This window comes from Lampetra planeri, chromosome 39 (genome assembly GCF_965212315.1).
Source record: "Lampetra planeri chromosome 39, kcLamPlan1.2.h2, whole genome shotgun sequence".
Lineage (NCBI taxonomy): Eukaryota > Metazoa > Chordata > Hyperoartia > Petromyzontiformes > Petromyzontidae > Lampetra > Lampetra planeri.
The window spans coordinates 7,548,269-7,619,133 of record NC_136145.1 but is presented as its reverse complement, the minus strand read 5'-3'; the positions used below and the strand labels follow the sequence as shown (position 1 = coordinate 7,619,133).

General features: G+C 46.9%; 3 protein-coding genes across 5 annotated transcripts; all 3 read left to right on the top strand.

The window, feature by feature from the left end:
- The first annotated feature begins 4,811 nt into the window (after nt 1–4,811).
- On the top strand, nt 4,812–18,587 carry LOC144731574 (poly(A) RNA polymerase GLD2-like). Of its 2 annotated transcripts, XM_078612724.1 has the most exons (15): nt 4,812–5,224; nt 7,835–8,047; nt 8,492–8,698; nt 9,325–9,505; nt 9,769–9,883; nt 11,221–11,312; nt 12,447–12,510; nt 12,972–13,038; nt 13,139–13,215; nt 13,335–13,463; nt 14,834–14,877; nt 15,210–15,346; nt 16,046–16,137; nt 16,643–16,722; nt 17,682–18,587. In XM_078612724.1, exons 2-15 carry the CDS (start codon nt 7,875–7,877, stop codon nt 17,736–17,738), a joined length of 1,515 nt encoding a protein of 504 aa, XP_078468850.1. In that variant the 5' UTR covers nt 4,812–5,224; nt 7,835–7,874; the 3' UTR covers nt 17,739–18,587. The 2 variants fall into 2 exon arrangements, 1 of the variants encoding a protein (XP_078468850.1); XR_013587967.1 differs by lacking the exon at nt 14,834–14,877.
- Nucleotides 18,588–21,529: 2,942 nt separating this feature from the next.
- On the top strand, nt 21,530–32,911 carry CDK7 (cyclin dependent kinase 7). Its single transcript, XM_078612723.1, has 12 exons — nt 21,530–21,686; nt 24,168–24,227; nt 24,573–24,606; nt 24,765–24,832; nt 24,987–25,055; nt 26,236–26,346; nt 27,816–27,934; nt 28,694–28,793; nt 29,347–29,433; nt 29,779–29,928; nt 30,781–30,922; nt 32,308–32,911. Exons 1-12 carry the CDS (start codon nt 21,573–21,575, stop codon nt 32,334–32,336), a joined length of 1,083 nt encoding a protein of 360 aa, XP_078468849.1. The 5' UTR covers nt 21,530–21,572; the 3' UTR covers nt 32,337–32,911.
- Nucleotides 32,912–36,661: 3,750 nt separating this feature from the next.
- Nucleotides 36,662–69,975, top strand: LOC144731572 (ceramide synthase 1-like). Of its 2 annotated transcripts, XM_078612721.1 has the most exons (7): nt 36,662–37,115; nt 44,624–44,783; nt 49,097–49,277; nt 50,745–50,915; nt 62,679–62,826; nt 64,290–64,450; nt 66,743–69,975. In XM_078612721.1, the coding sequence occupies exons 1-7, from the start codon at nt 36,843–36,845 to the stop codon at nt 66,792–66,794; spliced, it is 1,146 nt and encodes a 381-aa protein (XP_078468847.1). In that variant the 5' UTR covers nt 36,662–36,842; the 3' UTR covers nt 66,795–69,975. The 2 variants fall into 2 exon arrangements, with proteins under 2 accessions (XP_078468847.1, XP_078468848.1); XM_078612722.1 differs by lacking the exons at nt 36,662–37,115; nt 44,624–44,783 and adding an exon at nt 48,097–48,833.
- The last annotated feature ends 890 nt before the right edge of the window (nt 69,976–70,865 follow it).

Genomic DNA, 70,865 nt, shown 5'->3' with positions numbered 1-70,865 from the left:
TTTAAACAAAAAGCCCAGCTTGTGCAACCCTTTCAGAAAGACACGTGTAGCATGTACACCTCGAGTCAAATCTACTGCTGGATGAGGGGCCTCCTCGTGCCTTTGCGAGCCGTAGAGATTGTTTTGATCACATTTCAGCATGCTGGTCAGTGTCGTGGTGTACAGGCCTGGGCGCAAAGACGTGGAAGCATGCAAGTGAATGACAACGATGGATGTTACCGCACTGGCCTCTACAACTCGGCAGAAAGACAAGCTGGTAAATTATTCATCTTTATAATCTTGGTTCTTTCGGTAAAGTCACGTAGAAGGAAAACAATAAAATAATAAAAATAATCAACAATAAAATTATCACGACGTTTCGACTGCAACACAAGCAATCATCATCAGGTGTGATTTCACACAAAATTCTCAGGATGTTTACAAAACACGTGAAATCACACCTGATGATGATTGCTTGTGTTGCAGTCGAAACGTCGCGAGAATTGTATTGTTTTATATTTTTATTATGTTATTCTTTCCCTTCTACGTGACTTTACCGAAACAACCAAGAATATGAATCCCTGCAGTCACGAAAGCTTTAAATCAAAATGTATTCATCTTTGTTATTATTTGGATGAGTACCATTAAGCTACGCGTGCCTGTCTAAGAGTCCCTCTCGCACAAGACAGAATTTGGAAATTTCTAGAAATCCGGACCAGAGACAGACCTCTGCGTAAAGCAGTGTCGGCAATTGAGATGTTGAGGTCCTTTACACGTGTCTGCGTGCTGCTGGTGATGAGTAAAGGTGTCTTAATTCTTGCTAAGGCAAACCAAAATATCAAAACCCACCAATGAATTTGGTGAACACGACATTATTTCAAAGCCCTACTCGTGCTTGTACATTATTGGAAACACAGTGTTCCTAAATGTTGTATTTGCAAGCAATGCGCATTAAAATGAATACATGTACACAGTGGCAGCATTTTCTCGTAGAAGGCAATAAACATGGTACATAAAGCCAACCGGAGCGGTTAAGAAGCCATCTGACAAGCCTCAGTCAATTGCTTGACATTAACAGAATTTCAAATGATTGTGTCACTCCAAGCCCACCGTGATTTGTGCATGTCCACATGTCCATGCACAGGGGCCTTTAAAAATCTGCACGTGTTTTGTAAACGTCCTGAAATGAGCCGCGGTTTTGGACGGCGTAATTTCCCCAAACTTCTGCTGTACAATTACGCGTTCCATTCTCTCGCTCTCAACTGCATTTTGCCCTTATCTTTTGGGAAGCATGACCCGTGGAAAATTGGGAAATGTGGGATACGATCGTATGGAGAGAGAAAAAAACATGAAAAAAGCGAGCGCATTGTACAGAAAAAAACTGTTCTGGCTGAAAACATAAATATCACACATTCATTCAAAACAGAGTTCATTGTGAGGCATATGGGAAGATGGACTATCACTAAATTAAAATGTCCCTCGGCACCTCGTGTGCTGTATAAAAACGCCAAGCGTCTCTCGCCTATTCTCGCAGACAGAGTTTAGCTACTCGTGTACAGAGCTTTGTTATTAAGGATAAATGGCACTCAAACTATCAAATAATTTTAACACGCTGGCTTTCGTGACCAGTATCATGACTCATCATTGATTTTTGGGTCAGATTTTGCCGCTTGAGTAAAATGTCAATGTGTCTGTCGTTCATCATCCTCCAACTGATGCAACCAAATAAATGAAGTTGTCATCTGAACAATTAATTCTTGAGAGACATTTCAGGATTTATCCCCGAGTGGTATTTGTCCTATATGTGAATTATATTTAGGAAACCTGTATCGACAAATGTGACCCTGACCGTTCAGCACAACTACACTCCTCAACCACTTAATAATGTTTCGTTTAAGTGACCGTTTTACCTTCATTATTTTTACCAACCTTAAACGTTTTAGTCTTCATTTTTTTACTTAACAAATTAACGTTTAAAAATAATGTATGTATGTTGACCTTTCACACCGTATGAAAATCAACCCATGCTAATCACAGGTGCGAGGAAAATACAACAAACTTAACACAAAAAGCAGCTCGAAAGAAATTAGTTTTCAATCTAGATTTTAAAATGCACAATTGTTTCCTAACGTTGGAAGGAAGAGCGTTCCAGATGTTCGCAGAAGGGCATCTGAAAGCGCGCGATGCAGTCACCATCTTTGTTCGATGGCTTGCCAAAAAAATTATGAATAATAAATTAAGCATTCACAAACCTTTGTCAATACACTGCTGGATGAAGGTATCCGCACACCAGTCCCGCCATTGGGGTCGTTTCACCAAACTTCACTATTGATGGTCAAACGTGGCTTGGTGAAGAGGGCGTTATCCCGAACCGGTTCGGATATCACTCGACACCGATGGTAGTCGCGACCGACAATCAAACTCACGTCTGCAAATTCATAGTGAAGCGTGCTAACCACTGCGCCACCGCTCCCAATCACGCCACACCCCCGCCATTATGAATCCCTGTCAAGATGTGTTCACGCCTGATGAATGAATCTCGTTCGCACCTGATCCGTCGGCTCAGTCAATCCCTGCGGTCCTGGCGGAGTGCGTGCAAGTCAGGGACCGTGCGCCACCACAAAGGACGTTACCGCGCAGCTGGTGTCAGGCCCCTTGCCGAGGCACAATGCCGATTCACTTCTCTTGACAATCGCCACCAACCACGGCTTTTGTTGGTGCCAGGTGTGCTTGAGAGGGTGGCGTGTTCGGCCACGCGCTTGCGTGCGTTTTGCGTTTTGTGTTTTCTTTCTCTGGATTGCGAGCATAATTCGTCCCGGAAACGTGTTTGTAATCCAAAGCGCTCGTATATCAAAGCACTCGTATATCAGTTGTGATCACGTGACGCTTGGCAGACAAAGCGTATATGTACTACTCGTATTGCAAGACCTCGCTCGTTTATCAAATTAATATTTATTTTAAAATTTACTCGTCTTGCAAAACACTCGCGGACCAAGTTACTCGCAATTCAAGGTTTTACTTTAGGTAGGAAGGGAACATCACAGCCAGTTATGACTTAAACTGGTTAATAACGTCCTTCCAATGATTGCTTAGTTTGTACTCATCTTCTCCGTTGAAATTGTGTCTGTGTTTATATATCTGGATGTCTTCATGAACGAATCTTTTTTGATAGCCAGTGGGTTTGCAGAGTATTTTCGTCTTGGCAAAATCAATTTCGTGTGTGCCCACCACGTTAAAATAATGATCAGCCACGGCTGAGGTATTGGTCCTACCGTGTTTCAGATCTGCCTTATGTTCATGAACACGGTCTGAGACATGTCGCTTAGTTTCACCAATGTAACTGCTGCCGCAGACACAGCTTAGTTTGTAGACGCCAGGGTATTACATGTCAGGGATCACATCCTTCACAGGTGGGATCAAATCACGAATTTGATGTACTGTGTTGAATCGTACATGGATCTTGTGTTTGCTCATGATTTTGGAAATCTTGCCAAGATGAAGGTACTCTGCAAACCCACTGGCTACCAGCAAAGATTCGTTTATGAAGCCATCCAGATATATAAACACAGACACAACTTCAACCGAGAAGATGGGTACAAACTGAGCAATCATTGGCAGGACGTTATTAACCACCAGAACCGGCCCTAGACCTTTGGGGGCCCTAAGCAAAATTTGGTTGGAGGCCCCTTTGATGTATGATTTTTTTCACCCACTAGCTAGCAGTGACTCTAGGGGGCCCTCTGCTGGCCACGGGGCCCTTTGCAATTGCAAGGGTCGCTTAGTGGCTGGGCCGGCTCTGTTAACCACTTTAGGTCATAACTGGCTGTGATGTTCCCTTCCTACCTATCGATGTTAGCAGTTATTTTCGACTCTCTGAGTTACATTCACTAACGCAGCCACCGTTAGCTGTGTTCGTAAATGGCGGCTTGCCATCCTTTTCCACCTCCATGTGTCGATGGCTCTTTCATAGCTCTCTCTGAGCTTACATTCACAAGCATCTCTAAACCTTTGTAAACAGCTATTTGGTTGGTGTAGACCAGGGGTCGGCAACCTACGGCTCCGGAGCCGCATGCGGCTCTTTACGGGCTGCTTCTTGACGATGAGTACGTATGTACAGTATGTACTCAGATGCATTGCGGCTCTTGAAATACTGAATTTTGTACCGAATTGGAAAGAAATGGCTCTTCTTGTTATTTTGGTTGCCGACCCCTGGTGTAGACCTACTGCAGGTTACGAGACCTCTCCTACATTAACATTAGCTGCCCCGCCCATCTCGAAGGGACCGTCCATAAATGACGTCACGCACCTGGGGGGGGGGGGGGTCAGACATTTGTGACCATGCGTGACGAGGGGGGGGGGTGAGAAATGTGACGTCACAACAAAATGCGCAACTTTAAATAAATATAGACAACACGTTCTACTTAATTAAATAGACTTTTCAAGAAATGTGTTCTCCTACAACGTCAGAGTGCAGCGGCACATTAAATACGCACTACAATGACAATCGTTTAAAGTGATTTGAAGCATGTTTTATTTTGGGGGGGGGGGGCAGATCTTTGTGACGTCATATTTGAGGGGGGTCTGACTTTTTGTGACGCCGTGTGACAATGGGGGGGGGGGTCAAAAATCGTCCAAAATCGCGTGACGTCATTTATGGACGGCCCCTAAACCTTTCCAGCAGTCACGAAAGCTTTAAGTCAAGATACAATCAATAAAGATTGTAATCTGTAAAATTACATCATTGGTCTGACGTGACGTCACGGCGTTCCCGTCAACAACGTCACTGCACCCACATCATCGCCGCTCGATGGCGTCATTTGTTTACAGCCCGTGACGTCACCGTTGCCGGACAAACTTCAGTGTTGGTGGTGGTGGCGGCCGATTTGCGTACTCGGCAGCACCGAAGGCCCGTGCTGACTGTCGCTGGCTCGTTGCGGCTTTCGTGGGGGGTGTCTGTTGTTGTCGTTGTGCGGCCAGAGCGAATTTAACAAACAAACTCAACAGGAGAAGCCGCCTCGCTGTGCCGCGCGCGCCTAGAGACGAAAGCGGAAGGCGCAATCCGAGCCTGAGGCCTTGTCTGAGGCGGCGCCTTCTCCCCCCTCGTCGCGCTCCGCGTTCGCTTTGCGTGGATTTACAAAGCCATGAGCGTGGAGCGGCCCGTTCTCTACGGCGTCTGCTTGCTGCTTGTCGCAAGCGAGTGCTGACGGGAGCCGCCTCGCGTCTTGAGGCGAGAGAGAGCGGAGCGGTGAGTACAGTGCGAGTGAGTACAGTGCGTGTACACGTGAACTTCTTGCGCGCCGTACGTAGCCGTAGCCGCGCTAATTCGAGGTGCGGGGGAAGGACGACAATCTAAACACCAAAGGGCAGTTATAGACAAATGCGTTTTCAATCCGGATGTAAAAAAGTGCATAGCGATATACAAATATCGGAAGAGAGCGTTCCAGACGGCCGCGCAAGCGCATCTGAAAGCGCGCGGTGTTCGATGGACATCGCCAAAAGCCGCTGCAGCGAGGATGATCGTAGTTTGTTTGATGGTGTGTGTGTGTGCTCCTTGACGAGATCAGCAGCGATGTATTGTGGCGCGTTTGTGTGTAACGAGTGAGGCCGTATAAGTGTGAAACCGCGAAGCGCTGGCGTTTGTAATGACCACTTTGTCGTCATCGTCAGTGTTTCTCTGTGAAACGTGAACGCGTCTCTCTCTCTTCCTCGCCACCTACTTGTTGATAATCGTCAACAACGACTGACTGACTTGTGGCTTCGTATCTTGTGGCGAGAGCGAGGTGAAGTTAGAGATTCCGGCGGTAGTGAGGTGGACCCTGGGTGAAGAAGAGCCTCATTCAACCCCTTTATTGTCATCATCACATTCATCATCTTGCAATCAAGCGAATATCATCACCAACAAGTTCTGCTTCCGTGTTGTCAATGCTTGCTGTGACGTCTTCAAGTATGTTGCTGTCAGATTCTCACTTTCGGAATCGATGTGCAGAGCGTGAGTGAGCTTTGTATTCCAACTTCATTATCGCATCTCCGTCTAATGTAATATTTGAAACCTTATGGCTCTCGCATAATGTCCGTGAAGAAGGTATTTTTTAGTCGACGAGCTGTACACTACGATGATGCACCACCACTACGCTGCGTACCGCGAGCGTTCAGGGCTTCAGCTGCGTTTCGACATCGCGGAGTGGCAGCGATTTGGGATTGATTGGTGCCCCAGTCACGGAGTTCAGTAACACCCCTGGACAAAAATAGTGTCCCAGAATTAAAATTAAATAATAGAATACGACGTTTCGGTTGCAACACAAGTAACCATCATCAGGTAAGAATGAATGCTAAAACACAGACACGGGAACAACGTATAGGCAGACACACATGCAGATAGAGACACAGACACAGCGAGACACACACCAAGATAAAACAGAAGATGGTTGCTTGTATTCTTGGTTCTTTCGGTAAAGTCACGTAGAAGGGGAAAAAAATACTTGACTGTACCGAAAGAACCAAGAATATGAATCCCTGCAAGTCACGAAAGCTTTAAATCAAAATTTATGGTTGCTTGTGTTGCAACCGAAACGTCGTATTCTATTTTTATTTGATTTTCTACGTGACTCTACCGAAAGAACCAAAGACTAATTCCTGCAGTCACGAAAGCTTCGAATCTATAAATAAAATATTAAATTGCCTCAGCCATTTTGTGTTATTCGGTACCCCGGGGTACCGCCGTCAGGATATTTTCTCTTCCTCAACATGTATTTGGCGTTTACGATGATCTGTGTCTTGATTTAGACTGGTCATGTAACGTGTGTGTGTGTGAGATCTAACAGCACTTGCCCCTACAGTCTGCTAAGGCTATATGGGGGATCTTTGTCTTAACCAATACGTCTCGCCGTGGCTGTTCTCGTGTTGGCGAAGTTCAACATACGAGAGAGGAAGGAGTTTCAGTTTCATTTATTTGGAATAACCCTGTGAGCCATTCGGCTCTTGATTCGGGTGCAACCGCAACAAACAATAAAATGACAAGAAACATTTTAAAATGTACTGTACGCAAATTGAAACATCCCCTACAAAAACAATAAAATCTTCCAGAGAAAAAGCACCATTTGTTTATGCTGCGTACAAAAATGTGCAAAAAATCCCATTTTGATGTTAGATCACAATAACAATCATAATACAATATAGATCAAGATTTTAAGTATAACTCTATACTACATCAAAAAATCGGGCTAAACTAAACCTTTCTAGAAATTACTAAAATAATGCTATAAAAACAATGTAACAGTGATCATAAGAAATGTGATTGAAAGTTTACAATAGCGAGTGATTTGGGGACAGCCGATGGGGATTTACCCCTCCCGATGCCTCCACCCCTGTATCAGTCATTAACATGTACAGTCGTGGTCAACTATTTACGTCTTGTTTCATAGCTGGAAGTGTTAATAAGTTCAACTTGCCACCGATTTTGAAACATTGTGCTCCCAATTATGAAACGTTTCATTGGCATTTGGTAACGGACATCGGCTTATGAAAGGGTTAATGGCTTGAACAAAGACATTGGCTTTTTACCCTAAACAAACATATCTCCCGAAATGCGTCTGAACGTTTCACATCTCGGAAGCTAAGCAGGAATTTGAGCATATATAGTACTTGGATGGGAGATCAGCTTTGACAATGTGTTATAGCCTGCGGGACTGCTTTGTGGTCAGCAGATGCCACTGCAGCAAAAAAAATCCACTGCTGTACCGCAATGCTCTCACGTGCACTGAGCGTGGGGGGGGGGTCTCATCCAGCAGTGGATTGACCCAACGCCTGAGCGTCCACATCTCTCACAGTGCTGTTTTGTTACTTTGTACTTTCACAGTTGCTAATGCTGTTGGGCTCCGGTGAAGGGGAGAAACGCGATGTATCCCACTTCTCTCAACAACCCTCACAATCAGAGGTTCTCATCCAGCATGCAGCCAGGCAACCACCTCTTGCAGCGCCCAGCCACAAGATTTATCTACAACAACATCAATTACAATGACAGAACTCATCCCCAGAACCACATCTTCCCCAATGGGACCGGCAATCCCAGGTACAACCACGTGTAGGCAAGCTTGTTCAGGTGGCTTGAATTACGAAATTGTAATTCATGGCAGAAGTGTGTTTCTGCTTGTTCTGATTGTTTCGTTAAAAAACAACACTTCGTCTTATGCTGTGGCACATTATCTCTGTTGTAAATTACAACATTTTAAAATAAATTAACAGACATTTTCAAAACGCATGTACATATCTTAGATGGAGTGGCCAGAATAGTAATTTCAATCGTTGTTTATGTATGTTGTCCAATTACCGCATTGTTTTAGCACGTTGAATTTGGTCTGAAGTCACTTCCTGGCTGAGTGATCACCTTGGTTATTATCTCTAATACCCATTTGTTCTGGCACCTCGGCGTGCACTGCAACTGCACGGAAGGTGCGGTAAAAAAAACATGAAATGATGATGCTTATTTTAAATGTTTGTATTTCTCCTCGTGAAGCCCTTTCATCAAAGTGGTGGGCGCTGCGCCAGGCATCTTACCGTCAGAAGCCGCTGTGAGCACGCTCAACGGTGTGCGTGCTGTGCCTGGCACGAGCGCTGTTCGGAACATGCACATGGGTCAGAGGACGGCGATGGTCCCTGTGAGGTTTCCTGCGACTCCCCTCTACGGCTCCACGGTTCTGGAGTCACCCAGGATCAACCGCAAGTAAGAGCAGTATCATTTACTCATCACTGAGACACCAGTAAAGACAAAACATAGTATTTTTTCGGTGACTTTGTATGTGCACTTTTTATTAATGACTAACAATGTAATGTTTTAGATTTGAAGTTTTTCGTGACTGCAAGGATTCATACTCTTTGGTTTTTTCGGTAAAGTCACGTAGGTAAAAAAGAAATAAATGAAAAACAACTAAATTAAATCATGACGTTTCGGACGCAACATAAACTTCCGTCTTCAGGTGGAACCGTTACAGCCAAAATCACTGTAGTAAGTGAAGAGAGCTAATAGAGAAACGCGACTATATAGGGTAAGAGAGGGGGAGGAGCCAAGGTAGGGGGGGGGGGTGCCCCCCCTCCCACCTTACTACATAGGTTTTCGCGGTTGTACTCTATCGCTGTCCACTATTTTTCCGGGTTGGTGTCTTTGACGTTTCGCTGCACATTGCCGGGAGCTTCTTCAGCGCAAATACAGTTCCCGAAGAAGATTCCAACACGTGGAGCGAAACATTAGACACCGTGGCCGTATAACTCGCTGTACAACCTGGAATACACACCACCGAGCTGTCATGTGAATTTGTCTGTATTTATATGAAAATTATTACCTGTGTGCAGGCGTGTTCACGATGATTCGACCAACTTTGAGGGGAAGAAGCCGTGTGTCCAGCCCACAAACAGTGCGCACACCTCCGCAAACGACCTTGCCAAGCAGGTCCTGCCCTTGCCCCCTGTCTCGCCCGCTCTCCTACATCTCAAGGCGTCCAGCGAAACGTCTACCCGGAGGGTGCCTGACAAGGTGAGCAAGGCCGCCCAGTCGACGGCATGGAACTTCCGCAGCGGAGATGAATAGGCAGTGATAATGGCTTTTTCTCGGCCGAGGAATGATAGTTTTGCAGTGTTAATGCCAAAACAGTCCGTCGCATTGGTGTGCTATAATAGTTGGTCATCTCAAAGCTTAAAATCACTCTCACATTCTGTCCGAGCTTGTGAACAGACATAAAATTGAATTTTCCTGTAAATTAATGGTGTTTTCTAAATCTTGTTTTGTCTTGTTTTCAGCTCAGCCAGCAAATCCTAGACCTGCACCAAAACTGCCAACAGCAGGCAAGGCTCTTCCAGCAGAAGGACCAGCTGCGGGAGAGCTTGCAGTGTGAAGTTCGGAAATTGTTCCCCTGTAAGTAAACGTGTCGATTTCACAAAGTTTTTTCCTTAAGCATAGTCCGTTTTTACTTGGAAAATGTTCCACTAATGTACCATTTTTAGCACGCCGGTTTTAACAGCCACTCTGTAATCCAATTGTGGTTTTGCCAGTTAGGTCGCTTGTAGGAATTTCTTCCGACGAGCTTTCGCCACGCACTAATGCGGGTATCTTTAGAATTGAAGATCTTTGGAAATAATAAAAATAAAACATAATAAAATAATTCTCACGACGTTTCGGCCACAACGCAAGCAGCCGTCCTCAGGTGAAGAACAGGTTTGTCGAGAAGACAGTCTGAAGACAGAGTCTGTCTTCTCGACAGACCTGTTCTTCACCTCGTGAGAATTATTTCATTATGTTTTATTTTTATTTTATTATTTCCATTCTACGTGACTTTACCGAAAGAACCAAGAAGATGAAGCCCTGCAGTCACGAAAGCTTTAAATCGAAATTGAAGATCTTTGGAGTTGAAGATGCCCACAGTAATGCGTGGCGAAAGCTTGAGAGAAGATATGCTCGACATGAGGCCTAGCACGGGAGGACCACACTTTATCTAATGTACTTTATCGGTGCATTTTTTGTTAAACGAACTGTTAAAAGGTATCAAATTTATAAACAGTGCATTCATTCATAATAGAGGTTTTTGGGTTAGATTGCGTAAATTTATAAATGTGTCGTTAAAACCCGCCACCACCCGACACAGCCAACTAGTAAGGGTTGTCACGTCAACAGAACGTGGCCAATTCGTCACTCGTACAGCACTAGTGTATACTGTAGTAGTGTGTAGTGTAGTGTACAGTATAGTAGTGTAGTGTATATTAGTGTACGGTGTAGTGTAGTGTATAGTGTAGTGTATAGTGTAGTATACTAGTACAGCACACCGGTGTGTTGGAGAGCCAAGCCACAACATTTACAATCTGAGTACGACATTTCGCCAGTAATTACAACTAGCTTCATTATTGTAATTACTGGTGAAACATCGTACTCACATTGTAAATGTTGTGGCTTGGCTCTCCAACACACTGGTGTGCTGTACTAGTACACTACACTATACACTGCTATACACTACACACTAGTGCTGTACTAGTGACGAATTGGCACGTTCTGTTTACGTGACAACCCTTACTAGTTGGTTGTGTCGGGTGGTGGCGGGTTTTAACGACACATTTATAAATTTACGCAATCTAACCCAAAAACCTCTATTATGGATGATATTGGTCGCGAAAGCGTACGTGTTAAACAGTGCATTCATTATTTTGTGTTCAGAGCACGATGCAACAAAACTGCATGCTGTTATTTCATATTTCACACAGATTGCAATATCTTCTTAGTGGGTTCCACAGTCAATGGTTTTGGGAGCAGAACCAGTGATGGGGACCTCTGCCTCGTGCTCCGAGAACAACAGGTGAGACGCAGCAACTGGAATAGTTTCCGCAGTTCATCCCACAGCCTGTGTGTGTGTATATATATGTTTTGGACAACTGCTACATTTATCGACCAATTAATTTGAGAGAACCATATAGTTAACGCTGAATTATCTGGCGTGTGGACTATTTGGATTGTGGATTAGCCTTGTTTGGGACAAGAGGGGGGGAAATAATGCAATAGAAAAATTACACGCTCATTTACGCAATTTACACGTTCTAGTTATTCGCTGCTCACTTGTGACCAGTTACTCCAAGATACATTCGAAACAGGCGACTCATATCCTTGCTCCAATTCAATATAAGTAAATGTAGTGAGTCCACCTGAGTTGCAGACGTTGTCTTGGGAGCAACACTATTTATTTGACCAGCTCAACATAACATAACACAACCTACACTTGGGTGTTGAATGCTCATCTCGCCACGCTACGGCAGAACTAGACACGGTTCGCGATCCCGGCCCGGACCACGAGCTGTGTCCCGGACCGCGTGGCTAGAGGCTTCTTTAACCCGACGTGGATCTTCATCACCAGCAACACGAAGAACCCCGAGCCCCTCACGGGCCCCCATTATATCGGCCTGGGCTAGGGCTGGCTCCGCCCCTCGCCCCGCCCACCTTCTAGATCTCTCGAGCTCTTTCCCGAAGGCTCCCGAGAGCTCTTTTATACCACGTGACCGCCCGGTGGCCCCCCTCCAATATCATCCGGTCACGTGTCGGCAGGTCAACCAGCGTATCATGCCCCAACGTAACCCTGGCTGGCTGACACTCCCTCTCGCTCCCTCACCGGGAGCCCGCACCGCACACTGTACGTGGTGCCTCCGTGCTGACCAGCACTCACCCAAGCCCCGCTAGGGCTGGTACTGCGCCCAGTAAGCGGGCTACACGTAATGCCAACACATTATCCGCCGTGGCTTCGTAAGCCCGGCACCACACAGCAACATTCACAGTCACTACATAAGCAATAAATATGTTTATAAACTAATGTGCATATTTTTTGTAATATCCATGTTTTTTTTATTTATCTGGCCTCTCATTGAGAATTGACTGTACATAAAACTTCACCATTCAATTAAGCAATGCTTACATCAACAATATGTTTCTGTGCACATGGCAGATAAACCAACGAACAGAAGCTCTGCAGCTCCTCCAGCAAGTGCTAAGAATCATGTGGAGGCTGCGTAAGTGTCCATCCTGTAGTTTGTGCCGTGAGAGTTCCAGTAACAAGAGGCATATGTATAGATGCCTCTGGTTTGACACCAGCTCGCACATCAGTCGTGGACTTATAGCTGTACCTGAATGCAGGGTAAATGACAGTGTGTGTATGGTGCATGGGAAGAGGTGTCTCAAATGGAAAATGGAACCCATCCACCTATCCAAGGCTATTGATATTCACTCTATCTAGAAACTCCTTCAATTAATCTTTGACTTCAATTCATATCCATTGCTGTACATTTTGGGGAACAGCTGGCTTGGACAGAAGGGTGGTAAAAAAAAGTCCCCAGGCACACAAAGCTAAAGTAGCAAGTTCACCCGTATTAACACTTCCACACGTGGTCTTGCCGGACTTGCAATGTGAGCACATTGTAATGTAATGTTTTCAGCATTTAAAGAGCCATAATATGTTGTGTTCTATTCACAGCCTATATGGAAAAAATGCAACTGATCCGTGCAAAGGTTCCAATTGTGAAGTTCAGGGACAAGACAAGGTTAGTTTCTAACTTCCTCTCAAATTTCTCGCACTTATTTTGACTGATTATCAGTTCTGTGAAAACTTAATCTTTTTTTTGTTATTTCTTGCACCTGAAGTAGGGTGGAGTTTGACCTCAATGCCAACAACATTATTGGAATCAGAAACACATTCTTGCTTCAGGCCTATTCGAAAGGTAAGCCTCATGTACAATTGATTAATTAACATTGTGCAGAGCATTCATGTAAGCTGTTTGTATACAGAGTTGCCCGGTAGACCTTTAATTCTCGCCTTGTGTTTTGCTTGACGCTGCAGTCGACCAGCGAGTGAAGCCGCTAATCCTGGTCATCAAGCAATGGGCATTGCAGAGGGGCATCAACGACGCCAGCCAGGGCACCCTGAGCAGTTACAGCCTCGTACTTATGGTGCTGCACTTCCTACAGAGTAAGCGCTTTTTAAATCCTTCATATTAAGTTCACTCGCTTGCTTGCTTGCTTGCACGCTTACGACCGTGCAAATCTTTCGGTCGTTTTTAGATCCTTTATATTAAGTTCACTCGCTTGCTTGGTTGCGCGCTTACGACCGTGCAAATCTTTCGGTCGTTTTTTAACACACTTCCCGTGATCCAATCGAGCTGACATTTTTGCACACAGACTCGTTGTGCGTGACAATTTATTTTCGTGAAAATTTGTTTCCAAAATTTTACAGTTTTTAGGAAAAAATAAATTATATTTAATTACCAATTGCTTAATGGTGGCAGGCAATCATCTGACCCATAGGTGGCAGCCATCTCAAGCCAGAGGACGGGAGGACTAGCCGCCACGCATATAAAGGATTTATAGTGAAAAACTTTGTTTTTACGGGTTAATTTTTTATTTCTGCGACCAAGTGAAAGTCTAACCAAACCGTAAGAATTGTCAAGTGAGACTGCATAACAGCTGTGATGTTGGCAACAACTCCCCAAGTGCGGTTAAGTTCGTTGGATCCAGATGTGATGCGTGCATCTTCACACTCTAATCGCTTCTTAGGCTGCAGTGCAGGAGGTCGCATGACGTCCCACACAAGCAATGTACGAGTCGTTGCAAGCTGCAAGCACTCTCATTGCCAGTTGATGTGGTTCACTGTTGAAATTAACGATCATTCCTTTTCAGTGTCACTTTAAAAGTATTGAAGAAAATGTATGTGGGGGAAATGTGTTTTTATGAAAACTATTAAATCCGTTCCATGTTTTTGAGCTTTTTAGTTTTTAATTGTGCATGAGCATGTAGATGAGCATGTTTACCGTGAGCAGTGCACAGGCTTTTTGCTGATTTGTGAGCTGTGTAACTGTGCATTGGCAACTTGACAACGGCTGAAATGCTGAATCTGTATGACAAACTATAATGCTCCACGGTGGAGAGATGTTAACTCCCTCGCCTGGTATACAAGAGGTTCTGGGTTCAATCTCGACCCTGATGCCTGTATATTTGGAGTGTGCACGTTCTCCCCGTGATCTGTGGATTTTTTTCCGGATCCTCCGGTTTTTCCCTCCACATTTTGAAACGTGCTTTTATAGTATTTGGCTGCTATTAATTTCCACTTGATAAGCCATTTTATTGAGCCTTCACTTGTGGTCAGGTCGCTTCTGAAAATGAGCTATATAGCTCAGTGGGCCATACCTGGTAAAATAAAATTAAAATTGTTTAGAAAGAGCCACTTAAGATACAACACTGAATATTTCAGCATGGAACACTGTAGGGGACAGCGTCGATTTGCTGGGCTATCACTGATTTTGAAGAAAGCTATTTAATCAACTTTTTGTATACATTTTACAGCTCTTCCAGAGCCAGTAGTGCCCTGTCTGCAAAAAGAATACCCGGTAGGATATGCAACAATTACAATCTTCTTGTTTTAGTATCCTACAGTCCATGACATCATATATTCTCAATGATCAGATTCATCTTCCGAGATGTGTTCTCACCCTTGTAACGTTTGTCCAAAATGTTTTTGTATATATACCTATACAGTGAAATACACCGCGTGTTTATTTGCATGAGATGAGGTGCAATCGTGGCTAAAATGAAAAGCACTCAAGTTTGTTGGATGCCTTCACATTATCCCCCCTCGCTCCCCATCTGCTCAGTTTTGCGCGCATTTTTAGCAAAGCACGCATATTGTGACACGGCGTCGTTTGCGATGTTATTTCTCTAGGGCCTTTTCAACTCGAGGCTCCAAATCTGGCAGATCCCAATCAGTGCCAACAGCGTGCCGACCTTCACTTCACAAAGCAAACTCACCCTGGGCGAGCTCCTGCTTGGCTTCTTCAAGTACTACACCACCACGTTTGAGTGAGCAAATTGCAGCTTCCTCTTCAGCATATATTCTTACATTGATGGATGTTATGAAAATTACATCTGCTCTATAAAATAGTTGTTACAATTTTTACGTGTTTTATTTGAACAATGTATTTTCATAGTTGCGTAGTTTTGAATTGCAGAAAAGGTACTTTTATATTGTATTACGTAATAAGTTGTCACATATGCACTTCTAGATTTTAAGCTTTCGTGACTGCAAGGATCCATACTTTTTGGTTCTTTCGGTAAAGTCACGTAGGTGAACAAATAATAAAATAAACTTTTAAGATAAGAATAAAAGAAAAATTTAATTAAAAATAGAAATAACTAAATTAAATCACGACGTTTCGATTGCAACACAAGCAATCATCATCAGGTGTGGAAATCACAGCTATAAATGTTTTACTAAAGTGGGGGAAAAAATTCTAGCTGCGATTTCCACACCTGATGATGGTTGCTTGTGTTGCATTTGAAACGTCGTGATTAAATTTAGTTATTTCTATTTTTATATTTTATTCTTATTTTTTTATTTTATTATTTTTTCACCTATGTGACTTTACCGAAAGAACCAAAGAGCACATATGCACTTCTCACAAGCAAATGTTTTGAGTCACTTTTTTTGAACAGAAGTCGTTCTCAAGTTGTTTGTGTTAGCATGTGGACTTCATTTGACTCCTGTGTGTGTGTGTGCAGTTGGGACCACTCGATCATTTCGCTAAGGGAAGGCAGGATCATCAACAGGACCCTGGATGATGAGTGGAGAAACAAGTACATTTGCATTGAAGGTGCATTGCTGTAACTGTTAATATCCCTTTGTTTTGTTTCTGAATCCAAGCATATATGCAGACATTAATATACTAAAGATTGCTGTAACTGTTAATATGCCTTTCTTTGTTTTGTTTCTGAATTTCTGAATCCAAGCTTATATGCAGACATTAATGTAGGCGTGTCGAGAATATTGAATGTTTGGTGATCTGTCAATCGGCTTCAATAGTTAAACATTAATCGTCATCAACTAAAGCTATGATCAGTCCTCTGCTAGATAAAGGCCTTCCCATCTAATAAGATGGCAACAACCCTCACGACACCTGGTGGAATCTATAATTTAGTTAAATATCATTATAAAAAATTGTTTTGGAAATGTTCATAGAGTTGCAAATAATATAAACGAAATAAAGATTTCACATCTGCCATTATTGACTTATGCATTGCTTATTGACAACAAATTTTTTACTTTATACTCAAGGTAAAAATGTTATTCTCTCCTGAATAATTTTAATGTTTTCTCAGAACCTTTTGACCAGAGCAACACTGCCAGGGCCGTGTATGAGAAATGTCGGTTTGACAAGATAAAGGAAGAATTCAGGAAGGTGAGGCTTTCTTTCACATTCTAGTGTGTACGCGGTCGTGTTGTGATGTGTTATCCTTTCATTTTTGTCTAATCCCTTTTTCACAAATTAGCCAGGTTTTAGACACTAGTGTACATGTGCAGCTCTTCTTCTTGGTTCTTTCGGTAAAGTCACGTTTTATGTTTGTGTTTCATATTATGTTTGTTTTATTTTTTTATTTCCCTTCTATGTGACTTTACCGAAAGAACCAAGAAGATGAATCCCTGCAGTCACGAAAGCTTTAAATGGAAATGTGCAGCTCTTTTATCAATCCACTGGTTGAGGGGGCTGCCAATATGCAGGTTGTGTTTTTGTTACCATACTGTACCAAGCTGGTTAGTGCAGGCTGATAATGGTGGAGAGCATATATGTGGGAACATAGTTCAGTACAACTTTTAAAATTGCCTCCACCGTACCCCGCTGCCCACCGCATTTGCATGCAGTTGCTTGTTTTATGAAAGGTGATTGACCAAGCACTATCCAGCCTCCAGGGCTGCTTAAGTTTCTGAGCTCTCACGAAATCGGGCACGTTGCGTGTGGTTTGGTTACAGGCTTAGCTAATTGATTGTAAATAAGACATGTTTGTAAATAAGTAATGTTTCGGAATCTTCAAATGCTCTTGACTTACAATTTGGTTATATGCTCGGCACTGTGTAAGCGCATCACTGCATGCGCACTGTTTTTATTTCTACTCAGTATTTTAAATGTGTAAATACAGGGGAGTAGGAGCTTGACATTATCGTACTCCTTGGAAGCAAGTCCAGCTGTCCTTACTTTCAAAGTAGTGTACTTGCATTATAAGTTATCCTTTGCTTCCACCACCAGGGTAATGCAAGATTCTGTGTCTCGTGTAAGAACCTTGTGTTAGGCTTGCTAAAATCGAGCTGCTCTTGTACAGGGAGAGGCTGCTCCATCTCTGATAAATGTTTTGTTTCCTGCAGGCATCGACGTTGCTCGAAGACGGCAAGAATATTGACAACATTCTGCTGGCGAGCTAATCGCAGAACGTTGACAGTGGAGGGTCTTGTTGGCACCCAGCGATTCCAGCACGTGCAGCAAGACGCTGTTCTTGGGTCAAGAGGAAGCTGTCGGCCCACAATAATGACTGGATGAGGCATTGCACACCTTATAACTTTCTGCCGAAATAAAAGTGATTCTCTCATGATTGTTCTATTTAAATTCTGCTCTTTATACCAGATCGACATTATATGCAGGCTTTATTTTCTGATTTTCTTTGACTTGGAAAGTTGTTTTCGGTTAACATTTTGTATTGTACAGTAATCAATGGTGCATTGTTTGTACATATTTTATATAGCATTCAGCAGCATTGAATTGGTAGGGTTATGCTCGTATGACTTTTGTGTGCAGAAAGTGACGTCAGCTGTCTGAGGTATGATTGTCAAAATTTCCAGTAGTTTTTTTCATGATGTCTCGATATCTTGTTTAATAAAACATGAACGTCTAAATACTGCACAATATATTCACAAAAAGGAGCATTTGTTTTATTTTGTAATAATATATTGGACAGTGCTGATTGCAAATATAAATACTGTCAATTTGAGAGATTCATTGTTTTAAAATGAGCAGAGTTGTGTTTTATTTCAAGTTTAAGTTTTACATTGTAATGCTATAAAACATTTTAATCCGCAGATATAAATAAACAATTACCAGGCAATTAAGGCAATGCCATATTACACCGTACAGTATGATATATGTTTTAACTTTATAGTTTTCAAGACTCCCTTTGACAGATGTCTTGCGTAAAAACTTTTGCAAATGATAGTAAATATAAAAGACACCCAACTTGTGATAACTTATTTTTTTAATAAAAACGTCAATACTCTAAATAGCATCGTATACTTTACTCATACTTGGGAGCTGCCCGTTGTGTAATGGTTAGCACCTTGGACTTACAACGTAGAGGTCGCTGGTTCCATTCCATCTTTTGGTGTGGTAGTTAGAAACGGCGAAAGTTTCTCAAATATAACACATTCCTGCGGAGGGAGCTGGTAGGAACGTTGGGTTGCTCGGTCAATGGCCAGGGTCAACGGGCGGCGTGGTGTATTCCGCAAATATGGCCGACTGTGAGGGCGGGCACAAGCCGGCGTGAGTAGGTGAAACGTTGAGTTTTATAAGGGCACCACGGGGTGACCAGCCCCACCCCTCCCATTTTTGGATGCACGACGGACGGACACACTAATCCCCTGTGGGCTGGTGTAACCAGGAGGTTCCTACCAGTATTAAAGTATCCTGTGCACCTAGCAGTTATGAATGCGGTACACCACAAACGGCAGGTCTTGTATGATGGTGGTGGGTTAAAGTGTGGGTATGCACACCTCCCACACCCCTGCGAGTTGGGGTATGTACAGAGTGGTTAAAAACATTTTTAAACTTCTTCTTGGTTTTTTCGGTAAAGTCACGTAGAAGGGAAGTAATAAATTAATAAAAATAAAACATAATAAAATGAAACAATTCTCACGACGTTTCGGCCACAACGCAAGCAGCCGTCCTCAGGTGAAGAATGAGACACTTCAAGCTAGGAACGTACATATAAGCTGGGTTGGGGGTGGTAGAAGAGCGCCTTAACAAAAAGAATGTGCATATCAAGATGAGTTTAGCATATACATGGGAAATGCGCAGGGGGCGGGGGGGCTTCAAAGTCATACCATGCCCACGCACTATGCAGGATCAAGAGCACCAAGGGGGGGTGCAGGGATTAGCATTAACAAAGGAAAGGAATGCCAATGATATGTAGCTGCAGTAACTAAACAACACCGTAGAAAACTAAGGTATAAACTACATACAAAGACTAAAATATAAACTGCATAGCACCATCAGTATACTTACTATACTCTACAATAAGCTGAGTTACTAACAGAAAGTAATACATTACAATACTACGTCGTAAAAGTTATATAATATGCTTCCATCTAAACTTTATTTTCTTACATCAACCGAGCATATACCGTACTATATACTGCCATAGATAAACCCAACATTAAATTATATACTGTATTGCAATAAACCACATTTCAACATAACACTATGTATTATTCTACCTACCCTAATGTGTATGGCCGAAACGTCGTGAGAATTGTTTCATTTTATTATGTTTTATTTTTATTATTTTATTACTTCCCTTCTACGTGACTTTACCGAAAAAACCAAGAAGATGAATCCCTGCAGTCACGAAAGCTTTAAATCGAAATTTTTAAACTTATTATGGGACTATCATTTTAATGGAAACAACGGATAATATACTAACATAACAAATGTTTGTTAATAGCTTCAAAACCTCGGAGTATCCACTTGTTCGCCATCATTGTCATCACACGCCTAGAATCTTCTCCAGGTGGCCTCCAGAGCCCGGAGGCACATTTCTTGTGGTGTTGTTGCAACTTCTCTATTGTTGCAAGTGTAGTGAGTTCAACTGAGTCGCAGACGTACTCTTTGGAGGCAACACATTTATTGATACCAACACAAAGGGGTAACTGCCCCTTCACCAGATAACAACCTATGGTGGTGGACCACAAGGCTAACTACACTAATACGCCGGGAGTAGCTACAACGGACAGGACCCCAGCTTGGGTCCAGGTCCACGTGTTGATGACTCTTCATGGACATCCAAAGTAGATTCCTCGGATGACAGCAGCAACGCTGAACCCCGGTCCCTCTGGAGACCCGGCTTATATCCTGACTGGTCGTGGCTGGCTCCGCCCTTGGCCACGACCACCTTCTCGAATCCTCGAGCAGGATCTCGCCCCGACACGTGACCACCCCTAGCCACCACTTGGGGCCCCTGTGTAGACTGCCCGGCACATGTCCTCCGGGGTCAACCAGAGTGCCACGGCCCTTAGTAACCCCATTCCATGAAGATGGTTTGTCGTGAGGGCAGCACTGGCATCATCTCAGGGGCCGTCCATAAATTACATCACGCACCTTGGGGGGGAGGGGGAGAGGGTCAGACATTTGTGACGATGTGTGACGAGGGGTGGAGGGGGGGGTTTGAGAAATGTGACGTCACATCAAAATGCGCAACTTTAAATATAGACAACACGTTCTACTTAATTAAATATACTTTTAAATAAATGTTTTCTCCTACAACATCAGAGTGCATCGCCACATTAAATACGCACTACAATGACAATAGTTTAAAGCGATTTGAAGCATGTTTTATATATTTTTTGGGGAGGGGGGGGCAGAGCTTTGTGACGTCATATCTGAGAAGGGGGGGTCTGACTTTTTGTGACGCCGTGTGACGAGGGGGGGAGAGAGGGGGGGTCTAAAACCGGCCAAAATCGCGTGACGTCATTTATGGACGGCCCCTTAAATGTATTACAATGGGCCGTTGGTGAGCCGGGCCATGGCGTCCCGTTGACATGGCAATCTAACGACCTCGGATTGTCCGACAAGCCAGATCGCGTTTGTTTAACGCTTCAAAGAGGCCAATTCAAGTGGGCAGCATCTGGGCGTGTCTTCGTTTTCTCGTCAGAGTTGAATCGCCATCCTTTAATATTTAAATGCACGGTCGCGATATTTAATAATTGTCATAAACTTGGCCACAATACAGGTCCCCAACTGCAGACCTCGTGTTTGGACCCCCCCAAACCCCACCCCACCCCCCAAGCCCCCCCCCTCACCACCCCCCATGCCCCCCCTCACCACCCCCCAAGCCCCTCCCACCACCACCACCCCCTCTCACATTCCCTAGCGCGGATTAGCCAACCGCTGCGTCTCGGCGCCTCCCATTGGTCGACGCGGCGGCTCGGGGCCAATAGGAAGCGGCGTTGCATCGCGGCGCCACCATCCGCTGTAGGGAATCCGTGGGAGCGATGGCGGCGGCGAAGGCGGCGGCCGCGGCTTTAAATGGTTCTGCGGCAATGGCAGCGGCGGCGAAGAGTCGAGCGAAGCGCTACGACAAGATCGACTTCCTCGGCGAGGGACAGGTACGAGCCAAGCTTCTTGCTGGATCACACCACCCACCTACCTGAGCTCGTCGTCGTCCTTGGCACTCGCAGGGCCCCCCACCCCACTCAGGCTTGAGGTGGAGGCCCTGTCCTGGATTTTGTCCTGGATTTTTCTGTTTGTGTAAAGTCACTTTAGGATAATGATGATGATTATAATAGGGGGTTTTAGATTTGAAGCTTTCGTGACTGCAAGGATTCATACTCGTAGGGTTTTTTCGGTAAAGTCACGTAGGTAAAAAAAAATAATAAACATAAATAACATAAATAATAATTATGTATTTTATTTCTATTATTTTTTTTTAATTTTATTACTTATTTTTACCTACGTGACTTTACCGAAAAAACCTAAGAGTATAATAGGGGTTTTCCCCTTTTTTATGGCAACAAAACTGAAACTTTTTTTTACAAGGATTCATGTCTGCATTAACCACGATACTTGCAGTCAAATGCAAACAAAAACACTGATAATATTGGCATTGTCCTCGAAACCGATTGGGCCACACCAATCACTTTAAGATGTTTTCATGTTTTTGTTTGTTGCGGTTGCACCCGATTCAAGAGCCGAATGGCTCACAGGGTTATACAAAGTAGATGAAACTGAAGCTGCCCATCGCCTTGTTGTGTGGGACACCACGGATGGGAGCGTAGCGACGTCGCGCCGTGCACGATCAGCCGCACTGCGAATCGCTGGGGGGCTCTTTCACCAATTCCACGTGGAGAAGATTGCATGTTCTGTGTACGGGCTTTATGTGGTGATGGACAAAAGGTCATTCGCGTTAGAGTTTTCCATTTATATGCCACATTGGGGAAACGTACGGGGAAAAAACTCCTTAAATTGGTTTTTAATCAACGGTTTTATTTAAAAATGCACCCAAAAGTGAAATTTTCTTTTTTTTAAGCCATCATCAGCTGATCAGAATATTTTTCAACATTTGTAACTAATATTTTTATGCATAATCAGTTGCTTTACAATTTATTTATTTTGATAAAAGTTTATTTGTGTGATACAATGATTGTCAAATTTATTGTCAATCAGTAGGAGTAGAAGGGAAAATGTTGATAATGATGTCATTTCAGTTTGCCATGAAGTGTGCAACATTTGCAAGCGTAATTCAACTGTTAAAGACACCAAAAACTCCACTGCCAATCCACGCTACCCGGTCATGAGAGTTGTTCGGACATACTTCACCACGCTGGTCATTGCGAGTAGTAGACCCAACAACATAGAAGTTACAGTCCTGTACATAAATACAAAATTATTTTTTCTGCTCAGTCCTGTGATGCCCATCACGTATAGCAGACGACATTGCAGCCTGCAATACCGGTTTGCATTGCCATCCAAGCACGATCTAGCAGGCTAATAATATTCTCTGCTTAGCTTACAACAAATACACGTGCTTTTATGATAATTTACCAGGTGGCGTTGTGCCCTTGTTTAAATCGACTCTGTCTATCGGGCTCGAGAAAATGAGTACGACTTTGAAGTAAAAAAACTGGAGGGGACTGGCCTCTGTCACGAGAATGTGGAGTTGCCACTCCCGGTATAGGGCCACGAATGGGAAAATTAGAAACTCTTATTCAGTCTTGTTTGGGCATGGAGACACATTATCGTGAAGTAAAATTCTCAATACATTTGCCAAATATCATTTAGGACCCATCTAAAAAAATCTTCCTGCAAAAATGAAAGTAATTTATATATCTTCTTGGTTCTTTCGGTAAAGTCACGTAGAAGGAAAAAAATAAAATAAAAAAAATAAAACATAATAAAATAATTCTCACGACGTTTCGGCCACAACGCAAGCAGCCGTCTTCAGGTGGAGAACAGGTCTGTCGAGAAGGCAGAGTCTGAATGGCACGCCCCAGGCTTGGAGCGACTATTTATGCTGGGATGGAGGGGCAAAGAGCGTCTTGACAAAGTAATTTGCATATCAAGAGGAATTTAGCATATTTATGGCAAATGCAGATATGCGATTAGTACTTCTCGACAGACCTGTTCTCCACCTGAAGACGGCTGCTTGCGTTGTGGCCGAAACGGCGTGAGAATTATTTTATTATGTTTTATTTTTATTATTTCATTATTTTCCTTCTACGTGACTTTACCGAAAGAACCAAGAAGATGAATCCCTGCAGTCACGAAAGCTTTAAATCGAAATTTAATTTATATATATAGAGTTCCACCCCCAGCTGCGTCACAACCCACACAGACCAGCATGATGAAGTATGCCCACAAACCCCCATGGCCAACACAGCAGTGGATTAACATGGCTGTAAATGATTACTCTGATATAATTCCTGGAATAGATGGCATTTAAGTAGAGTGCTCAGGCTCATAGGAGCATTTCATAGGTCCAGTTAAAAGCATCCGTGCAGATGCATAACTCTGTCAGTTGTTGCCTTGGTGATTGCGTTGTTTGAAATGTGAGTGTTTGAACTCGGTTTCCCCCCTCCCTTTCATCCCAGTTTGCCACGGTCTACAAGGCCATGGACAAAGTAACGAACAAAATAGTTGCAATAAAAAAGGTTGGTTCATTAGTGCCCATTGCTTTGCACATACTTGGTTTGTTCTGTGTTGTTTGATTTTATGAAGATTTTTGCATACAACGCAATGTGTAGTATAATGGCTCAGAGCCTACTTAGCGTGGTAAGAGAGATGATTAACATTCTGTATATCTAACATACACATCTGTCCCCGATGTTTAAGGCCTGATTCGTTATTCAATTTGCAACTTAATCCGAATAATATTTGTATCTACACCGCTCTAGTTTATGTCATGTTCTGCTTTGCCATTGTGTAGCACAATAGCAAAGGTTGCGTACCAACCCAATCATTACTTTGTATGCTTGATCTGTGCTTGATTGCTGTAGATAAAACTGGGACACAGAACAGAGGCCAAGGATGGTAAGTAATTATTGCAGTAATGAAACATTTAATAGGCACATTGTGTATTTAGATCTACTTAAATGTTAAATGTGTGCTCAATTCTTTGGCTGCATCTTAACAATTCCATTGCTGTAACTTGCACATGATGATGAATATTCTGAATGCTTCTTCCGCAGGCATTAACAGGACTGCCCTACGGGAAATCAAATTGCTGCAGGAATTGAACCACCCCAACATCATCGGAGTAAGTGGTAAAAATATTTAAGCGAGAAATGTACTTTTGTGAAAGAGCGTTCATTTTTTTATGCAATACATGACCAATATGAGTTCTTGATAATATTGCACTGTGTGCATGAGCAAATTTTATTTTTCGTACTCAAATTCTTTGTTTTATTTAGCTCTTGGATGCCTTTGGCCACAAGTCAAACATCAGCTTGGTGTTTGACTTCATGGACACTGACCTCGAGGTAAGACAAAAGAGACATGAACACTACTGTTGAAGGGTCATTTTTATTTTTAAATCCTTTATATTAAGTTCACTTGCTTGCTTGCTTGCGCGCTTACGACCGTGCAAATCTTTCGGTCGTTTTTTAACCCACTTCCCGTGATCCAATCGAGCTGACATTTTGCACACAGACTCGTTGTGCGTGACAATTTATTTTCGTAAAAAAATGTTTCCAAAATTTGACACTTTTTAGGATTTTTTTTTTTATATTTAATTACCAATTGCTTAATGGTGGCAGGCAATCATCTGACCCATAGGTGGCAGCCATCTCAGGCCAGAGGACGAGAGGACTCTAGCTGCCCGTTTCAAAGACCAATGTGGGCTGGGTTGTGGCCCATTGAACACGCATATAAAGGATTTATAGTGAAAAACTTTGTTTTTACGGGTTAATTTTTTACGTGTTTAATTCTGAAGGTGGTTTTGCTTAAATTGTAATTGAAACAGATATCATGTTCACCATTATTTGCATCGTTTTCATTATCATCAGCCTCCCGTTGCAGGATGAAGGCCTTGCCAAGCTGTTTCCATCTCTCATGCTCCTGCGATGTAACGATCCACCGAGAACTTGAGATGATTAATTGCTCATCATGACCCCTGCGCTCGCTGCAACTGTCATTTATTGTTAACCACCAGCCGTAATCCCTTCCAGCAAAATGTCGTGCCCAAGACCTCTCAATTTCCTGAAGTCAACACGATGTCTCTCCATAATAGAGGTTTTTTTTGGGGTTAGATTGCGTAAATATAAATGTGTCGTTAAACCCGCCACCACCCGATACAGCCAATTGGTAAGGTTTGTCGCGTAAACAAAACATGCCAATCCATTACGAGTACAGCACACCAGTGTGTTGAAGAGTGTAAACCCACAACAAACCTTACTAATTGGCTGTCGGGTGGTGGCGGGTTTAACAACACGTTCGTGTTTACGCGATCTAACCTAAAAACCTCTATTATGAATAATATTGGTCGCGAAAGCCTACATATTAAACTGATGCCTCTAACCTGCATACGTCTGCTAAATCGATGTTTTTTCTCTTCCTATCTCGGTATATTTTCCAATCGTGTGCCTCGCCACACTTGGTTGCAAACATTTCAACTTGTGAATGATTTCTAATTAAATATTAATGCGAGCAATATATTTGCAGGTAATTGTTAAGGATACAAGCCTGGTTCTGAGTCCTGCAAACATCAAGTCCTTCATGGTGATGACTCTACAGGGCCTGGAATACCTGCACATGCACTGGATTTTACACAGGGTAGGTGGCTCCTGCTTGTGCTTTGTTGTCCTGCAATGCAGTACTATCTTCATACTCCTGCATTAAACAAAAATAGCAACACTAATTTTGTATAAAATATTAATGCATGTTTGCTTGTGATCAAATATCCATTTCAACAGGAATTATATTTTATGCCCGGCACGCTCATTATGATTCAACCAAATTAGAATATTCGTGTTTTGCTATGTTAAATTTATATAATAGTTTAACTCCTATTGGATCATCTTTATTAGACAGATGGACAGGGCTAATGCTTTAACAATTTCAGCTTTCGTTTGAAAGTTGAAACTGAAGCAAACAGGTCACTCGTCGCAACATTTAGGTAAACTCCTGGCCTGGTACTTTTTTCTTTATGCAGTTGTGTAATTAATACAACTTAAAGAGTGTGTATAGCTCTTCTGCAGGTTATTAACATTTTTTGCCATTGAATGTTTAACTATTGAGACATGAACTTGACAGTTATATTCAAGATAGGGCTTATTTCCATGTTAATGGTGACAGATATGATACATATATAAATCGTTGAATAATTTCACAGTACCAAAACTGGCAAACCTAAACTCTTTATTGCAGCGTTGACAAAACATTTAGGAATTTATATAAAAATAAATGTTAAAGAGCAAAGTTAATGCTCTGTCTGTGGGTGGATTATCCGAGTTGTGGATTAACCGTGCCCACTCCGCACCTTGATTCAATTATCAGCTGTTCCTCACTCATCAATGGTCAGCGACTCGGCGCCCATGCGACCGCATACAAACCAATTGCTTTAAGAAACAATAAAACGGCGGCACATTCTACGTTTTCACCCACTTTGTACGTCGGTATGTTTTTAAACGCGAATCGCCTCTCTGAGCTTTAGGTGAGAATTTGGCCTCAAAATGAAGTTCGTCGCTTGCACAAAAATGAAGGAGGCATTCAATGTCGCAAGACGCCGTGAAAGGGCCGCATGGCTTCAGCTAACAGAACCCCCGACGCATCGCCACGGGGCGTTCTGGGAAGAATTTGTGGCTTCCGTGTTTGTGTGATCATAACGTCACCACTACATCAGAAAAGTCTGCTGTTAATTTAATGCGTGTTGGACTTATTTGCGCACTGTGGCAATCGGTTGGCTACGTACGGTGGAGTCCGTACTTGTAGATCAACGTCATGCGCTCAACCAACAAACGCAAAAAGACACCTGAATAAAGGACAGAGCCTTGCCAACAGAGTGGTTATATGTCCAGTTAAGTTTTGAAGACCTTTGTACGCAAATATAAGATATATTAATCGAGAATCACCTTCCCGCTACAGATGAGAAATTGCTTCATGCACGCATATTGTCATGATAATTTAAATATGTATTGCATTGTCTGTGCTTTTGTTTTATCTGGGCTGTTTCACACCCCCTCCCCCCCCCCCCATTACCATGTAAAATCGAGAATTGACTGGTTCATTTGTAATATTTGCAGGATATGAAGCCCAACAATCTTCTGCTGGATGAGCAGGGGGTGCTCAAACTGGCCGACTTTGGTTTGGCCAAGTCTTTCGGCAGCCCAAGCAGAGTGTACACCCACCAGGTGGTGACGCGGTAAGTGATACGACATTTGTCTCTTGCTGTGGGAACGTGGAGCAGCTTTAAGTTACAGAATGCCGAGTGTCAGGCTACGACTTGCCAAGACGTTGCCTGACATTTGAAAAATAGAAACGCTCAGACACTGTGGCTAGCCACAGAAAATCATATCAGTAGCCTGAAGGGTAATCATGTGAAACTGGATATGGTTCTGAAAAAGTGACTTTATATTTCCCCAGGTTTCCATTTGAAACTGAAATGCATATAGATAAAACTGCAGGAGTAGTTTATGGTAGGGGAGTTTCTGTAATGATGGCACGATCTGAACTGTTATGTTGCTTACCAGCTAGAATTTCTAAGTGCTGTTATATATAATGACTTAAAAAAAAAAGAATTGCATGTGTGCGTGCCTACGAATTTGAAAGTTTCGGATGAATGTGCATATGTGTGCGCCCTTGTCAGGGGAGCGGTGGTGTAGCGGTTAGCGCGCTGCGCTATGAACCTGGCGACCCGGGTTCGATTCCCGCTCACGGCTAACACCAGTGACGATTATCTGAACCGGTCCTGGGCCTCCCCTAGGTCGACTCGGCCTTAAATGAGTACCTGGTGCGGTGTGTAAACATCACCACTGGGGAGACAAAGGCGGTCGGGCGTGGTGCTGGCCACCCACCCCCCTCGTTCGTGTACCGTTCCGGCCTTCATAGGTGCTCGCTAACAGCACTTGCCCCTACAGTCTGTTAAGGCTATACGGGGGATCTTTGTCTTTGCCCTTGTCAGGTGGTACCGCTCTCCGGAGCTGCTCTTTGGAGCTCGGATGTACGGAGTCGGGGTGGACATGTGGGCCGTAGGCTGCATCCTCGCCGAGCTGCTGCTCCGGGTACGCATTTTTCGAGCGCGTACGATACTCGCACACGAACCTCGCTCGTGAGTCTCACGATTCTACTTGCGACAGTGTGCATCTCACTGCCCATGACGCACCCTTACACAAGTGGAGGCTTGCAATGGTTTCGTGACAGTCTTTGCGTTTTTATTTCAGTTAGATGCTTGATATCCTCTGCCCATATTTATTGACAGTGACTGGACAGGTTCTCTGGTTGCTATATTAATATGATGGACTATAGCAATGTATTTACAGCCCTTGGTCAGTCCATTGCTAGATGAAGGCCTCGCCATGCTTTTTCGGTCATTGGGGTTGGATCATACTTGTTCATGCTGGTCAGTGCGGGTTGGTGAAGGAAGAGGCCCAGGACGAGTTCAGAAATCTCTTGCCACTCGTGTTAGCCACGGCTGGGAATCGAACTCCAGTTGTTGGATTCAGAGTGTCATGTTTTAACAATCACATCACCGTTACCACCCAGTGTACACTATAATCCAGTTACGCACATTTCTAATGCACTGGAAGTTTTCATAAAATAGATTTTTTTTTTCAGACACCGTTCTTGCCTGGTGATTCGGATCTCGATCAACTGAGCAAAATCTTTGAAGCGCTTGGAACGCCCACGGAGGAGCTGTGGCCGGTATGTTACCGTTAAGCGCAACCGCTGCTTACAAACACCACCATATAACATGGGAGCATCTCATTCGGTGCTTCCAACCACCACACTGCAAGTGAAAGCACTTTGCTTTCTGCTCCATCCCTTCGTCCCTTTTCCCAGGCTCTTACAACCTCGCTCACTTCAATGCGCTATTAACTCTTATCTACTGCACCTTTAACGGTGGTGTTTGTGTTTGGCCACTTAGCTTTTTGTGCCTGGTGGGCCTGTGCTCGGCAACTGATCTATTAAAATCAAATATTAATTTACTCTGTGGTGTGCTCTTCCGATCTGTGCTGTGATGCCTTGCGGTGCCGTGATGCACACTAGGGGATGACGACCCTCCCTGACTATGTGGAGTACAAATCCTTCCCGGGCACCCCGCTCGAGAACATCTTCACAGCGGCCACCGATGATCTCCTGGAACTCCTCCAGGGCCTCTTTACATTCAGCCCTGCTGCCCGCCTCACTGCCACGCAGGTGATGCCCTCGGCAGCACGGCCAGTCTGGCCTAGTCGGGAGCGTTGTGGAAGGACTGCTGGTTGCGTTGAACGTGTTAACTAATTATTCACGCTTTCCAACTCGGGTTAAATCGTTTATGCTACACTGTAGTTTCCGGATTATGAGACACTGTTGTCCCCCTGTAGAGTACTTTCAAATAAAAAAGTTGGAGGCGCAGAGTTGAGAATCCTCTTGCCAAAGACGGTTCTCCAAAGCAATACATTGCCACACAGAGAAGAGAAGGCCACCACCGGCCGTTTATAATAATCTTCCAGAAGACATCTCTCCCCATTTTGAAACGGCACAATCATCTGCTGGAAATCGGCTCTAAAAAGTACCATATTCTCCCATTTATAAAACACACCTTTAATTAAAATCGACCCCAAAGTTGGGGTTTGCGTGTTACTTTTCATCCTCGAAAACTGTAGTTCTGTGTTCATCCACTCGTAATAAGAAGTGCATGATAACTCTCATACAAATGATCCATTATCAACCAAACTGTGGTTTAGAGTTGTGTTGCAAGTAGAAGCTGACCGTATTGAAAAGTGATCAAATAGATGAAATGGTTGCCAAAAACTTAAAGGCACAAACCACAGCACAATGGACTGTTTGCAAATATGTAAACGCATTTTACCTTGAAAGCTTCACGGCGGCAATCATTCTGCTAACGTAATATTACTTTATTGATTTTTACAAAACAGTAATTCAATGTAATGTTACTTTAACACTTCCAAAGGCAAGCGCATGTTGCAAACAGTTACATAATCCACGCTCGTGCTCGATTTAGTCCTAACGTTTTTGTTCACCTCATCAACGCCTGCGTACGTGCAGGCGATGCAGATGCCCTACTTCAGCAACAGGCCGGGTCCCACGCCTCCCGCCCAGTTGCCACGGCCCAGCTTTGCCCGCGAGGTCATGAAGGAGCATGAGCGCGGCACCGTCAAACGCAAGAGGTTCGAAGACGCTGAAGCAGGTACCGCGTCCGCCGTAGCGCCACCCACCCACCCACCTGCCCTTCCCCCTCCGGCGTTATGTACGCGCACTCGTACAGTCCTGTCGCTCCACTGCGGGATAAGGGCTTCCCACAACTGCGAAAGTCGCGGGCGTTGGTTGATAAATACGGGTTGGTGAAGGCAAGGGGGCATCGATGTTTTTGGAGCAAGCGTACATTAGACTAAAGCACTTCGCTCCACTGCCGTCTGCTGACCGCCGCCAAGCACAGCCTACGGCAGCAGGCCAGGTCCCACGCCTGGCCCGCACCTCCGCTTAACACGGTTGGATACATATGGCGTGAAACGAGTTCAATATGACTTAAAACTTTCGTGACTGCAGGAATTCATATTCTATGGTTCTTTCGGTAAAGTCACGTAGATAGAACAAATAATAACAATTAAATAATAAAAAATAAAGTGAATACAAATCTCACGATGTAAAGCTTTCGTGACTGCAGGGATTCATCTTCTTGGTTCTTTCGGTAAAGTCACGTAGAAGGGAAATAATAAAATAATAAAAATAAAGCATAATTAAATAATTATCACGACGTTTCGGCCACAACGCAAGCAGCCGTCCTCAGGTGAAGAACAGGTCTGTCGGAAAGACAGCGTCTGAATGATGCGTCTGAATGCATATATACAACCTGGCATGCACGGTGGTTATTCGTCAAGCACGATCCTGGCTTAAAATCCTGCTTAACCTCCGAGATCTGAGGAGGCCGGGCTCGCTCCGGGTGATTTGGTCACAGGCTCGGTGTAATGATGTGACGGTAATTTGGAATAAACGACACCAGAGCGACTTCAAATGTAAGTTCCTTGTTAGACCGCATTTTGATTATGGCTTGTAGTTCAAATGTGCATATATTGAATGACATTGGTGCACTGTCTCTATTCACTTGAATGCAGGCAATGTACATTGGTCTAGCCATGTGCTCTGCTTTGTTTTAATTGTCAAGAACACTGGCGAATTGCCCGATGATGCTGGATGCAATTACCAGCGAAACGTCGTACTCAAAAATTGTAAATGTTGTGGTTTACCTCTTCAACACACCGGTGGGCTAAAGTAGTGAACTATTTGTCTTTTGTCAACGTGACACTTTTTTGCTGATTGGCCGTGTCGGGTGGTGGAGGGTTTACGACACGTTTATAAATAACGAGATCTAACCCCAAAGCGTTTATTATGAAAAATATGTCTCTCAATGTCTGGTTTCTCTGAGACTTTTACCATACACATCTTGGCAGTGCAGCAGACAAACATTTAGACACTGTTGATTAGCATTTCTACTTGTCATGCCTTCTAGAAGTGTAAATGTCACTGACTGGGCCGTCCTTCACACTGTCGTCATCGTGTTTGTTGGGGCTGCAGGGTGCCTGGCCAAGAAGCTGATCTTCTGAGTCTTCTCGGGGATCCACGGTGCCCCCACTGACCGCCGAAGATGTGGAAGTGCTTGAATGAGCGCGTCACGTACATTCCTCTGCGGGAGTCCCCTCCACTAGACGCACAGGCCTTTTGTCAATCCAGTGCTGGGTGAGGGCCTCTGTTAATATGCCCGTACTTTACGATGCCCGTCAATGCGGGTTGGTGAAGGTGGGGAGCATAGATGTGACAGCATAGACAGTACAATACAACGATGTGTTTTTACTGCACGGCCCTCCCCTGCTGCCCACCACATAGACCCGCAGCCGCCTATAAGCAACCCGGAGTGCAAGGTGGTCGTCAGTCCAAGCACACATCGGACTGAGTCCTATTGGCTTCCAAGGTCTGACTAATTGAATTGGTGTCCGGGGCATTTCAGAAATTACTTTCAAGCGGATCGCGGTACGGTGTGAATTCTCTGGTCTGGAGCCGAGCTTCGCAGACTCCACTCCCCGCATCCTGCCACTTGGCACGTACGGCCGTTTTGTCAGTCCAGAATCGGAATATTTATACTGGAGGAATCCGATCGAGCTATAAAGTTCTTTCTCACAGATGTCCGGATGTCCAGTCTGCTGCTGGACACGAGAGCCTTTCCCACGCCTTCGTCGGTTGAGGATTATTTGTTTGAGGTTTTTTTGAGTTCGATCGCGTAGATGTAAAAGTGTCGTTTAACCCACCACCGCCCGACGGCCAAAACGTGCCAATTAGTTAGTTGTTCAGCACACCGCTGGGTTGGAGAGTAAACCCACAACATTTACAGTTCGAGTACAACTTTCGCCGGCAATTACAACCAGCATCATCGGGCGACAGCCAGAATTGTGAAGAAATCCTGTTTCGGTCTTAGAGGGGGTAAATGTGATGTCTTCACTTGAGCCAATTGGTTGTGAAGACCAGAGGGGGCGGGGGCGGGGGGTTGATGTGTTAATGAATTCTTAGTTGGGTTATTCATAGTTAATAAACATACATTATGTGTGTACGTTATGTCGTTTTCGGTCAAAAAATCGTAATACCTGTAATTGGCTGCTCACAGCTAATCGTCATCGACGAACGATGACCTGAATCAGCGTGCAATTAACAGTGTATTGCTTGATGATACGGATTATTTGATCATTGTGAGGGTTAGTATAGGTGGGGAGCATAGTGGCAGGAGCGTTTAAACTACAGGCACCCCTCGCTTCATGCTATGCTGTAGAACGCCGATTCTTTATTACGCTGCTTGTCCTGGAGAACATTTTTACTGAAAATGAAAATCTAAAAAGCGCTACGAGTGAGAAAACGCATCTTGAGCACTAAGCGAGCTCTAAGTGTACGGCACAACAATGGATTTGCTGTAGTATCCTCTGCTGCGGACACAGCGCTTTTGCGCTCTAAACTATTTTCTTTCTGATACAAATCATGGCATTACATCTTCTTGGTTCTTTCGGTAAAGTCACGTAGAAGGGAAGTAATAAAATAATAAAAATAAACAATAAAATAATTCTCACGACGTTTCGGCCACAACGCAAGCAGCCGTCCTCAGGTGAAGACCAGGTCTGTCGGGGAGACAGCATCTGAATGAAACACCACCACGCTTGGAGCGTATATTTAAGCTGGGTTGGAAGGGGGGAAGGGCGCCTTGACAAAATAATTTGCATGTCAAGAGGAATTTAGCATATTTATGGGAAATGCAGGTATGTGATATTACCTTAGAGCCGACTGCTTGCGTTGTGGCCGAAACGTCGTGAGAATGATTTTATTATGTTTTATTTTTATTATTTTATTACTTCCCTTCTACGTGACTTTACCGAAATAACCAAGAAGATGAATCCCTGCAGTCACGAAAGCTTTAAATCGAAATCATGGCAATTACACTTTGCATGCACACCCTCATGATTGGTGCACATGATGGGTTGTGAGGACTGACGTTTGAGAAGCCCTGTCGTAGGTAGTGCGTTGTACACATTTAGTTTTCAAGTTTTTCATAAAAGCAAGGAGGGTGGAGTTTTTTGTTCACAGAATAACATTACTTTATAAACGTGTACCTGTTACATCTCGCAAGCAGTTGCTGCGCCTGGCTGTCCACAGACCCGCCGACTTATCGAACGAGCAGCACGGGGACCCCGCTGTGGGAACCGGAGCTGCAGGCTTAGCTGAGACCAAGAGCCGTCCGTAGACTTCACGCTTACAGAATTCTGTGTCTGCTGGTTGGGCCATTAGCGTCCCTGGGGGGCGCCCCCCCCACCGGTACTGATGTTGTGGCGTGACGTGAACGTTGATCCGTTGCCCCCCGAAGTAAGCGGTAAAGTTGAGCGATTGATTTCGGCTTGGGTGAATATATTCTGATAACCATACAGATGCTTGGTAGCACATGCATTGCTAATCACAAGCTTAAAGAGCAAATTCGCATATTGAATGCAGTTCAGATGTATATTTTTGTATCCATTCGCAAATACTGTTTGTACTGTATATAAATTCCCATGTACGGATAGCATGAAATACAAACCCACTTGTCAAACGTCGTGCAGAAGGTTTTTGTTTGCTGGTCGATTGTGTACATTTACGTGATCGTGATTGCGAGTGTGCGCTGTGTTATCGGATGCCTCCAGAGTGAAAGGAATATCCAACTCAACTGGAGGCTGCGGTATGGGCAGATATGTAGAAAAGTCGGAGAGACCATGCGCAACTTTTGAACTGGTGGTTAATTCGGGTGGGTATGTGATGTTTGGTTTTGCGACATACTGTCGTGTTAAATGTGCAAAAGATAAGTGGTCTCGGTACATTAAAAATCTTTCGGGAGATAAGCCCCGGTTCGGTCACAAGATGTAAACTGCAAAAAATAAAGTTGTGGTTCTTCAGTTTAACGTTCATTCTTGAAGTTCTTAAGACTATAAAGGCTGTAATAGTTAGCAAGGTTCAGGTTTACTGGCCCTTGCTCATACAATAAGACTGAGGCTCTCTTACAGCAGCACACTGATGCTGTATGTGTCTCGCATGATTGCTATGGGATCAACAGCGGAGAGGTCAGGATTGGGATTAACCTTCACATACTTCAAGAGATGTGTGAATCACCCATATCAGTCATTGACATCTTGATCAACTGCCGAGTACAGGTTTCCCTCGCTATGTGCTGTTGATACGCTCGAAAAAAAGCAAACCCGTACGAGACTGCTGCCTGCCTACAGTACGCACAATGTCGCATTTGAGTGAATATATCGATTTAAAGCTTTCGTGACTGCAGGGATTCATCTTCTTGGTTCTTTCGGTAAAGTCACGTAGAAGGGAAATAATAAAATAATAAAAAATTAAACATAATAAAATACAATTCTCACGATGTTTCGGCCACAACGCAAGCAGCCGTCCTCAGGTGAAGAACAGGTCTGTCGGAAAGACAGCGTCTGAATGACTGAATGACGCTGTCTTTCACCTGTGGACGGCTGCTTGCGTTGTGGCCGAAACGTCGTGAGAATTGTATTTTATTATGTTAAATTTTTATCAGAGGTGTGGACTCGAGTCATGTGACTTGGACTCGAGTCAGACTCGAGTCATGAATTTGATGACTTGCGACTCGACTTGGACTTGCAAACAATGACTTTGTCCCACCTCTGATTTTTATTTTTTTATTATTTCCCTTCTATGTGACTTTACCGAAAGAACCAAGAAAACCAAAATGTAATGAACCGAAAACATTCACAAGGCGACGGAGCAACTGGGGCCAGAGTCCAAGTCGTTTAACAATTCTGGGAGATGGAATGTGACTATTGGACGGTGCCACGTGTCGAGGTCCGATACTGGACGTGGTCGCAACCAAATTAGCAGACTCGGATGAAATGAACTGTCGAGCTCTGCACGACGGCGCTCCCCTACACGGCCAACGTTAAAATGTCTTAAAATGTGTCCCTGGGGGACACCACCCAACACCAGGAGGTGACACGCGCCGAGTAACCACAGCGAGAGGCCATCATCAGAGATGTCGCGCGCGTGCCATCGAGATATGTTTCGGGTCGCCAGCCCACCCATCAAAACATAGAAATCTGTCGGGCTAACGCTGGAACAAACGGTCCCGACCACACGCTGACGTTTGCCTTACGTTGCATCTCTACCGGGCAATACCAATGCTGGCTGAAACGAAGCCCTGTTTAACACGCCCCACCACCACCACCAACGGAACACAGCCACCACACGCGTTGCAACAGCGCACGCGTGGCCAAGAGTGCAAACGAGGACACGGCGCGAGTTGAGCCGGGGGGGTGGGGGGCAGACACTCTTGAGCATCGCTCCTCCTGCCAGCTGCTAGGGGGCGCTACCCCCCACCACCACCGCCCCATCACGCACACGCGGGGTAGGGGACGAGCAGCACCGCCCCAGCTCCAACCCCAATGTTCGCTCCGCCCTAAACCCCCCCAACACAACTCCCCCTCGACACGGCGCAGCTGTTCCCGTTACTCGCGCGCGCGCGCGGGGGGTCAGATCTGCTCTGGGGCTGCTCGCTCGCTCATCTCTCGGCGATGGCAGCGGGAGGCGATGGAGGTGATGGAGTCGGCGTCGTCGGAGGCGGCGGCGGCGTCTCGGGTCTGCTGTCCGACTACGCGGATGCTGCCGTGGCCGTGTACTCGCGGGTGCGCAGCGAGTGGAGCGACTGCTCCGACTGCGGCGTCGCGCTCGCTGCGCGCACGCTGCGTGACTCGGCCACGTTCGGCCGCCGCGACGCGATCATCGTGGTCGTGTTGGCGCTCGCGTGGATCACCGCACGCATCCTCGCCACGTCACACGTCTTCAAGGTGACTCGCTGGGGGGGGGGGGGACACGACACGGACGGGTTTCGATTTAAAGCTTTCGTGACTGCAGCGCGGTCACATCGAGTTCAATAATATTTTATGTTTTATTTTTATTATTTTATTACTTCCCTTCTACGTGACTTTGCCGAAAGAACCAAGAAGATGAATCCCTGCAAATAAAACATAATATTTTATTATGTTTTATATTTGTTATTTTATTACTTCCCTTCTACGTGACTTTACCGAAAGAACCAAGAAGATGACACGGACGGGGTTAGAGGGGGGAGCGGTGGTGGTGAACCGCGCGCGGTCACATCGAGTTCAATTCCTCCTCCACGCTCACGGACAACAGCGGTGACGGTCGTCCCAGCCCGGTCGCGTGGGGTGCTCGCCTAGGTCGACTCGGCCTCAAATGAGTAGCTGGTGCGGTGTGTAAACATCGACACGGCGGGAGACAAAGGCGGCCGGGGGTGGTGCTGGTCACCCCGGCCCCCTCGTGTGTGCCGTGCCGGGCTTCACAGCTGCTGCTCGCTAACAGCACTTGCCCCAACAGTCTGTTCGGGTTACGCGGGGGATGTCTTTGTTATGGGGGAAGGGTTCCAGATGGGAATGGGGAGCAGGGGAGGGGATGTGGAGTCTGGGGGGGTCAGGGGAAGGGATCGGTGAGGCATGAGGGCGGTGGAAGTGACGAGGGGGCCAAGAGGGGAAATCCGCGTGTGATCCATGGGTGGGCGCTTAGGGTCCAGGAGGTAGGAGACTGTGGAAGAGGCGAGGGGTAGGAGACTGTGGTGGATGAGGTGACACGAGAGGTATGAGACTGTGGTGGATGAGACGAGGGGTAGGGGAGACTGTGGATGAGGTAGGAGACTGTGGTGGATGAGACGAGACGAGGGGTAGGAGACTGGTGGATGAGACGATACGAGGTGAGGGGGAGAGGTTTAGCGCCGCAGGGTTTGGCGACCTGCGGATGTGTCGAGGCGACTGCTTCGGGACTTCATTTACGGACCCCCCCCCCGCTCCGTCTCGTACTCATCACGAGCACCGCGACCCTGAACATATTTAGAGTTTTCTTTTTTTACACCGAATTCGAAACAAAAAGCAGCCTCATCTTGTTATGTTTGGTTTTGTCGACCCCTGGTTGAGCAGGGTCAGGGCTGCCAGAAATGGGATCGAGTTGAGGAGGGTGGTGATTGTGGGTGCGTGGGGGGTCAGGGCTCGAGATTGTCGTGCCCAGGCTGTCACGCCACGCGGGCCTCACTGCCCCGCGCTGCTGACGAGGGCGCAGGCCATGGTGGGTGGTTTGGAGGGGTGTGGGTGGGTTGGAGGTGGAGGTGAGTGGGTTGGGGGTGAGTTGGAGGTGGGTGGGTTGGAGGTGGGTCGGTGGATTGGAGGTGGGTGGGTGTGGGTTGGGGTGGGTGGTTGGAGGTGGGTGGGTGGATTGGAGGGGTGTGGGTGGGTTGGAGGTGGGTGGGTGGATTGGAGGTGGGTGGGTGTGGGTTGGGAGTGGGTGGGTTGGAGGTGGGTGGGTGGATTGGAGGGGTGTAGGTGGGTTGGAGGTGGGTGGGTGGATTGGAGGTGGGTGGGTGTGGGTTGGGAGTGGGTGGGTTGGAAGTGGGTGGGTTGGAGGGGTGTGGGTGGGTTGGGAGTGGGTGGGTTGGAGGTGGGTGGGTGGATTGGAGGGGTGTGGGTGGGTTGGAGGTGGGTGGGTTGATTGGAGGTGGGTGGGTGTGGGTTGGGAGTGGGTGGGTTGGAGGTGGGTGGGTTGGAGGTGGGTGGGTGGATTGGAGGTGTGTGGGTTGGGAGTGGGTGGGTTGGAGGTGGGTGGGTGGATTGGAGGTGGGTGGGTTGGATGTGGGTGGGTGGATTGGAGGTGGGTGGGTGTGGGTTGGGAGTGGGTGGGTTGGAGGTGGGTGGGTGGGTGGATTGGAGGTGGGTAGGTTGGAGGTGGGTGGGTTGGAGGTGAGTGGGTGGGTGGGTGTGGGTTGGGGGTGGGTGGGTTGAAGGGTTTTGGAGGGGGGTGTGGGTCGGTGTGGGTTGGACGAAGGTGGGTGGGTGTGGGTGGGTGTGGGGTGCCCCAAGTCGCGTCTTGCACCAGAGCCCCGTGCCCCGCCGCGCTTCGCCACCCGCTCGAGACGAGGAGGCTCATTGCGGCATGCGCGAGATCGCCGAAAGAGATAGTGTCGTCGTCGTCATTTTATTGTGCCGGGCGGGCAGTGCTGAGCAGCACTAACTGGGGAGTCGAGAGGGAACCATTTAACAACGACGACAACAACAACAACGCTGGTGTGTGTCGACTAAGATGAGCGCGCACGCACCGCTGTGGCCGTAAGAACCGGCGCATGTTTGTTGTTGTTTTTCTGTCTTGAGGATAACGCCACCAACGAGGAGTGCATGGGGGGGGGGGTCCGCCAAAGGATTACCCCATATACAGTAGACGGAAGTTCACATTGTGGGCCCTCTTAAACAATGTGCTGCTGCTGCAGCTGCTCAGAAGGAGGAGGAGGAGCAGGAGCGTTGCCCCAACAGGTCGCCGATTATTATATTTTAAGCAGAAGAAGAAGAAGCTGCCAGCGCGGGTATCGAACCGAAACGTCGGACGTCGTGCACGGAGCCCTACAATCGGAGAGCGCAGACACAACAGCACGGCCACAGAGACCCCCACGCGGTTTCACGCACAGCAGCAGCAGCAGTAGGAGGAGGATTTCGCGACAACTATTACACTGATCAACAAATAAAAAATTAACCCGTAAAAACAAAGTTTTTCACTATAAATCCTTTATATGCGTGGCGGCTAGAGTCCTCTCGTCCTCTGGCTTGAGATGGCTGCCACCTATGGGTCAGATGATTGCCTGCCACCATTAAGCAATTGGTAATTTAATTAAAAAAAAAATCCTAAAAAGTGTAAAATTTAGGAAAAAATTTTTCACGAAAATAAATTGTCACGCACAACGAGTCTGTGTGCAAAATGTCAGCTCGATAGGATCACGGGAAGTGGGTTAAAAAACGACCGAAAGATTTGCACGGTCGTAAGCGCGCAAGCAAGCAAGCAAGTGAACTTAATATAAAGGATTTAAAAAAATTCTGGCCTGAACTTTTGCAGCTGTTCTAGACTAATTTCAGGGTGCTGATTCCAAATCTGATCTCAGATTTGCTCTATCACATTTCATTTTTATGCTATCGGCATACCCCATTTTCATTGATTTTACCCGAAATTAACTCTGTCACTTATGATTACAAGTTGTTGCGAGTCAGTGACTGCTTTAGTGTTAAAATATGGTGCTTTATTTTTAGGATAGTGTTTTTATAATATAATTTTATGTAGATATCCACATTTATTTAATATTTTTCTTCCGCAGTTTTTATTGAAAATGCAATATTTGATATCTCAAAAAACCTGATGTGATAGACAAAAACTGATGCCAGATTTGGAATCAGCACCCCAAAATTACATTAAAACCGTTGGAATACCTTATGCCAGAAAAAGTGTGTTGACCAGTGTAATTCATAATAAAGGTGTTTTGTGTTAAATCGAGTCGATGTAAAGATGTCCTTAGCCCACCTCCACCCGACACCGCCAATTAGTAAGGTTTGTCACGTAAATAAAGCGTGCCAATTAGCTACTTATTCCATTACACCGGTGGCGTGTTAGAGAGTAAACCCACAACATCTATACGTGGAGTATCGTGACGTGTTGCTGGCGATTGAAAAGCAAATCGCCTGGCGAGGCTGCTGGTTGTGGTGGTTGTTGTGGTGGTTGTGGTTGAGGTGGTGGTTGTGGTGGTTGTGGTGGTTATTGTGGTGGTGGTTGTGGTTGAGGTTGTTGTGGTGGTTGTGGTGGTTATTGTGGTGGTGGTTGTGATGGTTGTGGTTGTTGTGGTGGTTGGTATGGTGGTTGTTGTGGTGGTTGTGGTGATTGTTGTGGTGGTTGTGGTGGTTGTGGTTGTTGTGTTGGTTGTTGTGGTTGTTGTGTTGGTTGTTGTTGTGGTGGTTGTTGTGGGGGTTGTTATGGTGGTTGTTATGGTGGTTGCTGTGGTGGTGGTTGTTGTGGTTGTAGTAATCGCCAGCGAAACGTCACAATACTCTAATTGTAAATGTTGTTGGTTTACTCTCCAACACGCAACCGGTGTGCTGAATGAACTAACTAACTGGCCACGTTTTGTTTACGTGACAAACCTTATCAATTGTCCGTATCCGGTGGTGGTGATGGTGGTGGGTTTAACGGACTCATTTATATTTACGCGATCTCACCCCAAAAAACCTTTTTATTATGAACAATCGTAACGCCGTGGGGTGTCCAGGACCCTGTCATCACGAGGCCTCGAATGTCACTCGCGGTTCGCTTGCCAGAAAGCAACAACCCTGGACGCCGGCAAGTTGGGCCCCAGCCACGATCACGTCTTCTGCTGGAGACCGCTGCCTAATTCGGCTTCACTTTCACGTGGCAAGCAACTGCATTTGAAGCTTTCGTGACTGCAAGGATTCGTACTCTTAGGTTTTATCGGTAAAGTCACGTAGGTAAAAAATAAAAAAATATATATATAAAAATAATAGAAATATTAATAGAAATAAAATAATCTTGTTACTATTTATTTTATTATGCATTTCACCTCCCCATTGTTTCTATGTTGCTGTCGTATTTACTAAAAAATCAATATACCGTAATCAGCCTACGACAGAATCGCCCAGATTGCACCCGATCGGACATATTCTGTAAGCTCAGCTAAGTTGAGCCTACGCACTGTTTTGATGGGTGACCGCCACGCATGAAACAGGTGCTATAGGCTGCTGCGGGCCTACATTGTCGTGCAGCAAATTTAATTGTAGTTTAACACGTAGTTCCTTAGCGACCAATATCATCCATGATAAAGGATTTTTGTGTTAGATCGCGTAAATATATAAATGTGTCGTTAAACCCGCCACCACCCGACACAGCCAACTGGTAAGGGTTGTTGTGGCTTGGCTCTCCAACACACCGGTGTTGCTGTACTAGTACACTACACTATACACTGCTATACACTACACACTAGTGCTGTACTAGTGACGAATTGGCCACGTTCTGTTTACGTGACAACCCTTACTAGTTGGCTGTGTCGGGTGGTGGCGGGTTTAACGACACATTTATAATATTCACGCGATCGAACTCAAAAATTGACTTGCGTTACCGTATCAACGTCTTTGCCGTCTGCTATCATCAAGCCATCCGAACCAGCATGGTGAAGTATGGTCAAATAATTCTAGATTTGAAGCTTTCGTGACTGCAAGGATTCATATTCTTTGGTTTTTTCGGTAAAGTCACGTAGGTAAAAAATTTAAATAAAATAAAAAATAAAAAAATAAAATCACGACGTTTCGGAGGCAACACAAGCCTCCGTCTTCAGGTGGATACATTTACTTGATACAGCAATCGTGCTGTGACGGTTCCACCTGAAGACGGAGGCTTGTGTTGCCTCCGAAACGTCGTGATTTTTTATTTTATTTTTATTTTTTACCTACGTGACTTTACCGAAAAAACCCAAGAATATGGTCAAATAACCGCCACCAACTGCACGGGGTCAAGGAAAGCTTTTATCCAGCAGTGCATACACATCAGGACTGCACGTGAACATGCGGAATACAATAAAACACAGAAACACTACTTTGGAGGTTTTCGCGTTTGTGCAGCTATGTAGTTCTCTGCCCTGTTTTCGGGTGGTACTGCACGTTGTTCGTTGTCCGACGTTTCGCTCCACATGCCTAAGGCAGATACCCGAAAACACGTCGGAGAGCTAAGCGTTAGGGTCACGATTTAAACAAAACAAAAAACCCACTTCACATTTTGGCCACCTCTCACCACCGACAATGTCCCCCTCGCGCCACGTTGCATCATTCCTTGACACGTGCTGGCAGTGTGGCTATGCAGTGCGCGGGACTGCTGATGTGGTTTAGGGGGTGAAGCGGGGACGAGGGGATTTATCTCGCCCCAGCGCAGTATTTGGGTTTCTGGCACGGGGGCCGATAAGCGCGTTGAACTTTGTCCCGACTCAGTGGTGGCAGCAGTAGCTGACGGAGCGACTGTAACAGAGACGGGGAGGGAGCAAGTCCTTTGCGTTCCTTGAAATCCACGCCGCCGTCTGAACTCCCTTCCAAAACTCCATCCGTGCACATTGCAGAAACAGATAACATCATCTTCTTGGTTCTTTCGGTAAAGTCACGTAGAAGGGAAATAATAAAACAATAAAACATAATAAAATACAATTCTCACGACGTTTTGGCCACAACGCAAGCAGCCGTCCTCAGGTGAAGAACAGGTCTGTCTTTACCGAAAGAACCAAGAAGATGAATCCCTGCAGTCACGAAAGCTTTAAATCGAAAAACTAACATCATGTCTAACAATAGCAATTAAAACAATCCCCAGCGACACAGCAGTGTTATAACGGAGTCGATTCAAATCCCTTCAAGTGATTACAGTTTCAAACGGAGTATGTTTGGGCCACGCGCTCCGGAAGTGGATGGCTGGCTTGTTTTTGTCCAAACTTGCCGACTCTGCGTAAAAACCCAGCGTCGAACAGTGGGGCCGGTTGCGTGCGTGTGGAACAGGAAATGGGTGTTCGACAGTTTTGCTTGTGACTTCTAGGCCAGAGGCACACACACACACACGTCTCTCTTGTGAGCTCCCGAACTATCACAGCACCGCATTTACGCCTTCCACTAAACAACCGCCCTTGTTTCTGTTTTGTGGAATTTTATACATTCCTGTTTTATCCCCAAGCGCCAGTAAACCACGATCCCCCCCCCCCCGTGATCCCATGTGACCCCGCGTGGTGAAGCTTTCCGTGTCTGAAGCCCTGAATGCGACTGCAGACATCCTGAAAAAACGGCAGGACACGTCGCAATCCCTAAGGCGCGTTGTCTCGGGTTTTTATATTTACGAATTTTCCGCCGATTAGCGAGTGTTTATAAGTGCGGGAGGAAACCGCAACACCTGGAGGAAAACCCACACGTGCGAGGGTGCAACACTGTACCCCATTCGGATGAAACGGACGGAGATCAGTCCACGCTTTGACTGTGCCGCCTTCTGGCAAGCCAGGTCGTGGCACCCTGGACTCGCGACGGGGAAGGGAGTCTCTCAAAATGTGCGCGGCGATCCCCCAACCCTCGCTGACGTCCACAGCAGAGGTCGCATCCGGGTACCCGATACCCGTACCCTACCCGATACCCGGCTACCCGTACCCGGCCGGATACGGGTACGGGTACCCGTTTGCGACCCTGGTGCGGCCGGGTACGGGTACGGGTAGGCCGTGAGTCACCGGTGAGTAACCGTTTGTCACTCATTTCGGGTAGGGTACGGGTAGCGTACGGGTACCCATACCCGGCCGGGTACGGCCGGGTACGGGTACCCGTTTGCGACCCTGGTGCGGCCGGGTACGGGTAAGGAATCAAAACCCGTTTGCGACCTCTGGTCCGCAGTGCCGGATTGGGGGCCACGCGCGCCGCTCGACGATGACGCTCGCTTCGTCGTGTTTCTGTCGCAGCCGCTGGCGGCAAAGCTGCGGCTGCGCCCCCAGGATGTGGCCAAGTTCCCGGAGAACGCGTGGAAGCTCGTCTTCTACCTGGGCGCGTGGCTCTACAGCGGCTACCTGCTCTTCATGCGCGACTACAACTTCTTCGCACAGCCGCTGTCGGCGTTCACCGGTGAGCGTGGCCGCTCGCGCAACCGGCGCCGCGGCGGGGATTCGCGGCGATTCGGTGCCGCGACGGTAACTTTCGCGATGCCGGCGATCTGCGCGATTCACCCTGGGCCGGGATTCGGCAACCCAAACGACAAGAAGATAATTTTTTTTCGAATCCGGGGGGGAAAAAAACACTAAACGGTTCAAGAGCCGCCAATGCGTGTGAATACGAGACGGAGGTGGTCCTCGATGAATGACGTCACGAAGCACCAGTCCTGAAAGAGCCACCGCATGCGGCTGGCTCCCGAGCCGCGGGTTGCCACCGCTGACTCGGGCCGTCAACACCGCTTCGCCAGTCGACGAGAGCCACGACTGGTGGTCCACAATTTGAATCGCAAAATGTAACTTTTTCCCTTTTGTCTCGTTTTCACCGCCTCGTTTAAACAAAACTAAAAATTGGCGAATTCCAGCTCTCAGAATGATACGTTTGGGTTTAATGGACGTGCAGCAAATGCTGCGAGGCGTATGTGTGTATGTTGAAAGGAATGCATCTGCGGTGTGAACGAAGATGCAGAATCAGAATATTTATTTATCCATTGAATGAAGCTCTTCTTCACCGATGGAAGCGACTTCACTCGGAGTTGGCCACCTTTCCGAGCCGTTCTGTTACACAAGGTGGTGCACTGCCACCTGTGAGAGTTCCAGAATGGAATTCCTTCATTCTCTTGACATGATGCCGTGCGGGCAATTAGAATGCACACAGACAGCCCCTTTTTTTGTCAATCCACTGCTGGATGAGGGCCTCCCCCCCCCACCACCACACGCGCAGGTCTTGAGGCTTGTCTCACCCATACTTCACCGCATCGACGTGTGTGGGGGAAGGGGGGGGGGCATAGAAGTCAAGTACAACAAGCGATGTTGCTCTCCGCCGTGTAAGCACAGCGCACAGCGAACAACGTGGCATGCGGCTGGTCACCCATGGGTGAGTTTGTCTTTTGTTGTTGCGTGGGCTGCTCGCACACCACGGATGTCCCTCGCAGAATAGCCGGGCAACCGGCTAAACGAGACCGTCCGCCACGGTGGCTAGGAGACATTAACTACCTCGCCTGGTATGCACAAGGTTGTGGGTTCGATCTCGACCCTCACGCCTGCTGCTGTATATTTGGAGTCTGCGGTGTCTCTCTCTCCTTGTGGTCGCGTGGATTTTTCTCCGGATCCTCCGGTTTTCCCCTCCACATTTAGAATCAACATCTCGGTGTTTAGAGTATTTGGCTGCTATACATTTCCACGTGATAAGCCACTAAGTTGAGCTATCATTTGTGGCCAGGTTGCTTTTGAAAAGGATCTAGATAGCTCAGTGGGCCTTACCTGGTAAAAAAATAAAAAGCTAAATTAAACTTTTACATTTAATTTTAAAAGTTAAACAAGTCAAATATGAAGTCAAACAACTCGTCCACGCACTATTTCCAGGCTCAAACCTGCTTAGCTTCCGCGCTATGACAGGATCGGGTGCATACCGGGTGATTTGGTCACAGTGTAACAATGTGATGGTAATTCGGAGTGTGGTTTACACCCCGGACTCCTACCTGCCTGTGCACGTCCACAGCCATAGTTGAGATGTTTTACCAGTCAAGCGTCCCGCGATGGACAGTGTGCATTGCGTTTTCAGAGGATTTGATACCGCTTGGCTGTGAGTTATGGTGACACGCTTGGCTGTGAGTTATGGTGACAGTTTTACAAGTTACAAAAATCGGCTCGTGGTGTTTTTCAAAAATGTAACGTTTAGTGTTAAAAAATAATAATGATATCTGACCAGATCGAGTGCGGGGCGGGGGGTGCATTGTGGGTGATTAGCTAATGGGGACCCAGAATCAGAATCTTGATTTATTCTGGAGCTATGGAGCTCTTTTACACAGATACCCAATCGGAATATATGACTGGGGGGGGAGGGAGGGAGGGAAAAAACAAAGTGACATACGGCGAGGTGATTGTGCCACCGCGCTGCGATCGTCGAAGTGGCGGCCGCGGATCTGCGTCTCGTGTCGGCCGTGTCCAAAGTCTCACCGGCGGTGGCTGCGGTGGGGACTCGATGGACTCCTCAGGGACGTTTCGCTAAGATAGCGCCGAGTCGATATCTCGCACGCGACGCACCCGATAAAACCGCTAATGGGCACCCGCCAAAGGTGATTACCAGTAGCCTTGATAGAGACTCTGCGTAGTTACGAAAACCTGCTGTGGTCACGTGAATTAATGTGGTTCCGAGCAGGGCGCTAACATAGTATAATATGTGTACATTGTGTCTTCATGTAGCAAGTGTCTAAATGCAACTGCACCTCAAGCAGCTGTGTGAAAACAATGTGGGTGTATTTATTTGATAGAGCGAGGTATTCAGTCATTGATCTCTATGTAAGCCTGTGGGTCTCTGTGAGGGCGCCACGGTGGTGAGATGTTAACTAACTCGCCGGGTATACAGGAGGTCGTTGGTTCGATCCCGACCCTGACGCCTTCTGCATATTTGGAGTTTGCATGTTCTGCCCCGGGTCCCTCCACATTTAGAGATATGCGTTTCGACCAATTGGCTGCAATAAATGTCCACGGTGATAAGCCACTTCGTTGAGCTATCATTTGTGACCAGGGCGCTTCTGAAAAAAAGCTGCATAGCTCAGTAGGCCTTACCTGGTAAAATGAACAAGTTTAGTTTGGTTATTAGGGTCTATAGGTATCTAGATGAGCACATGGTGAGTCATAGGTGTATTTGTCATCTATGAATCTCTAAGTGAGTCTGTGAGTCTATGGGTCTCTATGCGAGTCAACACAATGTGGACTTAAATAGTCTCCCAAATGCAACCGCAGATCAAGACGCTGCACGATACAGTGGGCAGGTTTATTTTTAGACAGAATTAGGCGGTCATCAGAGGTGGACCTGAGGTTGTGACTCTTTTTGGGTTATTAATTTTTTTTATTTCTCAAAAGAGCCTTCAATACTTTTGAACATCGACCGGTTTTTAATATCACCATTTAATGAGGGGACGCTGAATGTCGTAAGCAGTCCAGAGTTCACTTGTGTGGAGCTAATGCTGCTGAAATGATGTAAACCCAGAAGGTCGTGTGGATGATGGGATGTTTACGAAAACACATCTCCATATATATAATTATATAAAAGGCAAAGTTGTGAATGTGTGTCTGTTCAAAATGTTTAGCGTACTTCCCGACATGCAACAAACTTGAAATTTGCCATGTGGGTACTTTCCAGACTGCACACCATGCAACAATTATAAAAATACACTTTTGTTTTTTTTTTTTGGGGGGGGGGGAGCTCAATAATGCATATGTTTTGCACGGCAAGTGAGCTGTGACGTCATATATGTCACGTGACCCGCGCGTGTGGAAGCGTCACGCATCGTAGTGTAGCGGGTAGCGCGCTGCGCTACGAACCCGGCGACCCGAGTTCGATTCCCGCTCACGGCCACCACCGGTGACGATTATTTCAACCGGTCCTGGGCCTCCCCTAGGTCTACTCAGCCTCAAACGAGTAACTGGTGTGGTGTGTGAACATCGCCACTGGGGAGACAAAGGCGGCCGGGCGTGGTGCTGACCACCCACCCCCTTGTTAGTTATATATGTGGAGGGACAGATATGGGAAGGTGTAATGTCAGCTTATTTATTTTGCAACTCATATTTTGTGGTGTGTATCTGTGAGGTTGGTCAACTTATTTAGTCTCATTCATTCAAAATCATCGTGTTCTAGGAGAAAAAAATCTACTTCATAAAAGAATCATGTTTCATTTTATATTCCATTGTTCATCGAGCAACTTGCATCTCACAATCACTGAGGAATCGCAGACGAGCTGGACGGACAGCCAAGCGATGAGCTCGGTGCCGACAATTGCCAAAGGTCTGCAGTCCTCTACCTGTATAAACACTTTGTTCATTCCGTTAATTAACGAGTGTTCATACATGCGGGAGGAAACCGGAGAACCCGGAGAAGACGCACGCGTGCGTGCGTGGGGGCAACGTTGTATTCCACACAGAAGGGACAGATGTCTGCACTTTGCTGTACCACATTCTCACGGTGAGCCACGGCACGGCAACCCCTCGACGCCCACAAGAAGGCAGTTTCGCAAGATTATCGTGATACACCAACCCTAGCTGCTGCCTCCACTGTGCCGGACTACTGGCCACGTGCATGGCCATGCAGTATTCTACAATTATTTTATTTTTTTAATATAACTCATTCTCATCTCGCCAAACAATTGGACGAAAGCACGCACGCATAGCATGTGCGTTACGAGCGTAGGAATGGACTTTAACCCGGTGGCTCGTTCCCTGGCGCAGGCTGGTACGTGGGCATGGAGGTGCCCAGTGACATCCACCTTGCCTACATGCTCCAGGGCAGCTTCTACCTCCACTCGGTGTACGGGACGCTGTGCCTGGACACGTGGCGCCGCGACTCGCCCGTCATGATCCTCCACCACATCATCACCCTGTCGCTCATCGGCTTCTCCTACGCCCTCAGGTCAGTCGATCGGTGGCTAGGAGATGTTGACTACCTCGCCTGGTTTGCAGGAGGTCGTGAATTCGGTCCCGACCCTGACGACGCCAGTGGTCGCGTCGATTTATCTCCGGGCCCTCTGATTTTTCCATTTAGATTATTTGGCTGCTATAAATTGCCACGCGATAAGCCACTTATTTCAGCCACCATTTGTGACCAAATCGCTTCTGATAAAAAAAAGAGCAATATAGCTCAGTGGTCTTTACCTGGTAAAATAAAATTTATTTTTTTATAGTTTTCAGTCGGTCGGTAGCACTGACCCCACCCCGTACTTCTGTCCTCATCCGTCCACCCGGTCCCATGGCTGGTCATGGGAGTGCCTGCGAACACAGCCGCCCGCCTGTGACCAAACCACCCAATAGGTGCCCGATCTTATCGGAGTTTAGTTTCTTTTGTGTTTAGTTTGTTGTCCTTCCCCCGCACCACCGGTTAGCGCGGTTGGCGACGCACGGTGCGAAAGAAGTTCTGCGCGCATATGTACAGAGCTCAGAAGCTAAGCGGGATTGAGCCTAGATTGCGCTTGGATGGGCTGACTGCCGCTGTGCATAAAACAGGTGTCATAGGCTGCTGCGGGGCTACGTTGTGGGCAGCAGAGAGGCAGTGAAGCAAAGTGTCTTCTTGTTGTTCTGTGCTTGAGTGCTTCCACGTCTATGCTCGGCAACCGACCGGCGTGGTGAGATCTTGTAAAGATAGCCCTCATGACCCGCACGCCCTGAGGATTTTCCTCCATCCAGCAGTGGTTTTTACAAAGGGGCTCCGTTGTCAACTGGAGATGTGTTCCTGTTTTTTTAGATCAATCCAAAATTATCCGAAAGTGGAGCGAAGTTTCGGAAGATCTGGAAAAAAATGTGTTCCAACTGATTTTAAAATCGTGATGTCATGGGAACTGATAGAACTGGGTGACATCACGTCCGTACATATCCTGCAAAGGTGGATAGATGATTTAAAGTATTTCCGTACAAATTTTCATCAACTGATTGTGTTTCTGTTGGAATGTTACGTAAATGTATACGAGTCCACAATTTAACATGCAAAACTATTTAAATCGTAACATTTGCTGCCATGAGCATGACGTAAATAAAATCGTCATTCGTACGAGTACGAAAAATACAAATTATATCTGAAATTGGCCCAAAAAATTCGAAATTCCAACAAATGAAAAATAATTGTTTAAAAAACTCATGCCCGGTGTACACATGTATGTGTATTCTAGGAACAGGTTTCAGATTACTTGTACAGTCCAGACTGAACGCAGTGTATCTGAACCGGTCAGGTGGCTCGGCTGCATCTTTGTCTCTGTGTTTCTGCGTGCTCGCAGGATGTGAAGCTGCGCGTTCGTGCGTGCGCGTGCGTGCGCGTGCGTGCATTCGCGCGTGTGCATTTGCTTGCACGTGATTTATCCGTGCACGCTCCGCTGCTGGCACCCCGCAGGTTCCACAACATCGGGCTGCTGGTGCTCTTCCTGCACGACACGAGCGACTTCCTGCTCGAGTTCACCAAGGTCAACGTCTACCTGCGGCACCGCGGCGGGGGCAGCGAACGCGAGCGCTGGGTCCACGCTCGCATCGCCGACCTCGGCTGCGCCGCCTTCGGCTCCAGCTGGTGAGGAGCCCTCGGCCGCCAGTGCGCAGGCGGTGCAACCGCACCGAGGCCCGTGGGCCGGAGGTGGGGGGGCGGCCCGGGCGCGGATCTACAAACGGCGGGGGAATTAGGTCATGGTTCCCCCACCACCCTAGATTTGAAGCTTTCGTGACTGCTAGGATTCATACCCTTAGTTCTTTCGGTAAAGTCACCATGTAGGTAAAAAATTAAATTTCTATTTTTTTTATTTTAATTTAATTATTTACCTACGTGACTTTACCGAAAGAACTAAGAGTATCCCCCACCACCCCACCGTGCCGGGGGTTTAGTTGTCGAGTACGCAGGCGGTGCAACCGCACCAAGGCCCGTGAGCCAGAGGGAGGGGGTCCGGGCGCTGGGCGACCAAAAGAAGGGAGACGTTGGACAGGTGAGAGGGCCCTCGACTTCATTATTTTCACCGTGGGGGTCGTGGCAACCGTGCCAGGGCCCACTGGGTGTGAGGGACGGGTTTCCGTCACTTGCCCGCGGCTTTTACTCACTCGGCTGACTTTTCACGTCGTTGATACGTGCGACAGTGCAATTACACGGTGGACATTATCTGATGCGATTTGATGCGAGCCCCCTGGGGATGGAACCTGTTACACGTGTTTGTATCCATTTGTCAATGGCCCACTGATTCCGGTTGACCTTATTGCGAAAGCAATTGCTCCATACCCAGGAGAGGAGCGCTGTTAAAAAGGATTTAATTTATAGGAGAGGCTTTGCAATACAATGTTGTTTTCTCGAATTTGCTACGCTATTATTTTAGTGGGGTATCCATAAATGGACCACGTGTGTTATGATGTCGCACGGGGTATATTTTGTCAATCCACTGCTGGATGAGTGCCTCTCCACCCCTTGTGATGTTGTTTACGTACCTCACCGCATTGGGCAGTGCCAGGGTAGTGAAGGCATGGGTCAAAGAAGCGGAAGCACGGAAGTGCATCACAACAACGCACAAACAATACCGCGTGGGCAATAGACACGACCGACAAGGAAAAGCGACTTTCTGTACGTCAACTTTGATTGAGCTTTTAATTATACAAAAGCGTCTGTAACTTGGTCTTACATCGATTAATTGTAGGTGCGTTAATACTATTTCTGGGTATGTTGTTTCACAACTCTGGTACCAAATCAGTGAATTCTCGTAATTATCAATTTCGTTTTGATGTCCACGTAGCGCTGTTGTTGTTGTTTTTGTTTCCCCCTCTGGTTTGAAAGCAATCGACCAGGTCGTGTCTTACAATCCGGTAGTCGTGTGTGTGAGGAGAGACCACATTTTCATAACTTTATTGGCACCGGGCACAAGTTTGGGACGCATCTTACTTTCAGGAGCATCTTTAGAAAATCCGGAGAGTACGGTGCTAAAAGAACAAAATCATTTGCTGCTGCTGCTTCTGCTGCTGCTGCGTTGGCAGTGGTGCACACTCACAGTAAAGAATAAGGAACAAGCTCAACGTCTATGTAACGTCTATGTATAACGTATGTGTAACGTAAATGTAACGCACGTGTGTGTGTTGAACTTGTTTCGCACCGCACGTAACCAACCGGAGGTTCGGTAAAGCGGCGCGCTTGTGCGCCCTTACAAGGAAGCGGACATAGCAGGTGACATTTCGGTCAACGACCCGTCTTAATGGCACTCGTAGACGGGAGACAAAGGCTGTGTCTTTGGCCTCACTCACAGACGGTTGGGCTTGTGTGTGTATATATATACGTGCAGCGAACGTCTGCTCTGAAGCAGGTCCATCGCCCAAAACGCCAGCCATAACCATCATATATATTTTGCAGGCAGTGTCACTGACGGCGTCATCATCGTCGTCGGAGCACCGTGGATGCGAGGGGCTCTGTGCCGCTGCCGGAGAGGGGTCTCTGTTCCCGACAGGGGGTGTCTCTCGGGGTGGTGGTGGTGGTGGTGGGGTTCAGTTTAACACCGAGTAGGAGGCTTTAACGATCAGTATCATCCATAATAGAGGTTTGATGTTTTTGTTGGGTTGGATCGCGTGAATATATGAATGTGTCGTTAAAGCCGCCACCACCCGACACAGCCAATGAGTAAGGTTTGTCACGTAAAGGGAACGTGCCAAGTCGTTACTCGTACAGCACACCGCTTGTGTGTTGGAGAGATTGTAAATGTTGTGGATTTGCTCTCCAATTTTACGCGATCTAACCCAAAATAAAACCTCTATTAAGGGGGGGGGGGCGGGGTCACTGATGAGCCACATTCCAAGGGATCAGCGCTGGGCCCCGAGCTCCTTGTGGCAACGCCGTCCGAGCGCTTGTGTGCGATGAGTGGCGGCATTTCAAATATTTGCGTACGGGGGAGTGGTCGCTCCGTGGTTTGCTCCACTGCGTTACAGTCCGAGCCGCCCCCCCCCGGCTCCGTTCGCGCTGCAGGCATTCTGTCACGTGGACCTGCTGTGAGCCACCTTCTTGGTAAACTAAAATAACCGACGGTGCACTGTGCGCCTCCTTCCCACGTGTTCAAAACGTGAGACTTTTTTTTCCTCCCACCATAACATCCCATCGAAGGCCACGCGGCCTTCTGGGAGTGGGTTTCTTGCCGGCAGAATTGGTTCTAACGCAAGCAACCTTTGGAGCGGTTTCAACATTAAATTCTCTCGCTCAACGGTCGTGATGCGCTTAAACGAATTTTTTGCCAAAACTGCCGGATGTTTATGGTCAGGCAGGGACCCTCTGCGTCGGATTATGGATCGACGCGTTACTAGAACTAAAAACACGCGACCGTAAAATAACCGTGGATCGCCATCGTCAAGAACGTGGGCAACAAAAGAAACGAACAGAGCACGACACAACAACGGCCCCGACATATTTGCCTCTCCACCCAGTTTCAACATCCGCACGTGGGGAGACGGAAGGTGTGGTGCTGGCCACCCACCCATCCACCCACCGCTGTGTGCCGTGCCGGTCTTAAACAGGCATTCACACAACACGTTCTTATTCCCCAACTGCCCGCGAGGCTAAACACACAACCTTTGTCTTGTTCTTGGTTCTTTCGGTAAAGTCGTGTAGAAGGGAAATAATAAAATAATAAAAATAAAACATAATAAAATAATAATATATTATATTATGCAACGTGTAAATTGTATTATTTTATTATTTCCCTAAAAATAAAACATAATAAAATAATATAATAATATATTATATTATTTTATGTTTTATTTTTATTATTTCCCTTCTACGTGACTTTACCGAAAGAACCAAGAAGACGAATCTCTGCAGTCACGAAAGCTTCAAATCGAAATTTAACCTTTGTCTTGTTTGCGTGCGTGAGCGCTTGCGTCTCTGCACGTTTGCGGGGATGCCTGCGTGTCAGGACAGTGAGAGCGCTTACCATCGTCCTCTTTGAGTAGTAAGGGGCCCGATTCCCCAATTGCTAGGTCACGATACACTGACTGGGTGCATGTGGTGGCGGAGGCCCCCGTGGAATGGTGTCGATCATCTCGGCAGAATCGTGGGCAGGTCGTTGGCGTGGCCTAACCCACAAATCAATTATTAATCATTATATTGGCTCTGCAAACTTACTCGACGTTAAGCTCACGATATAGTTCTATGTTATATGGTAGCGTTATTGACGGCTGTGCCGAGTGCAACTTTCATTGTGCGTGTAAACATGTTTGTACGGATATCACGTGTGTATAGATGGCTTTGCATGTGCGTATGCGTGTATGTCAGTCTATACTCGTGAGGTTGAGAATTAAAATCCTGGTTAGATGGTTAAGTAAAAAAAAATTCCAGGAAGCTACACGGAGTTATAGGAAGTTCACGCTGCATTGGGTTTTCATCTTAAGATGTTTTCAAATAATGAATGACGATTATTATTTCTTACGTTTTTATCGGGCACAGCGGACCCAACCAAGGGCTTCATAGGAAATCCGGAGCACCCGGAGAAAACCCCCACGCCTTGTGCGAGGGGGCAGCGCTCGATCCCCAACCGCACAGATGGCGGTTAGTTCACTTGCTCGCAGCACCTTCGCCTGGCGAGCCAGCGTAAGGCGACGTCCACCGTAAGGGAGCTTCACAACCCATCTGTGCGGTGATCCGCCAACCCTCGCTGCTGCCTCCATGGTGCTGGATTACAGGCAGCAGTAGCAGCAGTAGCAGCAGTAGCAGCAGCAGTAGCAGCAGCAGCAGTAGCAGCAGTAGTAGCAGCAGCATTAGCAGTAGCAGCAGTAGCAGCGTAGCAGCCGGCAGGTCGAGGGGGGGTTAACTCGGCCAATCAACCCTGACATGGCCCGCCCCTGTTGGACATCTGTGAGAAAGAGCTTCATAGCTCATCGGATTCCTCGTGCAGTCTAAACAAATATTCTGATGATTCTGAACCGTCCAGGATCGGCGATCAAATGAACGCCACCATGCGGGGGAAGATTGGCAGTGATTGTCCTACGGAAAATCACGCTTCTCCCCCCCCCCCTCCCCACCATAGTAACGTGGAATTTCCGCCACTGGCTCAGGGCTGTAAATGAGAGCTGAGCATTGCTTCGTTGTTCATTTGAGCAGGAAACCGCTTAGAAAATATAGATATGAACTTATGTATGTAAGTGCTTGCATACAATTAACGAAATTGACTCGCCACCTTCATCATTATATTCTTGGTTCTTTCAGTAAATAATAATTTATTTATTGTTTCCCTTCTACGTGACTTTACCGAAAGAACTAAGAGTATGAATCCTTGCAGTCACGAAAGCTTCAAATCTAGAAGAGGGCCTGTACTCTGTTACGTAAGGAAACGAATACATATGCTAGGTTAACATTTCAGGCAATGGACTTCATAGCGGAAAGGCAGCATATATATATTTATATATGTTAACTTTTAGATGTGATAAGCTCTCCGACCCTTGTACACCACTTGTACACCACTGCCAGCACGGCTTCTTAGAAGTTTTTTTTTTATGATTCGCATGCGTACGTGTGTGTGTTCGTGTGTGTGAGCATGCCTACGTATGCACGTGTGGGGAGAGGATAGTGCAACGGTCAGCGCGTTGCGCGTTGAACCCGGTGACCCGAGTTCAATTTCCGCTCACGGCCAACACCGGTGACGATTATTTGAACCGGTCCTGGGCTTCCGCTAGGTCGACTCAGCCTCAAATGAGCACCTGGTGAGGTGTATAGTAAACATCGCCACTCGGGAGACAAAGGCGGCCGGGCTTGGCGCTGGCCCCCCACCCCCTCGTGTGCCGCGCCGATCTTCACAGGCGCTCCATAACAGCACTCGCCCCAACAGTCTGTTAAGGCTATACTGGGGAGCTTTGTCTTTGTGTGGGGAATAGTGGCGCAGTGGTTAGCGCACTGCGTGAGGGACCCAGCGGAGACCCGAGTTCAATTCCCGCTCGCAGCCAACATCGAGTGGGGATTTGGCTGAGCCAGTCCTGAGACTCCCATAGATCGACTCAGCCTTAAATGAGTACTTGGAGTGGTGTGTATGAGACATCAGCAGGAGGGAGACAAAGGCGGCCACCAGAGGTGGGACAAAGTCATTGTTATGCAAGTCCAAGTCGAGTCGCAAGTCATCAAATTCATGACTCGAGTCTGACTCGAGTCCAAGTCACATGACTCGAGTCCACATCTCATAGGTGGGACAAAGTCATTGTTATGCAAGTCCAAGTCGAGTCGCAAGTCATCAAATTCATGACTCGAGTCTGACTCGAGTCCAAGTCACATGACTCGAGTCCACACCTCTGGCGGCCACCATCACTCCCTCGTGTGCCGTGCCGGCCATCGTGGGTGATCGCCAACAGCACTTGCCCAAGTAATCTGTTAAAGGCTATATGGGGGATCTTTGTCTTCGAGTGTATGTGTAATGATTAGGCAAGTAAACATTCACATACTCATTGATTATTAATCTAAAGAGAAAAATGCATTGTACGTTGCCAGTGAGAACTAATTCTTCTTTACGATTTGTCCAGATCATTACCGAGTAGAGCGGAGCGCTGTCGCAGTGATTAGCGCTACGGACCCGGCCACCTGAGTTGGATTCCCAGCCACAGCGAGAGATTTCTCAACCAATGTTGGCCACCACCACCACCACCACCGCTCTTGATTAAACCTGCACTGACCAGCATGGTGTGAAGTATGGTTAAACAACCCCCAATAACTCTGGGAAAGCCCTTTTGAAGTAACTGAATAATGTGTGTATGTTGAACTTTTTTCGCACCACACGTAGACAATCTTGCTAATCAGATGTGCAGGGAAGGACACTCAATGAACTACAACAAACGATCATGGGACCTCCTTTGCAAGTACCAAAATATGAGGATAGGTTTTCCCCTTTTTTTCTGGCAACAAAACAGGTGTGTGCACCAATCAGTTTCAAAGACAATGCATACATTTCGATTTAAAGCTTTCGTGACTGCAGGGATTCATCTTCTTGGTTCTTTCGGTAAAGTCACGTAGAAGGGAAGTATTATTTTATTACTTCCCTTCTACGTGACTTTACCGAAAGAACCAAGAAAATGCATACATTATCAGAGTATGTTTTTTTTTGCATTCTGACCACAAGTATTGTGGTTAATGCAGACATGATTCCTTGTAAAAGGTTTCAGTTTGGTGTTTTAACATCTTAACACCGGTTTTGTTACCAGAAAAAAGGGGGAAACCTACAACCAACGAGTTCTAAAGAAAGGAGTTTCCAATCTCGATGATGATTTACAAGTGCAGAGCTCCAGTCGCTTCCTAATATCGGGAGGAAGAGCGTTCCAGACGGCCACGGAAGCGTGTCTGAAAGAGGGCGATGCAGTGACCACCGTCTTTAATGTAATGGGTGTAAGTAAGGGGTCGTCATCAGAGGCAGACTGTTTTAAAGGTTTTGGTTAAACCTTCAAAACCTTTAAAACCATCTGCCTCAGCAGCTTTCCTCCCTCTTTTCCTCCTGATGACGACCGCTTGCGTTGCGATCGAAACGTCGTAGTTTTTTTGTTGTTATTTTCTTTGAACCTATTGACGTGACTTTACCGAAAGACCCAAACAATATGAATTCCTGCAGTCACGAAAGCTTTAAGCCAAGGGTGTAAAAAATGTTTGCGCATGTATACAGTCAAGTAGTGCGCGGGTGCTATATGTCATCACGTGGAGTGAACCAAACTGTCCAAATGAGAAGAAAATAAAAACAAACAATGTGCAATAAAAGAAGGGCAACGGTGTTTGGAAAGACCATGCAGGACGCTTGGATTACGTGACGCGTTCCAAGACGCGCATTACACTGTGTGACAAAAAACATTTCGTTCCTGGGTAGTAAGTGTTATTTCCTAATTGCTTATGCCTGAAAAGTACAGAAAATGGCTATTATTCCCCACAAACTTTGCTTGTGACCAGGACAGTGATATTTTGAAATGTACCTATTTTCAATGTGAAAACGTGGTGTGCATTTGTGTATTTTCGTTCGCCATACGGTCAGAAAAAAAACAACAACATATTAATCAAAATTAACACGTATTATATACTAAAGTAATACAAAAATTACTACTTGCTGTTCGACAGATCGTGTCCGTGCTGTGTCACTGTGATGTTCTTGCTGGATCATGTTGTGTTCACCTGCTTGCCCCTGATTGTGTTCATGCTGTGTGTCTCTGTGGTGTTCTTGCTGGTTCGTGTTGTGTTCACCTGTGTACCCTGTGTTGTGTCCATGCTGTGTGTCTCTGTGTTGTGTCCATGCTGTGTGTCTCTGTGTTGTGTCCATGCTGTGTGTCTCTGTGTTGTGTCCATGCTGTGTGTCTCTGTGTTGTGTCCATGCTGTGTGTCTCTGTGTTGTGTCCATGCTGTGTGTCTCTGTGTTGTGTCCATGCTGTGTGTCTCTGTGTTGTGTCCATGCTGTGTGTCTCTGTGTTGTGTCCATGCTGTGTGTCTCTGTGTTGTGTCCATGCTGTGTACCCTGTGTTGTGTTCATGCTGTGTGTCTCTGTGGTGTTCTTACTGGTTTGTGTTGTATTCACCTGTGTACCCTGTGTTGTGTCCATGCTGTGTGTCTCTGTGTTGTGTCCATGCTGTGTACCCTGTGTTGTGTCCATGCTGTGTGTCTCTGTGTTGTGTCCATGCTGTGTACCCTGTGTTGTGTTCATGCTGTGTACCCTGTGTTGTGTCCATGCTGTGTGTCTCTGTGTTGTGTCCATGCTGTGTACCCTGTGTTGTGTCCATGCTGTGTACCCTGTGTTGTGTTCATGCTGTGTGTCACTGTGGTGTTCTTGCTGGTTCGTGTTGTATTCACCTGTGTACCCTGTGTTGTGTTCATACTGTGTGTCTCTGTGTTGTGTCCATGCTGTGTACCCTGTGTTGTGTCCATGCTGTGTGTCTCTGTGTTGTGTCCATGCTGTGTACCCTGTGTTGTGTCCATGCTGTGTGTCTCTGTGTTGTGTCCATGCTGTGTACCCTGTGTTGTGTCCATGCTGTGTGTCTCTGTGTTGTGTCCATGCTGTGTACCCTGTGTTGTGTCCATGCTGTGTACCCTGTGTTGTGTCCATGCTGTGTGTCTCTGTGTTGTGTCCATGCTGTGTGTCTCTGTGTTGTGTCCATGCTGTGTGTCTCTGTGTTGTGTCCATGCTGTGTGTCTCTGTGTTGTGTCCATGCTGTGTGTCTCTGTGTTGTGTCCATGCTGTGTGTCTCTGTGTTGTGTCCATGCTGTGTGTCTCTGTGTTGTGTCCATGCTGTGTGTCTCTGTGTTGTGTCCATGCTGTGTGTCTCTGTGTTGTGTCCATGCTGTGTGTCTCTGTGTTGTGTCCATGCTGTGTGTCTCTGTGTTGTGTCCATGCTGTGTGTCTCTGTGTTGTGTCCATGCTGTGTGTCCCTGTGTTGTGTCCATGCTGTGTGTCTCTGTGTTGTGTCCATGCTGTGTACCCTGTGTTGTGTCCATGCTGTGTGTCTCTGTGTTGTGTCCATGCTGTGTGTCTCTGTGTTGTGTCCATGCTGTGTGTCTCTGTGTTGTGTCCATGCTGTGTGTCACTGTGTTGTGTCCATGCTGTGTACCCTGTGTTGTGTCCATGCTGTGTGTCTCTGTGTTGTGTCCATGCTGTGTACCCTGTGTTGTGTCCATGCTGTGTGTCACTGTGTTGTGTCCATGCTGTGTGTCTCTGTGTTGTGTCCATGCTGTGTGTCTCTGTGTTGTGTCCATGCTGTGTGTCTCTGTGTTGTGTCCATGCTGTGTGTCTCTGTGTTGTGTCCATGCTGTGTGTCTCTGTGTTGTGTCCATGCTGTGTGTCTCTGTGTTGTGTCCATGCTGTGTGTCTCTGTGTTGTGTCCATGCTGTGTGTCTCTGTGTTGTGTCCATGCTGTGTGTCCCTTTGTTGTGTCCATGCTGTGTGTCTCTGTGTTGTGTCCATGCTGTGTGTCTCTGTGTTGTGTCCATGCTGTGTGTCTCTGTGTTGTGTCCATGCTGTGTGTCTCTGTGTTGTGTCCATGCTGTGTGTCTCTGTGTTGTGTCCATGCTGTGTGTCTCTGTGTTGTGTCCATGCTGTGTACCCTGTGTTGTGTCCATGCTGTGTGTCTCTGTGTTGTGTCCATGCTGTGTGTCTCTGTGTTGTGTCCATGCTGTGTGTCTCTGTGTTGTGTCCATGCTGTGTGTCTCTGTGTTGTGTCCATGCTGTGTGTCTCTGTGTTGTGTCCATGCTGTGTGTCTCTGTGTTGTGTCCATGCTGTGTGTCACTGTGTTGTGTCCATGCTGTGTGTCTCTGTGTTGTGTCCATGCTGTGTGTCTCTGTGTTGTGTCCATGCTGTGTGTCACTGTGTTGTGTCCATGCTGTGTGTCTCTGTGTTGTGTCCATGCTGTGTGTCTCTGTGTTGTGTCCATGCTGTGTGTCTCTGTGTTGTGTCCATGCTGTGTGTCTCTGTGTTGTGTCCATGCTGTGTGTCTCTGTGTTGTGTCCATGCTGTGTGTCTCTGTGTTGTGTCCATGCTGTGTGTCTCTGTGTTGTGTCCATGCTGTGTGTCTCTGTGTTGTGTCCATGCTGTGTGTCTCTGTGTTGTGTCCATGCTGTGTGTCTCTGTGTTGTGTCCATGCTGTGTGTCTCTGTGTTGTGTCCATGCTGTGTGTCTCTGTGTTGTGTCCATGCTGTGTACCCTGTGTTGTGTCCATGCTGTGTGTCTCTGTGTTGTGTCCATGCTGTGTGTCTCTGTGTTGTGTCCATGCTGTGTGTCTCTGTGTTGTGTCCATGCTGTGTGTCTCTGTGTTGTGTCCATGCTGTGTGTCTCTGTGTTGTGTCCATGCTGTGTGTCTCTGTGTTGTGTCCATGCTGTGTGTCTCTGTGTTGTGTCCATGCTGTGTGTCTCTGTGTTGTGTCCATGCTGTGTACCCTGTGTTGTGTCCATGCTGTGTGTCTCTGTGTTGTGTCCATGCTGTGTGTCTCTGTGTTGTGTCCATGCTGTGTGTCTCTGTGTTGTGTCCATGCTGTGTGTCTCTGTGTTGTGTCCATGCTGTGTGTCACTGTGTTGTGTCCATGCTGTGTGTCTCTGTGTTGTGTCCATGCTGTGTGTCTCTGTGTTGTGTCCATGCTGTGTGTCACTGTGTTGTGTCCATGCTGTGTGTCTCTGTGTTGTGTCCATGCTGTGTGTCTCTGTGTTGTGTCCATGCTGTGTGTCTCTGTGTTGTGTCCATGCTGTGTGTCTCTGTGTTGTGTCCATGCTGTGTGTCTCTGTGTTGTGTCCATGCTGTGTGTCTCTGTGTTGTGTCCATGCTGTGTGTCTCTGTGTTGTGTCCATGCTGTGTGTCTCTGTGTTGTGTCCATGCTGTGTGTCTCTGTGTTGTGTCCATGCTGTGTGTCTCTGTGTTGTGTCCATGCTGTGTGTCTCTGTGTTGTGTCCATGCTGTGTGTCTCTGTATTGTGTCCATGCTGTGTACCCTGTGTTGTGTCCATGCTGTGTGTCTCTGTGTTGTGTCCATGCTGTGTGTCTCTGTGTTGTGTCCATGCTGTGTGTCTCTGTGTTGTGTCCATGCTGTGTGTCTCTGTGTTGTGTCCATGCTGTGTGTCTCTGTGTTGTGTCCATGCTGTGTGTCTCTGTGTTGTGTCCATGCTGTGTGTCTCTGTGTTGTGTCCATGCTGTGTGTCTCTGTGTTGTGTCCATGCTGTGTGTCTCTGTGTTGTGTCCATGCTGTGTGTCTCTGTGTTGTGTCCATGCTGTGTGTCTCTGTGTTGTGTCCATGCTGTGTGTCTCTGTGTTGTGTCCATGCTGTGTACCCTGTGTTGTGTCCATGCTGTGTGTATCTGTGTTGTGTCCATGCTGTGTACCCTGTGTTGTGTCCATGCTGTGTGTCTCTGTGTTGTGTCCATGCTGTGTGTCTCTGTGTTGTGTCCATGCTGTGTGTCACTGTGGTGTTGTCCATGCTGTGTGTCTCTGTGTTGTGTCCATGCTGTGTGTCACTGTGGTGTTGTCCATGCTGTGTGTCTCTGTGTTGTGTCCATGCTGTGTGTCACTGTGGTGTTGTCATGCCATTTTTTATGCCAGTGTGGTTCTCGCCGTGCAGCATTTCGCGATGCAATTTGCACAAACGACGCTCCGCAATTATTATAATTGCTATTATTGATATTTACGAGACAAAACGCTTCGCATTGTTACGTTTTACTTATTCACGTGGGGCCCTATTTAAAAAAAAAACCTGACATTTATCGACCGCCCCCCACCGTGGTAAATTTCTCGATGCGACTCCGGGTTTGGCGGAGTGGCCGCACGTTTCCTCTGCCCACCGTCTGCTCCCCACCCCCCCCCCACTCTGCCCCCCCACCCCGGTGGTGCCGTGGCCACGCAGGTTCGTGTGCCGCCTCTACTGGTTCCCGCTCAAGGTGGTGCACACCACCGCCGTCACGGTGCTCACCGTCATCCCGAACATGCCCTTCTACTTTTTGTTCAACTCCCTGCTCATCATACTCACCGGCATGAACGTCTACTGGTTCTCGGTCAGTCGGAGCTCCCCCCCTGCCACCCCCCTCCACCCCGCTCCACCCCCCAGGTTCTTGTCAAATAAAATAAAAACTCGCCCAATTATTTCAACTGCCAAGCACGGGAGATTGAGTCGAAACCGGCGACCCTCGGTATTCTAATCGCAGTCCGCTCGTCACGTATTTACGTGTGTGTAGAACTTCTTTCGCGGCGTACGTAGACAACCGCGCTGAACGGAGTTGCGGGGCAAGGACAGCAAACTAAACACTCAAAGCGGTGCTGAAGAAATGAGTTTTCAATCTAGATGACGACGATTTATAAGTGCATATCGGAAGCAAGACCATTCCAGACGGCCACAGAAGGGCATGCAGTGACCGCCGTCTTGTTTACCACGCTACGCTCTGGACCCGGGCCACCCGAGTTTGATTCCCGCTCGCGGCCGCCAACACCAGCGACGATTATCTGAACCGATCCTGGGCCCTTCCCTAGGTCAACTCGGCCTCAAATACGTACCCGGTGCGGTGTGTGTATGTATATTGAACTGCTGTCGCACCGTACGCAGCCAGCCGTGCTAACCGGTATGTAAACATCGCCACTGGGGAGACAAGAGGCGGCCGAGCGTGTGCAACCCTGGGGGTAACACGCAGAGCGTTGCACAGATGGATTCAATAATCCATTGCTGTATTGCCACTTGCTGGCCACCTCATAGCCCCAGACTATCACGTCCCGCCACTAACCAGGTTCAAGCCCTGCTTTGCTTCGGAGTTCTGACGAAATCGCACATATTCAAGGTGGTGTGTCCAGAGCGTTTATGCATGAACACGCTGCACACTTTGTACCTCATTAATATTGTATGCACAATAAGCTGTTGCAACGGCAACACTGATAGACGATAGATATTCTTTTTTACGTTGCATCATTGACAGGAACAGTCGGTCCAGTAGATAGCGTGATAACTATTGCGTGCGTGTGTGTGGGTAATGATACAAATGTACGGTTGACCTTTCTTGTCTAATACATTCTTGTGTAGACTCCATGCAGCCGACATCGGAACATCTAATCAGAGGCCGTAATAGCTGCCGGTTTTAACCGTTTGGACTCTCAAATGTGGAAAGAGAAAGAAAAAAATACCTCAATTATTTTACCCGTACAGACGTCGCACAGCCGCAGATAAGCAAAGCGCTGGGGAAAAAAAACCGAATAAATCCAACGAGGTTACGGACTCGCTGTGAATTCTCAGAATGTGGTGTTTCGTTGCCTTCTGGAAATGCAGCATTAATCTGTAAGCTTATCAGGTAAATACAAAGGGCACACGTGGCAAAGAAAATCGCCTGTCAGTTAACCGCAAAGTTGGCGGGGGCAACAGCAATCTAAGAACTCCGACCTGCCCAAGCCCATAAACACGTGGCAGAGGTGTCGTTTTATTGTCTGATCTGTTCCCTGTTACCGGCGCCCTCACCCCTGCCCCCTCGCCCCGTAGTTCATCGTGGCCTTCGTGGCGAAGGTGCTGACGGGGCAGATGAAGGAGGTGGACGATCTGCGCGAGTTCGACGTGAATGAGCGAGTGAGCACGGGCCCGGAGGGGGAGGCGGCGACGCAGGGGGAGCGTCGGTCTCGCGCGAAACGCGGCAAAGGAAAAGGGTGAGTGAGCAAGGCCGCTTCCCCGCAGTTTCCATCCGAATCCGTCTTTCGCTCCTCTGCACCTCTCGCGTGGCTCTTCCCAGTTTTTTCCTTCCGTCAATCGAGTGAAAAACGGTTGAGCAGATGGCTAGGATGGTGTGCCTTTCCGGGCCCTTCCCCCCTCAACCATTATATATACGGAGTGGTAGCTCTTGTAATCTCTCATTTATTTGATACAGCTGTCGTGGCTGTGACGGTTCCACCTGAAGACGGAAGCTTGTGTTGCCTCCGAAACGTCGTGATTTATATTTATTTATTTATTTTACTTTTCTTAATTTTAATTTTTACCAAAAAAACCTAAGAATATGAACCGCACCTCTGTTTAAAAGTTGATCGCACTGAAGACTGCAGGCCGCACGTCCACCCATCGCCGTTTGTCATTTGTTCCTCACTCGCAACACCGGTTCCGCAGCTGTCAACTCAAGAGGGAAATGTTGAGCAAAGATTGCAAAGTGTGTGACCACAGCGGCTTCGTGAACTCGCCGTTGCGCAATGTAGAATAGACCAAATACCAAATGTGCATGCTTATTTTTTTAGTCAATTGGCTCTTTACTCCCCTCCTCCATCCCGGATTTTTCCACTCGCACTATCACGGCTGTGCCATCAGAACAATCCAGAAGTGGAGGCGCATTTTATTTCTTTGGACAACGGCACTGAAACAGCGCTCCAGTTTTTGTAATTGTCACGATTTAGAATGTTTATTTATTTATACTGGTAGGAACCTCCTGGTTCCATCAGCCCACAGGGGATTATTGTGTCTGTCCGTCCATCGTGCAGGGAGGGGCTGGGTGGGGAGGGAGGGGCTGGGAGGGGAGGGGCTGGGTGGAGAGGGGCTGGGTGGGGAGGGGCTGGGTGGGGAGGGGCTGGGTGGGGAGGGGCTGGGTTGGAAGGGTGGGGAGGGGCTGGGTGGGGAGGGTGGGTCTGGGTGGGGGGTGGGAGGGGTGGGGCTGGGTGGGGAGGGGCTGGTCACCCCGTGGTGCCCTTATAAAACTCAACGTTTAACCTACTCACGCCGGCTTGTGCCCGCCCTCACAGTCGGCCATATTTGCGGAATACACCACGCCGCCGTTGACCCTGCAGGCCATTGACCGAGCAACCCAACGTCACTACCAGCTCCCTCCGCAGCAGGAATGTGTTTACTGCATTCAAATCACGATCATCCCGGATCTCTTCACCATCTGGACTAATGCCTCCCCAAGCCAATGCCATCCGTCGTGGTCCTGCGATATATAGCGGCGAGCGAATGAGCATCGGCACGCGAGCGGTTTTAACCGCTCCGTCTCCGTGGTGGACGTAGCTTCGGGGCGTCCGTCCTCCCTCCTTTGGCTGCCACCCTGTCGTCAGTCTCGCTCGCCGGCCGTCGATCGTCCACTCCAGCGACAACGCGTCCTGCCCCAGCCCACGTTGTTTCCTCATTGGCCAACGCGACGTCTGTAACGTGCATTTGGCTGGCCATCGAACAAAGGCGGTGGTCACCGCATGGCGTGCTTTTCAGATGCGCTCCTGTGGCCGTCTGGAACACTCTTCCTTCCGATATTAGGAAGCCACTGGAGCTGTGCATTTTTAAATCATCTAGATTGAGAACCCATTTCGAACTGATTTTTGTGTTTAGTTTGTTGTTTTCCCCCTCCGCACCTCCAATTAGCACGCTTGGCTTTGTATTGTGCGAAAAAAGTTCTACGTAAAAATGTTCTCTAATCCACGTGACCCTCTTTCTGTTTCTCGCTGTAAGCGCAAGCGGACACTTTCCACGCTCCTTTAAACACATTTCGGCTTTCGTTCCATTTTTTTGTCAATGTCCAGTATTTGCGATTCATACGTCATAGCAGGTAATATACACCGATTAAACACTCTTTTTAAGGGATAATGGTATGTTTACTTTGCACCGTCCTGTTCAGCTTTCCAAAATCAATGAAAAATATGCTCTCGTCCGGCTCTTACGTCATTATTTTTTTAATCGGTCCACCTTCAATAACCTCCCGAAGTAGACACACACACGCACACGCACATACACACACACACGCACATACACACACACACGCACGCACATACACACACACCGCTCTGCTGTGGCCTCCACTCGCGTCCCCTCCGACAGATTCCCTCGTTGGCTTCGCGAACTTTGTAGAGCACGCGCGTGCCACCTTCGTTGTTGTTGTGCTTCTCGCGCGGATTTATCGGTGCGTTCGGCAAAGCTCGCGCCGAAATCACAAACCTCATCGGCGCTTTCTCCCCCTTCCCCGTCGCGTGCAGCGAGGCTCAGGAGAACGGCCTGCAAAGCGGCGGTGGCAAGAAGCAGCAGTGAGTGCGAAGTGCACGCTGCCGGGAGGCGCCCCTGCGACTTCTCCCTCTGCGCGTCTCCGACAAAACCATGGGGGGGGGGTGGATCCGGCCGCAAAAAAAAACCCAAAGTTTCTTTCCCCAAGCCACAGCCACCGTCCTCCCCCTTCCTCCGAGGGATTTGGTTTGCTCCACAGCTGACTGCCGGTCTGCAAGTGTGAGAGTTGGTCACGGACCATTCCATTTTGAATCGAGGTGGGGATTTTTTTCTTTTATAATTCGTGTTTGGGGAGGAAGAAAAAAAACTGGCGTTCCGTCCAGCTATTTGCTTTCCAGCCGGCGTGTGGCCATGCTGCTGTTGGCTGGGGGAGTGGCGCCCTTGTGCCAAGAGTCGGAATTCGCGGAGTCAAAAACGAAGATGCGGGGGAGGTTTAAAATTGTTTTGTTTTCCAGCAGCAGTCTCGGGCTTGGAGAAGGACGCTTCCATTGCGACGTCTTTTTATCCTCAGCAGGCAGACTTCTGTCAATGACAAACCCCTTTCAATGAGCACCGTTGTGTTGAGTAAACTTCACGTGTTTTTTAATTGACATCTCTCTCCGCTCAGCGGACGACACTGTTTACAGAGTACGTGTCATTTTTTAAAATATTGCTTCATGTGTTTTAAAAAAAACGAAACAGAGAAAGCGTGAGAGTTAATCTTGGCCCCCCTCCCGCCCCTCTCGTTTGAAGCTGCTCTCTAGAGACATCTGGAGCCCGTGGTTGTTATTGCACATTCGCCACAATAGGAGCGAATGTGTTGTCATGCCCTCTGCCCCTAGTGAACAAATACGCCCTCTTGTGGATCGATCCCGGCCTTTGCGTGCGAGCGTGGCTTCTTCGAACAATAACGACACAAATTGAGAAGCAAACGAAATGAAAATGAGGGGGGGGGGGCCCTTTGCTAGTGGAGTGGGGGGCTGTCAGGGGTTAGGGGTTAGGGCTAAGGTCAGCACGAGGTAGACGGGTAACAATTCACCTCCACTTCACGTGTGATTCAAGGAATTGTCAGGATTCTGGGTAACGTTTTTTTTTACGAATGTTTTTTAAATTCTCATTGTGGCTTGTTTGTTTTGATTGTCGTTCCGTCGACGTGATTTGAATTATTAGTTACTACACGCATAATTTTATAAATGTATCATGAGCTGCACGATCGCTTTTTAATCGATGGGTCAATGTTTGAATGCTTCGTGACAGTGATAAGTGTTGCTTGTCGGTTCTGGGTCGGTTGTGTTTCCGGGATATGGCGAAACTACAACGATGTCATCCATGATTAAATCAACGATAATCCTACTGCCCGCTTTGCAAGATATATCACTATTATCTTGCCTCATCAGAAAACTTTCTCCAATATTTATTTTCCTTCCAGAAGGAATATTACATGGTTCGGAATAAGAGTTAAAATAAAAATGCAACGTATCACGCACCGTGTAATGGGTGCTTTATAAACACGTGTTCCTGATTGACGGCATAGTTGGTTATGTAACGCCACCGTTATAAGCAATCGGACACATTTTTAAGTCCCGGCGATTTCCGTCGACTCGTGGTGGGATTGTGTTGAGCGAAACTGCAGTCGAAGATCTTTGAAGGAGCGATATTCTTAATTCTTGATCAAAGGACTTCAAATCAATGAAAACAATAATTAAAAAAATTGCAATCGTACAAGGAACTGCTATTGCGATACTCATCCTAATTTTAATATCGTATCGCGATCATGAAACTTTTTTTTTCATATAGTGGCAACCCCGGGGTTATGCATTAGCTTCGCGTTCGGTTGGCTATCACGTGCTGGGGATCCTCAAGCTGCTTGCCATCATCATCACCACCACCGTCCGGCCTTCTCGCTCATGCGCCGATTTCATGTTCATCGCTGGCATTTGCAGAGCCATATTCTTAGGTTTTTTCCGGTAAAGTCACGTAGGTAAAAAATTAAAATTAATAAAAAATAAAATAATTTATTTTACTTTTATTAATTTAAAATTAATAAAATAAAAATAAAATAATTTATTTTACTTTTATAAATTTTAATTTTTTACCTACGTGACTTTACCGAAAAAAACCTAAGAATATGAATCCTTGCAGTCACGAAAGCTTCAAATCTAGAATTTGCAGAGCCGCCAATGCCAGGCGGGGTGGCTGGGATGGGTGGGTGGTGTGGGGGGTCCATGCAGGGGTGTCTACGACATCACGCACACACGCGTACACACAAGACACGCACGCGCACACACACGCACACACGCGCGCGTGCATCTATCCCCCAAGGCATCGTCAAGCTCGGCTCCTGGTTTCGGCCCATTAATCACAATGACCTCGAATTAAGCCCCATCGGAGGGGGAGGGGCTGTGGATGGGAGGGACGGGTTGTGAGCGGGCTTGGCTATGAGAAGATTAATAGTGGGGGTAGGGGGGGAACTTGAAATTGTGTGGGACAGAGTTTGCACGACGCTTTTGCAACCTTCCCAAGTCTGATGATGACCAAATCTACAGCCACATTACCGTAAACGCGCCCAACCTCAAAAGCCAAAGCGGGTTCGAACCTCGTGAGGTCTCGGATGGGTGACCACCAGGGGCTTGCCAGGTGTTGTGTGGCCAGGAGATGGCAGTGGTGAGTGTGTGTGACCCCCCCCCCCCCTGATTTGGTAGTCTGGTGTTTGTTTTGAATAAGGGCAAACACTCATTTAAGGAATTGGCCAAACGTGCCAAAAGCTGTGGGACCCTCCTGAAAAAAAGAGAGCCTTGAGACTCACGCTTTCCTGGTTAAATAATTTGCATTAATGTGCATGTTGGTGTGTTAGACGTACACCGATGGACGATTGATGAATGAAGGATGTGTCCATGTTGACCGCTGGCCAGACGAGTGGTGGGTCGTCTCGCAGAGATAGCGGTCAGATGTCCAGTCCAGGGCCTGAAAGCGGTGATGAACTCCTGTGAACAATGACTAGCAAAGTCGCACCGCAGTGCGTGAATCGTGTGCAGTGAAACCCGGTGTGTTAGTGGCGGTTCGGTCTTCACTGTGGCCCTCTCTCTAGGAGAGAATTTCCCCCGGTAAATGTGTCCCCCTTTCAATCCCTAAACCCCCTTTCAGTGTTACTGATCGGGAACGGGCGTTTGGAACAGCGGTGTTTTGTTGTATTAAACCGTGGCAGGAATTAAACAGTACAAACATTGAACTTTGTGTGTTTTTCCCACTTTGTTTTTGGCGTTCGTGTTTTATATTCGGGGAAGCAAATCGACGTTTTAGTCACCCTGGCCAATCCATCGCAGGACACGGCGTGTGTTCTGTTATGAAAACTACACAGAACCTAAACCAGTTGTGACAAAACTCACCATACCAGCTGAGCAACACCAAATGCCCGAATGTGTATCGATCATCCTTTGGGTGAGAATGGCAATCATTTATTTTCAATTGTGCCACGGAGTGGTGGCGCTGCGGTTAGGGCACCGCGCTGTCACCAGCCCATCGATCCGAGTTGTTTTTTGTTTTATATTCTTAGGTTTTTTTCCGGTAAAGTCACGTAGGTAAAAAATTAAAATTAATAAAAGTAAAATAAAATAAAAATCACGACGTTTCGGAGGCAACACAAGCTTCCGTCTTCGGGTGGAACCGTCACAGCACGATAGCTGTATCAAGTAAGAGAAATACCAAGAAAACAGTATTTGTATATATACTGGTTGAGGGTGTTTGTTTGTTAATCTCGGCCAGGGTTTTTCCGCGGAGTGACATCTGAACGGGTGTCTGCTTGCCCAGCTTGGCCGGGCATGCCTCCGTAATCCTCAAACCACCCCCGTTACCGACACGGCGTCAGGAGACCTTCATCCAGCAGTGGATAATCGAGGGGGCGGTAAGTGAACGGACTATAGCCACAAGTCGCCCATGAGTTATCGTCCCGCGGGGATTAAAACATCTCTGCGGAAATGGCGTGCGGTGAAGGGCGAGTTCCAGACGAACGTTTACAGCCGAATTCAGGCGTGACTAAATACGGCGAAACAAACATTTAGTTGTGTGTGTGTGGTGTGAGAGGGTTGTGTGGGTTGTGTGTGGTGTGAGAGGTTTGTGTGT

Excerpts from the sequence above, each read along its gene's own strand:
- LOC144731574 (XM_078612724.1), top strand. The coding sequence starts at position 7,875 with ATGTATCCCACTTCTCTCAACAACCCTCACAATCAGAGGTTCTCATCC. Across the intron at positions 8,699-9,324 it reads TCACCCAGGATCAACCGCAA|GCGTGTTCACGATGATTCGA; the intron begins GTAAGAGCAGTA and ends ACCTGTGTGCAG. Across the intron at positions 14,878-15,209 it reads GTCTGCAAAAAGAATACCCG|GGCCTTTTCAACTCGAGGCT; the intron begins GTAGGATATGCA and ends TTATTTCTCTAG.
- LOC144731572 (XM_078612721.1), top strand. The coding sequence starts at position 36,843 with ATGGCAGCGGGAGGCGATGGAGGTGATGGAGTCGGCGTCGTCGGAGGC. Across the intron at positions 44,784-49,096 it reads GCCGCTGTCGGCGTTCACCG|GCTGGTACGTGGGCATGGAG; the intron begins GTGAGCGTGGCC and ends TCCCTGGCGCAG. Across the intron at positions 49,278-50,744 it reads GGCTTCTCCTACGCCCTCAG|GTTCCACAACATCGGGCTGC; the intron begins GTCAGTCGATCG and ends GGCACCCCGCAG.
- CDK7 (XM_078612723.1), top strand. The coding sequence starts at position 21,573 with ATGGCGGCGGCGAAGGCGGCGGCCGCGGCTTTAAATGGTTCTGCGGCA. Across the intron at positions 21,687-24,167 it reads ACTTCCTCGGCGAGGGACAG|TTTGCCACGGTCTACAAGGC; the intron begins GTACGAGCCAAG and ends CTTTCATCCCAG. Across the intron at positions 29,929-30,780 it reads CCCGCCTCACTGCCACGCAG|GCGATGCAGATGCCCTACTT; the intron begins GTGATGCCCTCG and ends GCGTACGTGCAG.